The sequence below is a fragment of the Vulpes lagopus genome, chromosome 15 (genome assembly GCF_018345385.1).
Source record: "Vulpes lagopus strain Blue_001 chromosome 15, ASM1834538v1, whole genome shotgun sequence".
Taxonomy (NCBI): Eukaryota; Metazoa; Chordata; class Mammalia; order Carnivora; family Canidae; genus Vulpes; species Vulpes lagopus.
In genome coordinates, this window is record NC_054838.1 from 21415727 (window position 1) to 21487815 (window position 72089).

Consider the following 72089-nt stretch of genomic DNA (forward strand, 5'->3'; position numbering starts at 1 on the left):
GGGCATATCCATTTACGAACCTAACTGAGCAGTCAGCCCTGGGTGGCTTTGCGGCTTAGTGCTGCCTTCGGCCCAGGAGACCCGAAATCGAGTCCCATGTCGGGCTCCCTGCATGGAGCCTGCTTCTCCCTCTGCCTGTGTCTCTGCCTCTTTATTTCTGTGTCTCTCATGAATAAATAAATAAATAATCTTTAAAAACAAAAACAAAAGAATCTAACTGAGCTTGATCTTGCATGAACTTTAGGTTTTTAATGTTCAGCCTGTAATTTTAAGAAACATGTTGATTAGCAGACAAGAATCAGTTAATTCATCTGTGGCTCCTCAATGCCCAGCATAGGCCTTAGGATCATTTCTATGGTCAATCAATGCTCAAGAGAGCCTCTGTGTATACATGGTCTGAAATCTCTCTTGGTAAAACCGAATTCCCTCCCTCTTCAATAAGCAGTATGATCAATTTCACATGTATCTCTGTTACTCAGGGGTAGGATCAGTGAAAATTTTGATGACGTGTTTTTGTATAGGCAACATTCGATGGTGGTTAAGATCGGAGCTTTCACATTTTCACTCTTTGGCTCTAATGGGACCTAAGTCAGGAAGCTCAAAGTCTGTGGGATTCTTTTTTTTCATCTGTGGGAATAAGAACGATATTCACATCAAGGATTATTGTTCAAGTGTTTTCGACAGGCTATTGTGAAGATTTAATGAGTTTAAATTTTGGGAGTACTAGACATATATTAAGCACTTATCAAATGGTAACTATTTTTTCAAGAGATGTTTTAAAATTTCCATGTAATGAGTCAGAGTGCAATTTTAGGCTGGTTTATACACCTCACTGTGGTTCCACAGAGAAGAACATATTGGGGAAGAAATTCTGATGCTACATCAACCAGTGGTGCTCTTCAATTCTCAGTCTGCCCTGTGGTTTTTATTCAAGGTACTAGGTCCTGAATATGCTGCAGGAGATGGCCCCTTTCTCTTACAACCACACCAATACCCAGGATATGTGGTATGTCCTGATTGGAATCCCAGGGCTGGAGGATTCTCACCCCTGGATCTCCATCCCTATCTGTTCCATGTACGTGTTGGCTGTCATAGGCAACAGCTTCTTGATCTTCCTGATTGTGACTGAGCGCAGTCTCCACGAGCCCATGTATTTTTTCCTTTCCATGCTGGCCTCGGCAGATGTGCTGCTCTCCACAGCCACGGCCCCCAAGATGCTGGCCATCTTCTGGTTCCAGTCCATGGATATATCCTTCGGTAGCTGTGTATCCCAGATGTTCTTCATACATTTCATCTTTGTGGCAGAATCTGCTATTCTCCTGGCCATGGCATTTGACCGCTATGTGGCCATCTGTCACCCCCTGAGATACACCACCATCTTAACCTCCTCAGCCACTGGGAAGATTGGCATAGCGGCTGTGGTCAGGAGCCTTATCATCTGCCTTCCATTCATCTTCCTGGTTTACCGACTTAGGTACTGTGGGAGAAACATCATTCCCCACTCCTACTGTGAGCACATGGGCATTGCCAGATTGGCATGTGACAGTATCAAGGTCAACATCATCTATGGCCTGACTGTGGCCCTACTGTCTACAGGACTGGATATTGTGTTCATCATTATGTCGTACACCATGATCCTTTGCACAGTGTTTCAGATACCTTCCTGGGCTGCCAGATTCAAGGCCCTCAACACATGTGCTTCTCACATCTGTGTCATCCTTATGTTCTATGCCCCAGCATTCTTTTCATTTTTTGCCCATCGTTTTGGGGGTAAAACCATCCCTCACCACATCCACATCCTGGTAGCCAATCTCTATGTGGTTGTTCCCCCTATGCTAAACCCCATCATTTATGGGGTGAAGACCAAACAGATTCAAGACCGAGTGATATTGCTTTTCTCATTCATCAGCACTTGTTGTTAAAATGAAGGTTGATGCTAAACGCTGCATATTTCTGAATTAAACACATACACACACACACAGACACACACACACATAATATTTGAATGAGGAATCAGAATGATTGAAATCTATAAAGAATCCCCAACACACTTAAAAGGACAGTAAATGCCAAAGTTACCAGTGTATTTTCAGAAAGCACTTAAGGACATGGAAAAACTAATGATATTCCTAATTCTCCTAGACCTGCTATTTTCTTGCATTGTACCTTATTTCTAAGCAAACATAAGATATCTCTGAGAAAAGAGGAATGTATTTTAGAATTGAACCCAGATGGAAATTTTTTGGGTACAGCTGGGAATTGAGAATGGTGAGTTTGTGAGATTTTGCACAGACATTTGAAATTCTGCTGAAATATAAAACTCTCCCACTGCAATCAGTAAACAATTGCCTAGTAGCATGAGGTCACTTAACCATATTTATTTTTATCAGCACCTTTTTCTTAAATAGAATTGTGAGTTCTAAAATGATATATTTTCTGTCTCACTGACATAATGTCTCCTATATGGCATAAACACAGAATATAGGTTACTGAAGGAACAGATAATATTGAATTAAAACAAATAATAAATTAAATGAACCCATCTGAGACCATGTAGACAACTTAAAAGTTAATACTTTTTTCCCCAATATATTAGCAGCTTCAGGTCCAAATCACCAAGGAAGTATCCTGTTATCAACAGAGACTTCATTGAGGGAGGGACTAAAAGATTAAAAATGTCATACTGAGTCCAAAATTAAAAGGCAATAATAGATTACATAGGATGTTTACCAATAATCTTATGTAAATGGCTCTAATCTCATGAAATATAATTTTCTATAAGCTTGTCTCTATACTGTACCTTAATGTCTTCATTCAAGAAAATATTTTTGCAATCTTGAAATATGTAAATATTTTATGATCTCTCCTTCCTCAAGGCCTATCACATGCTATAAGAACATGAAATCTGACGTTATTTACACTTGAAGAAAGCAAAAAATGAACTTGGAAGTATTTTCTTGAACCTTTGCATCCCTCTATGGGATAGTTTTTTTTTTCTTTGTTTTTCTATTATATATATACCATGTAATGTGTAACACACTTTAATGTATGTATAATGTCAATGTGAGAAATTAAAGGCTGTTTCCTTGATCCTTGGATTTCTGAATAATTATCTTGGCTCAAAACATATGTTTTCTCCCTTGGATATGAGCAAGTAAGTCTATTTTAGGGGTTAAGAAAAATACTTTGATGTTGGAATTTTGGGTTTGCCTGTCCCACAGTAACTCTACAAAATTGTCCTGTTATGTAACTATTGGTTTTTGACTAGTAAAATGGAATTATTTTAGTACCTTCTTTACTAACTTGATAATTAAATGAAATATATCATATGATGTACTTGGCATTTAATCAATGTAAATTTTATTTTGATTATGATGGTAATTATTATGAACCGAGAAACTAAAAAAACAACCCAGCAAACCGAACCTAGCTCTGGTAACAATAATTCATATGAAAATTATTGGAATGGATCTTCATTATAGATATGGGAATCACGGGCAGCCTGGGTAGCTCAGTGGTTTAGCGCCACCTTCAGCCCCGAGTGTGATCCTGGAGACCTGGAATGAGTCCCACATCAGGCTCCCTGCAAGGAGCCTGCTTCTCTCCCTCTCTCTCTCTCTCTCTCTCTCTCTCTCTCTGTCTCTCTCTCTGTCTCTAATGAAGAAATAAATAAAATCTTTTTAAAAAAGATATGAAATCACATAAAATGTTGATAAAAGTTGCAGCAAATAAGATTCTGGTTTAGGGTCAAATTCTCCAAGGAATGAAAAAGAGTCAGAGAGCAATTCAATTACAATAAGCTGGCAAAATATTTGTTTAAATGTGTGTTTTAAGTGAGCCTTGAAGGACTTTTTAATGCTTGATTTTGGCAATGGGGATCTAAGAAAATGCCAATTTCCCACTAAGAATGTATGAAATATGATAGAGTAAACAATGATTGAGTTGACAATTTTAAGAAACTTTCAAGTTGAGGGCTCAGGGATGTGTAGATGCTGAAGGAGTTAGGAGAGCACTGTCTGTTTTTAGCTGATGGAGGCACCATTACTGAGCCATTACCCTAGAAATTTTGAAGGCAATGTGCCATATCCTATCATCTCCATGACCACTAAATTTCCAGATGGGTAACAATGACTAAGAAAGATAGAATACCACACAAGATAGAAATGGTGAGCCCTGGAGGAGTTTAGAGAAAACTGACATAGTCTTCCAGACACAATTAAAAAAAACAGGACACTAAGATTATTAACATGAGAATGGTCTTTCATAATAGGATGCTGAGGAATTTAAAATCAGATTCTGAGCTGCAGTAGTTATTGCGGAAGCTGATTCCAGAACTAGACAGCTGGCCACTGACATTGTTGTTCCTCCTGGTGTCACCTTGTACCTGGGACTGAGCAGGGGCCTTATAGGAAAAACAACTCCCACTGAGCTGTGCACCTGGCAGGGGGCTGGGCTGCTACCCCAGATGCACATACCTGAGAATCAGCACAGCAGGTCCCTCCACCAGAAGACCAGGTAGAAGGACAGCAGAAAAGCAAGTTACTGACCAAGCAGCACTGGAAAGTTCGAGGGGAAGTCGAGGGATTTACAATATATAGAACCAGAGGAAACTCCCCCTTGTTTTTTGTTTTCTGTTTGCCCCCCTTTTCTTCTTCTTCTTCTTCTTCTTCTTCTTCTTCTTCTTCTTCTTCTTCTTTTCTCCTTTTTCCAGTACAACTTGTTTTTGGCTACTCTGCACTGAGCAAAGTGACTAGAAGGAAAACCTCACCTCAAAAGAAAGAATCAGAAACAGTCTTCTATCCTACAGAGTTTCAAAATTTGGATTATAATTCAATGTCAGAAAGCCAATTCAGAAGCACAATTATAAAGCTACTGGTGGCTCTAAAAAAAAGTATAAAGGATTCAAGAGACTTCATGACTGTAGAATTTAGATCTAATCAGGCCGAAATTAAAAATTAAATGAGATGCAAATTAAATTCAAAATTAAATGAGATGCAATCCAAACTGGAGTTCCTAACGATGAGGGTTAACAAGGTAGAAGAACGAGTGAGTGACATAGAGGACAAGTTGATGGCAAGGAGGGAAACTGAGGAAATAAGAGAAAAACAATGAAAAGATCATGAGGGGTCAGCCCTGGTGGCGCAGTGGTTTAGCGCTGCCTGCAGCCCAGGGTGTGATCCTGGAGACCCTGGATTGAGTCCCACGTCAGGCTCTCTGTATGATGCCTGCTTCTCCCTCTGCCTGTGTCTCTGCCGCTCTCTCTCTCTGTCTCTATGAATAAATAAATAAAATCTTAAAAAAAAAGATCACGAGAATAGGTTAAGGGAAATAAATGACAGCCTCAGAAGGAAAAACCTACATTTAATTGGGGTTACTGAAGGTGCCAAAAAGGACAGAAGTCCAAAATATATATTTGAACTAATCATAGCTGAGAATTTCCCTAACATGGGAAGGGAAACAGGTATTCAGATCCAGGAGATAGAGAGATCCCCCCCTAAAATCAATAAAAACCGCTCAACACCTTGACATTTAATAGTGAAACTTGCAAATTCCAAAGATAGAAAGAAGATCCTTAAAGCAGCAAGAAACAAGAAATCTCTAACTTTTATGGGGAGAAGCATTAGGATAACAGCAGACCTCTCCACAGAGACATGACAGGCCAGAAAGGGCTGGAAGGATATATTCAGGGTCCTAAATGAGAAGAACCTGCAGCCAATAATACTTTATCCAGCAAGGCTCTCATTCAGAATAGAAGGAGAGATAAAGAGCTTCCAAGATAGGCAGAAACTGAAAGAATATGTGACCACCAACCTGGCTCTCCAAGAAATACTAACGGTGACTCTGTAATAGAAAAAGGAAGTCCAAGAAAAAAGTCCACAAAAACAAGGACTGAATAGGTATCATGATGACACTAAATTCATATCTTTCAATAGTAACTCTGAATGTGAACGGGCTTAATGACCCCATCAAAAGGCACAGGGTTTCAGACTGGATAAAAAAGCAGGACCCATCTATTTGCTGTCTACAAGAGACTCATTTTAGACCTAAGGACACCTACAGCCTGAAAATAAAAGGTTGGAGAACCATTTACCATTCAAATGGTCCTCAAAAGAAAGCAGGGGTAGACATACTTATATCAGATAAATTAAAGTTTATCCCAAAGACTGTAGTAAGAGATGAAGAGGGACACTATATCATACTTAAAGGATCTATCCAACAAGAGGACCTAACAATCATCAATATTTATGACCCGAATGCGAAAGCTGCCAATTATATCAATCAATTAGTAACCAAAATTAAGACATACTTACATAATACTACAATAATACTTGGTGACTTCAATGTAGTGCTTTCTACAATTGACAGATGTTCTAAGCACAACATCTCTGAAGAAACAAGAGATTTAAATGATACACTGGACCAGAGGGATTTCACAGATATTTAAAGAACTTTACATCCAAACGCAACTGAATACACATTTTTCTCAAGTGCACATAGAGCTTTCTCCAGGATAGGCCACATACTGGGTCACAAATCAGCTCTTAACCAAAAAATTGGGATCCTCCCCTGCATATTTTCAGACCATAATGCTTTGAAATTGGAACTAAATTACAAGAAGAACTTTGGAAGGATTTCAAGCATGTGGAGGTTAAGGACCATCCTGCTAAAAGATGAAAAGGTCAACCAAGAAATTAAGGAAGATTTAAAAAGATTCATGGAAACTAATGAGAATGAAGATACAACATTCAAAATCTTTGGGATACAGCAAAAGCAGTCCTGAGGGGGAAATACATCGCAATACAAACATCCATCCAAAAACTGGAAAGAACTCAAATACAAAAGCTAACCTTGCACCTAAAGGAGCTGGAGAAAAAACAGCAAATAGATCCTACCCCCAGCAGAAGAAAAGAGTTAATAAAGATTCCATCAGAACTCAATGAAATAGAGACCAGAAGAACTGTAGAATAGATCAGCAAAACCAGGAGTTGGTTCGTGGAAAGAATTAATAAGATAGATAAACCATTAGCCAGTCTTATTAAAAAGAAGAGAGAAAACACTCAAATTGATAAAATCAGGAATGAGAAAGCAAGATCACCACCAACACCAAGGAAATACAAACGATCTTAAAAACTTATTATGAGCAGATTTATGCCTATAAGTTAGGCAATCTAGAAGAAATGGATGCATTTCTGGAAAACCTCAAACTACTAAAACTGGAACAGGAAGAAATAGAAAACCTGAACAGGCCAATAACCAGGGAGGTGATTGAAGCAGTCATCAAAGACCTCCCAAGAAACAAAAGTCCGGGGCCAGATGGCTTCCCAGGGGAATTCTATCAAACGTTTAAAGAAGAAACCATACCTGTTTACTAAAGCTGTTCGGAAAGATAGAAAGAGATGGAATGCTTCCAAACTCGTTCTATGAGGCCAGCATCACCTTAATTCCAAAACCAGACAATGACCCCACCAAGAAAGAGAATTATACACCAATATCCCTGATGAACATGGATGCAAAAATTCTCAACAAGATACTAGCCAATCGGATCCAACAGTACATTAAGATTATTCATCATGACCAAGTGGGATTTATCCCCAGGATGCAAGGCTGGTTCAACACTCGTAAAAAATCAATGTGATTCATCATATCAGCAAGAGAAAAACCAAGAACCATATGATCCTCTCAACAGATGCAGAGAAAGCATTTGACAAAATACAGCATCCATCCCTGATCAAAACTCTTCAGAGTGTAGGGATAGAGGGAACATCGTTCAGCATCTTAAAAGACATCTACCAAAAACCCACAGCAAATGGGGAAACACTGGGAGCCTTTCCCCTAAGATCAGGAACAAGACAGGGATGTCCACTCTCACCACTGCTATTCAACATCGTACTAGAAGTCCTAGCTTTAGCAATCAGGCAACAAAAAGAAATAAAAGCCATTCAAATTGGCAAAGAAGTCAAACTCTCCCTCTTCACCAATGACATGATACATGGTACATGGAAAACCCAAAAGCCTCCACCCCAAGATTGCTAGAACTCATACAGCAATTTGGCAGTGTGGCAGGATACAAAATCAATGCCCAGAAATCAATGGCATTCCTATACACTAACAATAAGACTGAAGAAAGAGAAATTAAGGAGTCAATCCCATTTGCAATTACACCCAAAAGCATAAGATACCTAGGAATAAACCTAACCAAAGAGTAAAGGATGCATACCCTAAAAACTACAGAACACTTTTGAAATAAATTGAGTAAGACACAAAGAGATGGAAAAATATTCGATGCTCATGGATTGGAAAAATTAATATTGTGAAAATGTCCTTGCTACCCAGGGCAATTTACACATTTAATGCAATCCCTATCAAAATACCATGGACTTTCTTCAGAGAGTTAGAACAAATTATTTTAAGATTTGTGTGGAATCAGAAAAGACCCCGAATAGCCAGGGGAATTTTAAAAAAGAAAACCATAGCTGGGGGCATCACAATGCCAGATTTCAGGTTGTACTACAAAGCTGTGGTCATCAAGACAGTGTGGTACTGGCACAAACACAGACACAGATCAATGGAATAGAATAGAGAATCCAGAAGTGGACCCTCAACTTTATGGTCAACTAATATTTGACAAAGCAGGAATGACTATCCACTGGAAAAAAGACAGTCTCTTCAATAAATGGTGCTGGGAAAACTGGACATCCAAATGCAGAAGAATGAAACTAGACCATTCTCTTTCACCATACACCAAGACAAACTCAAGATAGATGAAAGATCTAAATGTGAGGCAAGATTTCATCAAAATCCTAGAGGAGAACACAGGCAACAGCCTTTTTGAACTTGGCCACAGCAACTTCTTGCAAGATACACCCATGAAGGCAAGGGAAACAAAAGCAAAAATGAACTATTGAGACTTCATCAAGATAAGAAGCTTTTGCACAGCCAAAGAAACAGTCAGCAAAACTAAAAGACAAGACAACCTAGAGAATGGGAGAAGATATTTGCAGATGACCTATCCGATAAAGGGCTAGTATCCAAGATCTATAAAGAACTTATTAAACTCAACAGCAAAGAAACAAACAATCCAATCATGAAATGGGAAAAAGACATGAACAGAAATCTCACAGAGGAAGACATGGACATGGCCAACAAGCACATGAGAAAATGCTCTGCATCACTGGCCATCAGGGAAATACAAATCAAAACCACAGTGAGATACCACCTCACACCAGTGAGAATGGGGAAAATTAACAAGACAGGAAACAAATGTTGGAGAGGATATGGAGAAAGGAGAACCCTCTTACACTGTTGGTGGGAATGTGAACTGGTGCAGCCACTCTGGAAAACTGTGTGGAGGTTCCTCAAAGAGTTAAAAATAGAACTACCCTAAGACCCAGCAATTGCACTGCTGGGGATTTACCCCAACAATACAGAGTGAAACGCCGGGACACCTGCATCCCGATGTTTCTAGCAGCAATGTCCACAATAGCCAAACTATGGAAGGAGCCTCGGTTTCCATCGAAAGATGAATGGATAAAGATGTGGTTATATATACAATGGAATATTCCTCAGCCATTAGAAACGACAAATATCCACCATTTGCTTTAACGTGGATGGAACTGGATGGTATTATGCTAAGTCAATCAGAGAAGGACAAACGTTTTATGGTCTCATTCATTTGGGGAATATTAAAAATAGTGAAAGGGAATAAGGGGAAAGGAGAGAAAATGAGTGGAAATATCAGAGAGGGGACAGAACATGAGAGACTTCTAACTCTGGGAAACAAACAAGGGCTAATGGAAAGGGAGGTGGGCAGGTGTTGGGGTGACTGGGTGATGGGCACTGAAGGGGGCACTTGGCGGGATGAGCACTGGGTGTTATTGTATATGTTGGCAAATTGAACTCCAATAAAAAGAAATTTTTAAAAAATATAAATAAAATAAAATCAGATTCTGAGCCCCAGAGAATTAAGGTATACGTCATCTGGGTAGCTGAGCAATAACTTTCCCCAGAGGCAGATTTAGAGAGAGTACAGAGTCAGAAGAATAAATCTTCCTACTTATGATTTTTGTCTGCCTTAAGTGGTCTCAGGTATGGTGAACTATGATATAAAGCATAGAGTATCAAGAACATGTATCCCAAAGTGTGAAGAGGCTAAACAGACTAGTATACCCAGTGTGAAGACTTGTAGAATATCGTGTTATACTTGAGTTTTTGTTAATACAAGTTAAAGAAGTGTAAGAATTGGGGAAAGAAAAAAGATAAATTCTAGATTTTGTTTATCAATTTGTTTTTATTTATTTATTTACTTATTTTCCTAGGCTTTATAAAGCATAGAAAAGTCAACGGAGTTCCACAAAAACAACATACATATCCGTAAATTTTTATACTGTATTGTGTACTTAAAATTTGCTGAGCGGATAGATCTTGGGTACTCTCATCACAAAAGAGAAAAAAAATAGGAAAATGGTACAGGTGTGAAGTGATGGATATGCTGATTAGCTTGGTTTTGTTGAGTATTTCATAGTGGATACCTATATCGTGTCACAAGTTACACATATCCAATATAAGCAATCTTTAAATAATCTCCTCAATAAAGCTGGAGGAAACATCAGTAATGTTTTATAGCAGCTATAATGAATGGAAAAATGCAATAAAAATGATGTCATTTAAAATGGTAATCAAGGAATGTCAGGATGGCTCCATTGGTTGTGTCTACCTTCAGCTCAGGTGTTGATCCCAGAGTCCTGATGTCTAGTCCTGTATCAGGGCTTGCCCTGCTCATGTTCTCTCTGTCTCTCACTCTCTCTCAAATAAATAAATGAAATCTTTAAAAAATAAAAAATAGTATAAAATAGTAAACAGAAAGATATATATGCCTGAAATAAATGTAGGAAATATTTATTTCATCTTGTTCATTGTAATAATATTGACTCCAAGACAATCTATAAATTCAACATAATACCAATCAAATGCTAATCTATGTTATTGTTTGCATGCTGATTTTTTTCAATTTTTTTATTGTGGTGAAATGTATGTATCATGACACTTGTTATAATGATACTTTTTACACATACAATTCAGTGGAATTAATATTTTGGATGTTATATAATATCACCACCAATTCTAAAATTTTTCATCACTCCAAACAGAAACTCTATACCTCTTTTTCTTTTGGGGAGGGGGTGGAGAGGAAGAAATAACATTTTTATTAAAACAGAGGAACACTCAAATTTTTGTCTTTTGTTTTCTTTCAATTTTGTATTTAAATTCTAGTTAACATACACTGCAATATTGGTTTCAGGAGTAGAATTCAGTGATTCATTATTTATTTATTTTATTTATTATTATTATTTTTTAATTTTTATAACATTTTATTTAACCTGGTATGTCCAAAATATTATCATATCAACATGTAATCCATGCAAAAACTTTAACCAGATACTTTAAAACTGATACTGGAGTCAGTTTTTGGAAAACTTTTAAGTATGTTTGGAACAATTTGGGTATGTGAATTTACTTTTTCTTTTTTTTTTAATAAATTAATTTTTATTGGTGTTCAATTTACCAACATACAGAAAAACACCCAGTGCTCATCCCGTCAAGTGTCCCCCTCAGTGCCCGCCACCCATTCCCCCCCACCCCCCGCCCTCTTCCCCTTCCACCACCCCTAGTTCGTTTCCCAGAGTTAGGAGTCTTTATGTTCTGTCTCCCTTCCTGATATTTCCCACACATTTCTTCTCCCTTCCCTTATATTCCCTTTCACTATTATTTACTTTTCCAACACTCAGTTTTATGAACTCTAAATATAGATCAAGTATTGCCAAGGAAAATTTAGCATCTGAATTGAAATATGCTCTAACAGTAAAATACGCATATTTGAAGACTGAATGTGTGATTCATTATTTAAATGCACCACTCAGTGCTCATCACAGCAAGTGCTCTCCTTAATACCCATCACCCATCTAGCCCATCCCCCCCCACCTCCTTCTATAGATCCTCAATTTGTTCTCTATCATTGAGAGTCTCTTGTAGTTTGTCTCCCCTTCTCCTTTTTTTCCCCCTACCCACACATTTATCTGTTTTTTTTTTTCATTTATCTGTTTTGTTTCCTAAATTCCACATATGGATGAAATCATGTTATTTGTCTTTCTTTGAAAAACAGACAGATCAGATCAGTTAGAGAAACTATACCTCTTAACCAGTAACTTCCTATTCCCCTAGTAACCTCTAATCTACTTTACATTTCTATGAATTTGCTTACTTGTATAAGTGGAATAATATAATTTTTATGTTTTGTATCTGGCTTCTTTCACTCAACATAATGTTTTCAAAGTTCATCCATCTTGTAGCATGTATTCATACTTTATTCCATTATATGGATGCATGATGTCCCATTTGTATGTATATACGATGTTTTATACATTAATCTGCTGATGTGCACTTTGGTTGTTTCCACAATATGGCTATTGTAAATAATGCTACAGTGAACATCCATGTACAAGTATCTGTTTGAGTACCTGTTTTTAATTTGGGGTACATATTCAAGAGTGGAATTACTGCATTATATAAATTCTATGCCTAATTTTTTTAGAAACTGCCAGATAGCTTTCCACAGAATTTGCACCATTTTACATTCCCACTAGCAATGTATGGTGGTTCCAAATTTTCCCTATCTTTTTCACAACTTACTAGTTTTTAATTTTTAAAATTCTAGACATTTTAGTAAGTATGAAGTGGTATCTCATTGTAGTCCTGATCGTTATTTCATGTACCCTTGATCATTTGCATATTTTCTTTAGGGAAATAATCATACAGGTCCACTGGCTTTAAAAAAAAAATTGGGTTGTCTTCTTGGTTTTGAATTACTTGAGTTCTTTATATACTCTGGATATTAAACCCTTATCAGATGTATCATTTGCGCATATTTCTTCCATTTTGTAGGTTATCATTGTACTTTTTGATAATGTCATCTGATGTCAGAATTTTTAACTCTGATGAAGCTCAATTTATCTATGGTTTTTTTACTGTTGTTCATGCTTTGGTGTCACATTTGAGAATTTATTGTCAAATCCAAGGTCATGGAAGTTTATATTTTTTTCCTAAGAATTTTATGGTTTTAACGTTTATATCTATGTCCTTGCTTTATTCTTATATGTGCTGGTTTGTACTGTTTAAAGGAAGAAATATAGAAGTTAGTAAGAAAATGTTTTTAAATTATTTGACCAGTTAGATACAAACTTACATATTATAAAAACAATAATTGCAGCACTATGAATAGGACATAACAGACATTTAGATCCAAAGGCAGAATACAGAGTCAAGAGTCATATGGGTACATATTTATATAAAAATTTAAACTAAAACATATATTGCCTCAAAATGGTTGACGAAGTACCAAATTATCTATTAATATGTAATAAAAATAGTCTCTACATTTGTTAATAATTAAATTAAATCCTTGGTTACCCAAGTCCCCAAAACATATTCCAGATGGAGTTAAAGTTTTCTCTTCTCTCCTTGCTTTCTCTCAATTCTATTAAAATCTCCCATCACAATTGCTGTCTATATCAGTATCTAGATCACTTCCCATTTCTATGTAGAGTTTGTATCTGTTTTTGAATTTATGTATGGGATAGCTGTATAAAAAAACTGAATTTGTGTATGGGATAGCTGTTATAAAAAACATATAAAGACTATATGTTATAAAGAGGAATGTTGACTACATAAAAGCTATGTATGACATGTATATTTCATAGGACAAAAATAAAGTCAAAAGACAATAGAAAGAAAAACATTCAAATATGAAAGTGTTCTATATTTAAATAATAATTAATGAAAAATTAATTATTTGTTGTCTCTTTATCTTCTTTTGTATCTATAAACTCTTAACATATATTTCTTGGCAAGCCTGTCAGCAGGACTTGTTCCCTCCCTTTCTCTGGAATCCAGCTGAAGTTTCCAAGGATTACTATTCACTGCTTAATTGTTCCCTCAAGTATTCCATGTCATTATGCCTTAACTGCCAATCAAATAAGCATATATAAAGGAAAGTAGTAACTAGACTTACAGCCTGATCAGAAGGAAACAGCAAGAAAGGGGAGGCATGGATTGATGTGCCTGCTGTCAGTTAACCTGGTAGGAAAGTATGTGATATCTAGGATCAGTTGTAGTTATGTTTAATGCTCTCCTGGTACTGCCTGGCATCAGGTTGAGAAAGCTGCTTATAAATATCTCAGCTCTGCATTCAGCAACATCACATGGGTGGCTTGTAATTGCTCAATTGCTTGTAATTGTTTAATGCGAGTATTTAACTAAAGAAATTGGCAACTGGTACAGATCAGGCATTTTACTCAGACAGCTGTTTTGGGTTTTTTTTTTTTTTTTTTTTTTTACCTTTATTAGCACTCCACTGATTATACCTAACCAAGAGCATGAACCCAATATGAGAAAAATACTTCACTTTCACTTTCATGTACCGTCTCTAATCTACGCCTCGCCCTGAGTTTTACCTCTGATTCCTAACCTTCACACCGAAGGTTCTGCTACAGATGAGGAGAATTTTAGTGTTAATGAATTTGTTCGAGATAAAGAACCCTAGCCCTAACCTCAGTCCTTACCATTGTGTTCAGCTTGTGAGATCCTGATGGCTTTGGACACCAGGTTCCAATAGGAGACATTTACCTTCCTACAAAATACGGAGAAGTTTTCCCCATCACCTATGGATAGTAGGTGGAGAAAGAGTGAACTGGTAAGTTAAAAAAAAAAGACATTGGAAATACTAAAAACTGGGAGAAACTAGCCCTGTTTTCTAATATTTAATTGTTCCTTTTATTTCTTGAGCTGAATATTTATTGATCCAAATATAATGACAAACAATTTACATACATTACCCTATGTAACCATTACTGTGTTTATATCAAATACCTGGATCTCAGATAATTAAGTGGCTCTCTCAAGATCACAAGCATATTAAGTATTAGAGCCATGAATTCCTTTTATTACTCTGCTATATCCCTTCTGCTACCTACATTCACTCCTGTACAAACTGCAGAAAGTTACCAGATCCTTCTCCAGTCTTCAATTTCCACAGGAAGCTGTCATTTCCATGCTTATTATAACTGCCTTCCATTGTCTTAAATGGCCCAGTGGAGATTTCTGTACTGCCAGGCAGTACCAGGATAGCATTAAACATTATCTTTTGTATTTGGCATGTAGCCCATGGAGAAATACTCTTCCACATGTCTAAACAGGAATCTCTTCCACATAGGGTGGTTTCTGTGTGTCCTTGTTTCAGATATAAGTTTTCCATCTCTTTGGTAATGGTTTTTTTTTTTAAGATTTTATTTATTTATTCATGAGAGACACACAGAGAAAGGCAGAGACTTAGGCAGAGGGAGAAGCAGGCTACCTTTGGGGAGCCCAATGTGGGACTCAATCCCAGGACCCCAGGACCACAACCTGAGTCAAAGGCAGATGCTCAACCACTGAGCCACCCAGGAATCTCAAGGAAATGTCTTATATATGATTATCAAGAGCTTGAAGTTTGATGTATAGTAACTGACCAGAGATTTCTATTCTCTAGTCCCTGTGTGCTTCCCTGTGTCTTCGAATGAAGTCTCACCATGACATTTTCAATGGGTCCATTGCATTCACACCTGCAACATTCACTCTTGTTGGCATTCCAGGGCTAGAGGCAGAACATATCTGGATATCCATCCCTTTCTGCCTGATATACATCATCATCTTCCTAGGAAATGGCATCACTCTTCATATCATCCGGATTGACCCTGCTTTGCACCAACCCATGTACTTCTTTTTGGCCATGCTGGCCTTTGTTGAACTTGGGGTCTCTGCTTCCACCATGCCCACTGTGCTAGGCATTTTCCTCTGTGGAATTAATGAAATCAGTTTTGGTGGTTGCCTGTTCCAGATGTTTTCCATGCATTCTTTTACCATAATGGAGTCAGGTGTCCTTCTCACTATGTCTGTAGACCGTTTTGTGGCCATCTACAGCCCCCTGCACTCCACAACCATCCTGACAATTCCCCGCATCATTGCGATGGGTGTCATCATTGCCTTACGAAGTGTGGTGCTCATGTTCCTACTGCTCTTCCTCCTGAAGGGCCTGCCTTTCTGTGGTCACAATACTCTCACACACTCTTACTGTCTCCATTCAGATCTAATCAAATTGCCCTGTGGAGACACTCGACCCAATAGCATCCTGGGTTTGTTTGTCATTACCTCCACATTTGGGCTGGACTCACTGCTCATTGTAGTTTCTTATATGTTGATTCTTCACACTGTACTGGGAATAGCTTCTGGAGCTGGGCAGTGGAAGGCACTCAACACATGTGTGTCACACATCTGTGCTGTTCTGGTGTACTATGTGTCCATGATTAGCCTCTCCTTGCTGCATCGCTTTGGGGGCACTTACCTCCACTCCTTAAGACTGTCATGGCCAATGCCTACCTCTTCTTCCCACCTGTGGTCAACCCCATTGTGTATAGTATGAAAACAAAAGAAATTCGCAATAGCATTGCTCGTACAATGCCTAGAAAGAGTCACGAAGTCTCAAGAACTTAGGAATTTGGATCAGATCTGATTGCCTATATAGTAATCTGTCAAATGGGAAAAATTCATAATTTATCATTGCTTATGAGAAAACTGTAGGCTTTAGTAGATAAAGAAAAGAAAAATACCCTCACCCTTTCTCCCTGAAAATATAGAATGTCATTACTTTGATGTAAACTTATAGAAGGAGGCATGGGCCCCATGCTTAACCCTGGTGAGGACAATGTTTGTCTATTCAATTCTTAAATACTTGATTCATTTTTCCCCTTGGGAAAAGGGGAAGGGTAGAATGAGTCCTAGGGAGGTTTGTATTTCCAAGTACATACAATTTAGTGATACGTACTTGTGTGGAAGAGAATCAGGACACAAAAGAGTGTGTATTGTATGATTGCAATGTGTGTATGATAACAGTGGTTACTTCTCTGATGGATGTAGAGGTGATAAAGTGACTGAAGAAATGCATGAGAAAATTTTCAGTCAGATGGAAATACCAGACGTATTTTAGGGATGCAAGTTACATGGTTGTATTCATTTGTCAAAAAAAGTACAGCTAAGATTTGCACATTTCAATGACTGTCAATTTCACCTCTAAGCTTCTAAATAAAAATGATGATGATAGTAGCAACAAAAAAATACTGGGTTAGACAGTGGTTGCAAGTGTGGGAGATAGAACAGCATAATGTTCCAATTATAGAAGCTGGATGATGGATAGATGGAGTTTCATTCATTATAATGCCTTTTTTTTTTGCATTTTCAAAGCTTTTGTAATAAAAAGTCTTAAAAACATATTGTTCTGTTATTAAGTATTTATTGCATGTATGCCATGAAGCAGAGATAACTTTCAACTGGTAACTGTACATCATTGTACAAATCAAGTTAGGCTAATTTATGCTACAGTAATGAATAGCTCCCAAATCTCAAGGGACTAAACATAAAATTTTTCTCTCTCAGCTATGTTTACAATGTGGGTAGAGGGTGGAGGGTGAAGTTATACACCACATAAGTATCAGGATGAGAAGTTCATGGAACCTCTTAACATTTCAATATGAAGCTCTTAGAAAAGATGCTGCAGGTGAACAAAAAGATGGTAAGTAAACACCAAAATGCTAATGCTTATTTGTAATTGACACATCAATTGCACTCATATTGACTTATGCAGAGGAAGTTGAAAAGACACAAATTTATAGAGATGTAAAGAGGAAGAGTAGAGAAGAAAAAGAAACAAAGAAATACTAGGAAATAGCATGCGTGTGTGAGTACAAACACTCCATCAAGGTCTCACAGGAAAAGAGGAAATAACTGTGTCAGAAATTCACTGAACTTGTTTGCAGAATTAGATGCTGTTAGTGACACAGAGGGAACATGACGTCAAAATTCTGTTTATTGTCCAGATCTGAAAAGCCAGGAGGAAAACAAAAAGCCTAAAATACAAGACCAGAAACATCACAAAAATGAGATAGATTAGGTATAAAAAATAGACACTAGTGAGAACTGAAGCAGAGTGAAGAGGAATTTCCCTTTATGAAGAAGCCAGATACTATTCAGTTCCAGATAACTTTTTATCTTTTAGGAATAAAAGTCCAATATTAACACATTTTTTGAAGAGAAACCACATATCCAAAATTTTAGGCTGTTATGAGCAATGTTTTATGATGATTTGGGTAGAAATCCTACACATGCTAGCATTTTTATAGCTCTGGGGTAAGCACCAGCAGTGGGAATGCTGGGTCATATGCTATATGTAGGATTAACTTTTAAAACAAATTTCAAACACTTTCCAAAGTGGTTCTACAATTTTGCATCCCCATCAACAGTACGTGAGAGTTCTAGATGCTCCACATTATCACCAGTACTCAGCAAAATCAGTCTTTAATTTACTGTAGCTGGTGTGTAGGTACATCTCACTATGGGTTTAAAAATTTTTTTTGTTTTTTATTTGGGAGAGAGAGTGAGGGAGTGAGTGTGTGAGAGAGAGAGAGAGAGAGAGAGAGAGAGAGAGCACAAGCAGGGAGAGTGGCAGAGGCAAAGGGAGAAGGAGACTTCCTGCTGAATAGGAAGTCTAATGCGACACTTGATCCCAAGATTCTGGGATCATGACCTGAGCCAAAGAGGCTTAATCAACGGAGCCACCAGTGCCCTCGCTGTGTTTTTTTAAAAAGATTTATTTATTTATTTATTTATTTGAGAGAGAGAGAGAGCACAAGCAGGGGTTGGGGCAGGGGGCAAAGGGAGAAGCATACTCCCTGCTATGCAGGGAGCCCTATGGATGTAGGGCTCAATCCCAGGACCCTGAGATCATGACCTGAGCCAAAGGCAGAGTTTAAGCAATTGAGCCACCCTGGCTCCCCACTTAATTGTGATTTTCATTAGCATTCTCTAATGACTGAAATAGCGGGCACTCTTTTCATGAGCTTATAGCATATTCATTATGTTTCTGCACGCTCAGTAACTTCAAAGTTTTGCACATAGCTTACTAAATATTCCTAAATGTATCTAAATAGACTAAATATTTCTGGCTCCATCAATAACATTTAAGTTAGTTTTTTCTCTAGATTTTTCAGTTTGAGATGATAAGCATGTCTTAGCAATACATTCTCTGCTACACCACTGATATCATGGGATGATGAGAAAATAGATTTAGTTACTCAGGAAACATTTTAGAGAAAAATTGAATTTTCCTTTTTATTAAAAATGTTTTTATGTATCCTAGATACAAATGATTGATTAGATATGTGGTTTACAAATATTTTCTTTAGTCTGTGGCTTGTTTTAATTTTCCTAATAGCATCTTTGAAAGAATAATATACTTTTAAATTGTAATCAAGTCTAATTTATCATTTGGTTCTCTTGGTTTATGCTTTTTGGTCCTTTCTAAGAGATCTTTGACTAAAAATGAGGCCACAAAAATGTTTCAGTGTCTTCTAGCAATTTTATAATTTTAGATATTTTGTTTAGGTTTATAATCCATTTCAAGTTAATTGTTGTGTAGAAAAAATGTTGATTTTTTTTGGGGGGGGGATATGGATATCCAGTTGTTCTAGCATTATTTTTAAAGAAGATGGTTCTTCCTCTATTGAACAACCTTGATATTGTTTTTGAGAATCAATTGACCTCATATGCAGACATTAATTTCTTGACTCTGTATTCCATATGATTTATAAGTGATTTTGGCAATATGAGTCACTTAATGACTACACTTCTTTTTTTAAAAAAATGGACAAAAGAAGAAATAATACCTATTCCACTGAAGCTGTTTCAAAGGATAGAAATGTAAAGAAAACATTCAAACTCATTCTATGAGGCCAGCATTACCTTGATTCTAAAACCAGACAAAGACCCTATCAAAATGGAGAATTACAGACTAAAATTCCTGAGGAATATGAATGTCAAATTACTCGTCAAGATATTGGCCAGTATGATCCAACAGTACATTAAAATAATTTTTCACCATGACCAAGTGGGATTTATTCTGGGGATATAAGAGTTGTTCAACATTGGCAAATCAATGTGATAGATCACATTAATAAAAGACAAGAACCATGTAATCTTCTCTATTGATGCAGAAGAAGCATTTGACAAAATACAGCATCATTTCTTGATTAAAACTCTTTGAAGTGTTGGGATAGAGGGAACATACTTCAATATTATAAAAGCCATCTATGAAAAGCCCATAGTGAGTATCATTCTCAATGGCAAAAACCTGAGAGCTTTTCCTCTAAAGATCAGGAACACAACAGGGGTGCCCACTCTCACAACAGATTTTCTTCAGAGTTGGAAAAAATGATTCTAAGATTTGCATGGAACCAGAAAAGACCCCAAATAGTCAGAGGAATGCTGAAAAGGAAAACCAAAGCCAAGGCATCACAATGCCTGACTTTAAGCTATACTACAAAGCTATGATTATCAAAACAGCATGGTACTGGCACAAAAACAGACACATAGATCAATGAAATAGAATAGAGAACCAAGAAATGGACCCTCAACACTATGGTCCACTAATCTTTGACAAATCAGGAAAGAATATCCAATAGAAAAAATATAGTTTCTTAAATAAATGCTATTGAGAAAGTTGGACAGTCACATGCAGAAGAATAAAACTGGAGCATTTTCTTACACTATACACAAGGATAAACTCAAAATGTATGAAATAACTAAATGTGAGATAGGAATTCATCAAAATCATAGAGGAGAACACAGACAGCAACATTTTTGACGTGGGCCACAGCAGCGTCTTGCAAAACTGTCTCTAAAGGCAAGGGAAACAAAAGTAAAAATGAATTATTGGGACTTTATCAAGATAAAAAGCAAAGGAAACAGTCAACAAAACTAAAGGCAGCCTATAGAATGAGGGAAGATATGTGCAAATGACATATCAGATCTATAAAGAACTTACCAAAGTCAACACCCAAAAACAAACAATCCAGTCAAGAAATGGCAGAAGACATGAACAGACATTTCTCCAAAGAACACCTACATAGGGACAAAAGACACATGAAAAATGGTCCACATCACTCATCATCAGGAAAACACAAATAAAAACCACAATGAGATACCACTTTACACCAATTAGAATGGCTAAAATTAACAATACAGGAAACAACAAATCTTGGCAAGGATGTGAAGAAAGGGGAAACCTCTTACACTTTTGGTGGGAATGCAAGCTAGTACAGCTACTTTGGAAAACAGTATGGAAGTTCCTCAAGAAATTAAAAATAGGGCTACCCTATGACCCAGCAATTGCACTACTGGGTATTTACCCTAAAGATATAGATGTAGTGAAAAGAAGGGGTACCTGCACCTCAGTGGTCATAGCAGCAGCATCCTCAATATCCAAACTGCTGTGGAAGGAGCCAATAAGTCCTTTGGCAGATGAATGGATAAATAAGATGTGGAATACACACACACACACACACACACACACACACATTACTTACATATTACATACGTGTGTGTGTGTTACTCAGCCATCAGAAAGGATAAATATCGGGATCCCTGGGTGGCGCAGCGGTTTGGCGCCTGCCTTTGGCCCAGGGCGCGATCCTGGAGACCCGGGATCGAATCCCACATCAGGCTCCCGGTGCATGGAGCCTGCTTCTCCCTCTGCCTGTGACTCCGCCCCTCTCTCTCTCTGTGTGTGACTGTCGTAAATAAATAAAAATTTAAAAAAAAAAAAAAAGAAAGGATAAATATCTACCTTTTACATTAACATGGATGGAACTGGAGGGTATTATGGTGAGTGAAATAAGTCAGTCAGAGAAAGAGAATTATACCATTATATATGGTTTCACTCATATGTGGAATATAAGAAATAGTGCAGAGGACCACAAAGGAAGGAGGGGAAACTGAATGGGGAAAAATCAGAGAGAAAGAAAAACCACGAGAGACTCTTAACTCTGGGAAACAAACTGAAAGTTGCCAAAGGGGAAGTGGGTGGGGGGTGATGAGGTAATAGGCATTAGGAGGGCACGTGATGCTATGAGCACAGGGTGTTATATACAACTGATGAATTATTGAAAACTACACCTGAAACTAATGATTTGCCAACATATAGTTTATAGAATTTAAAGAAAAAGAGATGGATAGGAAATAGATGTAATTAATTTTACTATGCTAAAAACTGGATTGCCAGATTGGTGTATGCTTCATAATGAAAACATATCAATACTTTTGAGAAAAAAATTTTGAATGATGATTCTTTAAAGATTATTAGTTAGCCTAGTCCCCCCCCCCCCAAAAAAAAAACAACTCCACAAAATTCGGAGAAAAGGGAAAATAACTAAGTATCTATTTGTGAAAGTATTTCCAGGTAGTGGAATAAAGTTGAAAAAATCATTTACCCATTCCACAGGCAAAAGAAATGGTCAGGACAGTCCTTCAAAGTATGTTCAACATGAACTGAAATTTATATATGACATATTAAGTCAGATTCAGAACAGATATCAGAATCAGATATGCTGAAAATATTGTTATACGAGTTGGCATAATAAAATTGATGCCTCAGTTATTTTGAGAGACTCAATTACCAGCAATAAGGTATAATTTGAGGGAGGAAAGGGGCCAGGATAGGGGCACACAATTTTAATAAAATCAGTAGAAGAGAAGAAGTGGAGGGGAAAAATGATAAACTAGTCTAAATTGTTCTTTGATGACTTAAGAATGAGCTGATAACTAGATAACATGTGCAAGTCTGACCTCTGAATCAATTCTTTTCAACATTAAAGAGTACCATGGTATCTGCCTCCTTCACAGACAAAATTATACAAAGAGCATTTAAGATTCCTTGCCTCTTTATCTCTATCTCTTCTTCTCTCTGAAATCCATTGTGAATGCTCTCCTCCATTTGTACTGAAAGTATTATTCTTCCTAAATTTGCCAGTCATCTCAACATTACCTCAAAGTGAGTGGCATACAAGAAAGTCTAGACTCCAGGTGAATCATGTCAAGGAGAAAAATAGGTGCATAAGTATTTCTTGTAATTCATCATTTGTTTTAATGATAAAAGATATATGAATTATTCTTCTCATATTTCTAAAAATTTGAAAGCATGTATCATATATTTTTTTACTTGCCTTAAGAGCTGATGGCATGGATCCTCCACCTTTTTGAGGCATAAAACACCTGCATTCTGAAGGAAGAGTGGAAGAAAAGAAGGAGAAGCGTATAAAGGGAAGGATGGAGAAAGATTTCATCAAATGGGCAGCACCTGGCTCAGAGCTCAGTACAGAAGGATTTAGAAAGGTGCATCATGGCTGGGCATTATGAAAATATTAATGAATTTACAAGAATAGCTTCATCAAATAAAAATCTGATGAATGAGATTGAAGGAGAATGAGAGCTAAATGTGTGGTAAAGAGCTATTGTGGATACAGAGTTTTCTTTCCAGAAGTTCCTCAATGGCCAAAGGATTATAATGATATTCATAGAGTTCATGGCATAGGATCATGCCCATATCTAAATGTTCTTTAGGTGTTTTTCTAAGTGAGGACAGCAGAAAAGGAACTGAACTCATAAAAATACAACTTGTGTATATTAATTTATCTACATTTACCCTGTGAGAATAAAGAGAAGAGCAAAGACAGTCTGCGAGTTGTAGAAATGATTACAGAGATATTAGCTGTGGATGGACCCAAGAGGGTTTCATTCTGAGCTGCTGGGCCCCTCCTACCCTGGACTAGTGGCTAGGAAGTCTCTCAGTCCATGTTCAGACCTCCTCCTTCTCCACATTCACTTGGGAACATTTTAATTGGTGGCCATAAGTTTTCTTCAACACTTTGAGCTCAATAAATTTATGCTGCTGTCTCAGCATAAATAAGACAGATCTTACTGTGAGTTTTGTTGGAGAATGAATCCACTAATATGATCTCAGACAGACTTACAGAAATGGGAGCAAGTCTGCCTTGCAGGAACAGAAGAAAAGAAGGAAAGACTATCCCAGAGATGTCCATATATTAGATATGGTCCCAGAAGTAAATGGATCAGAGGTCATGGTATTGACAAAGGCTGTTACAAAGGGTGTAGACAGAAGGAAGAGGCACTATCCAGCACAATATACCAGGAAATGAGGCCAGAAACTCAAGAGGAGGAAAGGTGGATGACAGGTAAGCAATGAGGATAATGCTGTGAAAACTGATGATGGTCTTCAGTTGTTGGGTAAGGAGTTGGTTCCCAATAACTAAGGGCATGGAAGATGGAAGTCTCACTATCCCCAAATTTATTCCATACTGTTTCACTACCAGCTTTTCCAATGATAAGCAATCCTTCCCACCTGTCCTTTACTCACTTACATCCTCCCCTATCTGCCTCCTCAGCATCTGTACCTGTCAGGTAATGCTCACATGGCAGCTCTTTTCTCTTGACTAAATCAGACAATGTGATTGTTACTAAAGGATTCCTATTCTAATTCTGATTAACTATGAGGAAGGAAAAAGTCAACCCTATGAGAAACAATCTGTGACCCATGGATATACAGAATGAGGGACTGGAGAGCAAAGCTGTAGAAATTAAGGACTTAGTTGATTTACTAGTCTATTCTAAATACACGTTGGCTGATGCAGCCTTTCTTCATCAATGATCCCTATGATCTTTCACTAGAGTTTTAGCTACATAAATCACAGCTGTTCTTGAACTACTGGCATACTTCATGACTTTGATTATGTGGTTTTTTGATCATGAGCTTGCTGACATAAGGCAACAGTGTTGGAGAGTCTAGGAAAGAATGAAATCCTGAACCTTGTATTTTACAGGATGTCAAATATTTTTCTATTGTATACCTTGAGAATTTCATGATTTTTAGATACACAATTTTTAAGGGAAATTATTTTTTATTATAGAAGAGCTCTCATATAGGACTACGAGCCTATGTTTTTAGAAAATTCAGTCATCTGTGAATTGAGGCAATTAAATTTTCTGTTTGTTCTATAGCCTTCTCCTGAATCATTTCTGATGTCCAAGGTCTGCCTTCTGTCTTCCCTTCCTACTACTAGATTGGACTCCTTTTAAGGAATCGACCATTTTACCCCTTATTTTCTACTTATTTTTGGTGCTTAAACTCATAAAATGACAAAACCATTAAATGGTGTATATATAATTAAGCATCAACAAGCCTTAATTTACTAATCTTTTACTAATGGTAAATCTAAACACTTTAAAACCTATAAACTAACAATCCATTGTAGTGGACTGTAGTGGATTGTAGTGGACTGTAGTGGATTGTAGTGGACTGTAGAAACTAACAGTCCATTCTGACTACATTACTGATTACCTATGTTGTGTAGTCAGCAAGAATGAGTCCTCTTGCTTTTTCTACATTGTTACTCTGGATTTCCTTGCCTCCTAGATATTTCTTGCCTCTAGTAATTCTGAAACCTGTATTATAGTATTTCTGCTATTTTAAGGGTGCAACCCCTTTTATGGAATTCCAAAGTAAGAAATACAGATAAAGCAAATACGGTTTTACTAAAAATGTAAAAAATAGCATGGAACTTTGATACGAATAGTAAAAATTGCATGGATTTAAATAATCTTTTCTCAAGTTCTACCTCACATTCTTTTTTTTTAAATAATAAATTTATTTTTTATTGGTGTTCAATTTGCCAACATACAGAATAACACCCGGTGCTCATCCCATCAAGTGCCCCCCTCAGTGCCCATCACCCATTCTCCCCCACTCCCCATCCTCCTCCCCTTCCACCACCGCTAGTTCGTTTTCCAGAGTTAGGAGTCTTTATGTTCTGTCTCCCTTTCTGATATTTTCTACCCATTTCTTCTCCCTTCCTTTCTATTGCCTTTCACTATTATTTATATGTCCTCACATTCTTTTGAAAGGAATCCACTCTTACATAGACCTGTAATGTATAGATACAGATATCTAAGTATATTATGCTCTTAGGTGGAGGTGTTTCTATCCCTTTTCTCTTTCATAGAAGTTTTTGATACCACTATACTGTAGAGTGCGACTACTTGCAGGTCCAGACTAACAGTTCCTGACTCAGAAACAGTGGGGAAAAAATAGAGGACCAAGGATTAGCTGCAAGTTGGAATAGGGAGAGACTTATCAAAATATGATTAGTGCACAATTAATGTACAAGCAAAATAAACAAGTACAAATATTTTGTCCACAGGTCCAGAGGACATAACAGACAGGTCAGCACTTGATTCCCTTACTCAGATGATCTGGTGGTTCTAATGCATTTAGCCTTTCATGTACATAACCTCTTAATATGAACTCATGATTGGGGATGCCTTTCCTCAAAACAGTGGGATCTATGGATCTGTCTTTTTCCTTAAATAATATGCATGATGTGGATGATATGATCTTAGACTTCAGCCAAAATCAGAGAGACTCACTATGATGACCTTGGACAAAAGTAGAAGTTGAAAAGAAGAGTTCACTGACTGAGACACTTTTCATTTGCTTCTGGAGACCCAAAGACATTATGTCCATCTCCAACATTACAATCTTCATGCCTTCTGTGTTGACACTAATAGGGATCCCAGGCCTAGAGTCTGTGCAGTGCTGGATTGGGATTCCATTCTGTGCCATGTATCTCATTGCTATGATTGGAAATTCCTTGCTTCTGATCATCATCAAATCAGAGCGCAGCCTCCATGAGCCCATGTATATTTTCCTAGGCATGTTAGGAGTCACAGATATTGTACTTGGCACAAGCATTGTGCCCAAGATGCTTGGAATTTTCTGGCTACATGTACCAGAGATTTATTTTGATTCCTGCTTGCTTCAAATGGGGCTCATCCACACATTTGAGTGCATAGAGTCAGGCATCCTCCTGGCCATGGCCCTGGACTGTTATGTGGCCATCTGTTATCCACTCAGACACAGTGGCATCTTCACCCATCAGCTGGTGGCCCAAATAGGGGCTATGGTAACACTCAGGGCTGCCATTCTGGTAGCCCCATCTTTAGTACTCATAAAGTATCGGTTTCAATTTTATCATACAACCACCATCTCCCACTCCTACTGTGAGCATATGGCCATTGTGAAACTGGCTGCAGAAAATGTGCGGGTCAACAAAATCTATGGCTTGTTTGTGGCATTCGCTGTTGCAGGGTTCGACCTCACCTTCATCACTTTGTCCTACATACAGATATTTATCACAGTTTTTCGTTTGCCCCAGAAGGAGGCCCGCTTGAAAGCATTCAATACCTGCATCGCCCACATCTGTGTTTTCCTCCAGCTCTACTTCCTCGCCTTCTTCTCCTTCTTCACTCATAGGTTTGGTGCTCATGTCCCTCCTTATATCCATATCCTCTTTTCTAGCCTCTACTTGCTGGTCCCCCCATTTCTTAATCCACTTGTCTATGGTGCCAAGACCAAGCAGATCCGCATTCACATGGTAAAGATGTTCTGTTCCTAAAATCCACAGTGATTAACACCTTCAGCCTTCCCCTCTCTGCAATAGTAACAATCTCTCAAAACTAAATAAAACAGCAAAAAGACATGTTGTTTGTGATGTTTGAGTATTCTATTAATTTTTTTGTGAAATTTGCCTGTATTTTATGTGGTTGTCACATCATAGCCCGTGACACCTCTGCGTCAGTGGGATTTACAACCTAGTGGGTAATTAGAATGAGAAATGTTTAAAGAGCAAAATAGTTAAAATCTGTCATTTCCTTTTTAAAAAATTTTTAGTTACTGATTGAACTTTCTCCTTTAAGTATGCTTCTCTAGAAGGATTCACAAATATGTATATCTCAGTGAATATAATTGCACCCAATACTCATTCTTTTTCCAATTTGTCTAGGTCAGCAAAAACAAATTGTTAATACTGTTTGTTTCTGGGTCATCCTACTAATCTTCAAAACAAATGAGAGAATTTTTAAAAACTCTTATTCAAGCAAAAGTCCCCAAACAAAAAACAAAAACTTTACGTATCTGGTGAGACATTGTCTTCAAATTTCAACATTTCCACTGTCATTAAGATATTAAGATATAAAAATTATGAACAATCAGTGTTCCACTTTATACATCAATACTTTTTCTGAATCCTCACCTTCTCGCTTCTTTATTAATTCATCAAGTGTTATAAAAACCTACAATATTATAATGCTATAATAAAGAATAGAGGCATAATGGTAAATTTGAAGTAGTGTTTACATTTTTTTCAGTTTATAGCCATAATAGGTTTATATTTCTGGGAGAAAAGGGGGGGAATAAGAGACAAGTAGTAGAGGTCCCCATGGAATATGAGTTAGCAAAGAGAGTGAAGCACTGAAATTCAACTAAAAGCAGCAGTCTGTAGAGTTATTTCTATTTTATTTTATTTTTTTATTAGAGAGTCTGATTCTTCTTTTAAGTTTTCATTTTAATTCCAGTTATTTACACACAGTTTTATATTAGTTTCAGGTCTACAATATAGTATTCAACACCTGTATGCATCACCGTGTGCTCAAATCAGCAAGTGCACTAGTTACTTCCCATCACCTATTTCACTCATCACCCCACCCACCTTCCCTCTGGTAACCATCAGTTTGTTCTCTGTGTTGAAATGTCTCTTTCTTGAGTTCCCCCTCTCTTATTTTTCCCCTTGCTTGTTTGTTTTGTTTTGTAAGTTCCACATATGAGTGAAATCATATGGTATTTGTCTTTCTCTACAAGGAGTCTGATTCTTAAGGAAGGACAAATGAACGGCTAAGCAGGTAAGGACATTCATGCCAGGTAGATGATATTGGAGATTAAATAGACAATCAAGAAACTGCCCTGTTTTTTTCAAAGTAATGTACAATTTGTAGAGATAAGACAAATACAAATGTTAAAAATGATTATGGACACTGTGCCAAATTGTTGAACTTTATATAGCTATCATATATCATTGGTGAGTTTTTTATTATAAGGAAGGCACTTATGTGTGTATGTGTGTGTGTATATATTTGGCATTTGGCAGCATATCTTAGTGGATGTAAAACATTATGCTTTTTAATTACTCAAGACTATTTATTAATGAACATATAGAGTGTTCTATCTAAATTAATAGCTTGAGAACTTAGGGTTTGTGGGCTGTTCCTGAAAACCTCAGCTCATAGATCATTTTTTAAAATTATGGAAAATATTCACATGTGCAAAAAATGTCCCTACTTGATTTATGACATTAAAATCAATGTATATATAAGAAACATTGGACTGCATGTCACAGGAGTGTGGATACTCTGGATACTTGTTTTATGGACTGTGCCTTATCAGATGACTGCTAAAGATGATCACTTTATAAATCTAGAGGCTATCCTGATGCATTTTTTGAGGCTACTTTAAATGTCAGTATTTATTAGATAGAATTGATTACATTACCAGTAATAGTTATTTTTCTTTGATAACAATGTATTTGGAATTAAATAAAACCTAAAAAGCCATCAGAAATAATTTCTTAATGTTCTAGCCAGAGTTCCTCAAACTTTTATGTAAAGGGCCAAATAAATAACTTGGGCTTATGTAGGCAAAGAGAAAATTAAAGAGTATTTTTTTGGTATTTATATAAAAAGAAACAAAGCATATTTCCACAAAAATTTTGATGAAATTCTATATAATGAAATATCATTTACAATTGGTAATATTAATGATAATAAACACACTTGTGTAGTTTTCTGTAATGTAAGTTTGAATGGAATTCATTTTTCTCTAGGAGATAACATTCTGCTTAAGTGGGACTGAGAGTTAGATTTTCCCTACGATCAAACTGATTGCAAAAATTCATCTATAAAAACCTTTCTTACTAGCTATTGGGCTATCCAGCCCTATATATAGACTGAGAGAGGCGGGGGGAATATTTCTCAGCCACAAGAAATAATGAAATTGCCATTGGCAATGATGTAGTTAGAGCTAGAGACTATTATGTTAAGTGAAATAACTCAAAAGAGAAAGACAAATGCCATATAATTTCACTCACATGTAGAATTAAAAAAAAAAAAGGAAAACAAACGAACATAGAGGAAAAAAGAGAGAAAGGAAAAAACCAAGAAACAGACTCTAAACTATAGAGAACGAACTGATGGTTACCAGAAGGGAAGTGAGTGGGAGGATAAATTGAATAGGTGATGGGGATTAAGGAGGGCACTGTCATGATGAGCACCAGGTGTTGTATGGAAGTATTGACAGTGTTACTGACATGGAAAGAGATGAGTCGAGAATGAACATTGAGGATTTGAATCCTGATTGGAATTAAAAGTATGGTCATTATTTTTAATAGAGATATAAATAAATACGTACATATAAACATAATTATATAATTATATGTTTTTGTTGCATATGCATGTTTATTTTTGTAAACATATTTCATGGGCTCTATTCCGCTGAAGGGAACTAATAGCATGACAAATCAGTACAAGTAAAATCTTTACTATTGGGATCCTGAACTGAAAGCATAATATAAGTTAGAATAGTAATGCTATGCCAGAAAGTAAGAAACTCCTCAAAGTGTGATTGGGACATGTCAGAAGGACCCACAATCTAGTCTGAAAGAATGCTCTCTAGCCCAATGTAGAAAAATTTGAGTAGTAGTAGTAGTAATACTAATAATACTAATAATAATTAATAATAATACTTGTATGGATTATGAATCCATATATATATACACATATGCGTGTGTCTATGTATGTGTGTGTGTGTGTGTGTGTGTGTGTGTGTGTATACATCACCTCTTCTTTCTTCTTTAGCCATTCATCATTAGACTCTTTCCATAATTTGGCTATTATAGATAACACTGCTATAAACATTGGGGTTCAAGTATTCCTTCAAATTAGTATTTTTATATCCTTTGGGTAAATACCAGTAATTTAATTGCTGGATTACAGGATAGTTCTAATTTTAACTTTTTGAGGAACCTCCATTCTGATTTCCAGAGTGACTTCACAAGTTTGCATTCCCACCAACAGTATGAGTGTTCCCTTTCCTGCACATCCTTGCCAACATCTCTCATTTTTGCGTTGTTAATTTTAGCCATTCTGACAGGTGAGGTGATGCTCATTGTAGTTTTGATTTGTATTTCCCTGATGATGAATGATGTTGAGCATTTAAGCTTATCTTTTGATACTTGTGCTACTCACAACTCCACCAACATACAGAACATTTCCATAACTTCAGAAAGTTCCCTTTTCATGCTCCTTCCCAATCAATGTCTACCTCCCACTCCTGCAGAAGAAACCACTATTGTTTTTTCATTTTATATTAGTTTTGCATGTTCCAGACCATCTATAAATAGAATTATAAAACCATGAACTTTTAATCTTATTTACTCAAAATCCATTTTTTTTTTTGTATTTGGTGTTATCAGGTGTGTTAGTCTTATGAATGTCTGATAAAGAATTGTGTCCATTTTGTTTTTATAATGGAATTGTAAGATTTATTTCTGTAATTTTGATTCAAGTGTTTTGTCAGTATAAATGTGTATATATATATGTGTGTGTGTGTGTGTGTGTAAATGTGTATATATATATATAACGTCATATATATGACACAACCTCACAGTCTGCATATTGCTTATTAATTTTTTCAAACTATACTTCTCTCAAAGTAAAAATTATTAAAAATATGGTAGCCTATAGCTTTTTGTGTCTTAATAAGGAAATCTTTGCCTACCCTCCAGTCATATAAATATTCTATTTTTTCTAGAAGTTCTATTTTTAACTTATCACTACTTTGTATGGGTGCTTATAAGACAATCGAGTCATTATATGTTTATTAGGGCTGGGAGTGTGATTGGGACATGTCAAAAGGACCCACAATCTAGTCTGAAAGAATGCTCTCTAGCCCAATGTAGAAAAATTTGAGTAGTAGTAGTAGGAGTAATAATAATAATAATAATAATAATAATAATAATAATGGTATGGATTATGAATCTCTAACTAGGGTAATTGATGAAGGCTTTTCACAGTACAATGCAAATCCAAAAAGACTGAAAGAGGTTCTTTCAAATGTGTAGATCTCAGTACAAAGCCACAAGGCTCATGGAAACACATGAAAACATGGCTCAATCAGAAGAAAAAAATAAATCTTCAGAAATTAATCTTAAAGAAACAGTTATTTGAATTACCTGATGAATTGAAAATAACCATCATACAGATGTCCAATGAACTAAGAAAAAACAATACGTGAATAAAATGACAATCTCAACAGTGGTAAAAAGTACTTTAAAAGATCAAACAAATTTTGGAGCTGAAGAATAAAATAACTGAATTGAAAAAATTCACTATAAGAATACAACATAAGACAAGAAAAAGAGAAAATCATTGAATCCAAAAGTAGATTTTTCTTTTGTAGTTGAGATATAACTTATATACCATCAAATTCACTCTTTAAAGCATACAACATACTGGTTTTTAGTACATTCAAAAAATTGTATAACTATCACTACTAATTCTAGAATGTTCTCATCAGTCTGACAAAGATACCTTATTCTGATTGGCAGTCATTTCCCATTCATCCTGTCCCCCGTCTCTGGCAACCACTTTTTTTACCTCCTGTCTATATGAATTTGACTATTTTGGACATTTCAACTAAGTAGATAATATGTTACAAGGTATTTTATGTCTACCTTCCTTCATATGGTATGAAGTTTTCAAGGCTCATCCATATTGTAGCATCGATTGGAACTTCACTTCTCTTTTTATGTCTGAATGAAATTCCATTGCATGAATATACCCAAGTCTATTCCTGGCACCTGGCAGGCAAAATCTGGCCACACTAGGTTTTCCACGATCTCTCCTCTCTCTGTGTGGTAAGGACTACTGTCTTAATTCAGACATTCCACAAATAATATAATCATGGGCTTTTATTTTCTATTTTCCATTTTTCATGTACACTTACTTCTCTCACTTGATTAATTTTATCAACCATCATAGTAAAAGCTATTCAGAGGTCATATTTCTTTGTTGAAATGTAATTATAAAATTTAATATGACAGAAATTATATTTTGGTCTTTCGGCTTCAGTATGCCATGAAATTTGGATCCAAGTAGTTTCACTTATTATAACAAAGAGTCTTAGGTTTTCATTCATATAATATAGTCTAATAATGTCAATATCATACATTAAGGAAGATAAAATACTCTAAAATGTCTGAAAATTTTATGAAGATGAATGATATAGTACATATTTAATAAATGGTGAATATTCATTTTGAATTTCAAGTTCTCAGCACAATCTAGATTTTTTAAAAAATGTTTAATAAATATATTTTACTTATTCTTCAATTGCTTCCAAAAGTACCTGAAACACAATTAATACTTAATTATTGTGTGTTGAATAAAATCATCAGGATATAACTTTTTAATTGGTGGGAAGTAAAAGTAATGTTATTTTGTTGATTTCATATTCCATATGATCTGTCAGTGATATTGGCAAAATGAGTCTCTTAATGACTGTAGCTTTGTTAAAATAAGAGGTGAGAGATGAAACTTATGCTGGGTCTAGTTGATTTTACTATGCTGAAGACCTAAATTGCCACACTGATATGATTCATAATAAATATTTATATATATATTTGGTTAACAAATAAAATATGATGATAACCTTTCACTTAGAATAATAGTCACAAAAGAAAGAAAGAAAGAAAGAAAGAAAGAAAGAAAGAAAGAAAGAAAAAAGGAAGAAAGAAAGAAGAAAGAAGGAAGAAAGAAAGAAAGAAAGAAAGAAAGAGAAAGAAAGAAAAGAAAGAAAGAAAGAAAGAAAGAAAAAGAAAGAAAGAAAGAAAGAAAGAAAGAAAGAAAGAAAGAAAGAAAGAAAGAAAGAAAGAAAAGAAGTAGAGAATACATAGGTATTGATCTAGGTTTCAAGTTATTTCCAAAAATTATGATAAAGTGGAAAAGTATTTTTTTACTCATTGTGATGCTAAATAAGATGGTCAGGGACAGTTTTTCAAAGTGTATGAAGCATAAACTGAAATTGGATAACATATAGTGAACCTATGTTTCTGGAACAAAATAAATGGAGTGAGAAAATTTATGTTGGAAATACAGTTAAAGAAGTTTGCAGAAGGAAGTGAATTACTGCATTATTTGGAGTAGATAGAATTACAAGCAAATTTACAGAGTTTGAGGGTTAAAAGTACCCAGGATAAAATTCTGAGGGTGCCAAAATTTAAATAAAATATGTAGAAGACACGAAAATCTGGAAGGTTATAAGCTAGTCTAAATTATTTATTGCTGACTCAAGAATTAAGGTACTTATTAGCTCACATATCAATCTGACTTCTGAATCAATTTCATTCGACATGAATTAGTACTATTGTATCTCTCTCCTTCATGTAGAAGATACTGTAAAAAACATTTAGTCTCTTGTCCTTTTGTCTCTATCCCTTATTTTACCGGAAATTACAAATGCTCTCCTCCAACTTACTGACCAGATGAACTTAATATATATATATTCAAAACATTCCATCATAAAACAGCAGAATTCACGTTCTTTTTGAGTGCGTATAGAACATTCTCCAGAATAGATCATATATTAAGTCACAACACAGACCTTGACAAATACAAAGAAATTGAGATCATACCAAGCACATTTTTTGACCACAACTCTTAAAACTAGAAGTCAACCATAAGAATAAATTGGAAAGACTACAAACACGTGGAAGTTAAACAACACACTACTAAAAAAAAGAATGGTCAGCCAAGAAAGAAGAAAAAAAAATAGATGGAAACAAATGAAAGTGAAAACACAAAAGTCTAAATAAATAAATAAATAAATAAAACACAATAGTACAAATCTTTTGGGATGGAAAATAGATGGAAACAAATGAAAGTGAAAACACAATAGTCTAAATAAATAAATAAATAAATAAATAAAACACAATAGTACAAATCTTTTGGGATGCAGCAAAAGTGGTTATAAGAGGGAACTATAGGGCAGCCTGAGTGGCTCAGTGGTTTAGGGCCGCCTTCAGCCCAGGGCCTGATCCTGGGGACCCAAGATCGAGTTCCATGTCAGGCTTCCTGCATGGAGCCTGCTTCTCCCTCTGCTTGTGTCCTGCCTCTGTGTCTCTTGTGAGTAAATAAATAGAATCTTTAAAAAAAAAAAAAAAGAGGGAAGTACATAGCAATACAGGCCAATCCCCAACAAGCAAGAAAAATCTCAAGCAAACAACCTAACCTTACACCTAACGGAGCTAGAAAAAGAACAACAAAAGAAGCCTAAAGCCAGCAGAAGGAAAGAAATAATACAGATTAGAGCATAAATAAATGATACAGAAACTAAGGAAACAATAGATCAGATCAATGAAACCAAGATCTGGTTCATTGAAAAAAATAATAAAATTGATAGGCCTCCAGCCAGGCTTATCAAAAAGAACAGAGAAAGGACCCAAATGAATAAATTCACAAATAAGAAAGATGTAACAACCAACACCACAGAAATACAAATAACTGTAAGAAAATATTATGAAAGTATTAAAAACTATATGTCAAAAGTCAGGCAACCTGGAAGAAATGTATAAATTCCTAGAAACATAAAAACTTCCAAGAGTGAAATAGGAAGAAATAGAAAACTTGAACTGACTGGAAACTAGCAAAAAAATATTGAATCAGTAATCGAATGTATTCTTCCTAAATTTGCCAGCATCTCAACATTGCCTCAAGTACCCCTTAAGTTTAGCAACATACAAGAAACCAGGTGAATCATGTCAAAGAGAAAGGTACCATGTACATAAGTGTTTCTTTGAATTCATCATTTTTCTCATGATTAAAGATATACTGATTCTTTTTCCCATATTTCTAAAAATTTGAAAGCATATAGCATATCTTCTTTTTATTTGCATCAAGAGCCAATGACATGATTCCTTCCCATCATAAAACACCTGCATTCTGAAGGAAGAGTGGAAGAAAAGAGGGAGAAAGTAAGGAGGAAGTGATGGAGAAAATTTCAACAAAGATACAAAAAATGGCTCAGAAGTCAGTATGGGATTTAGAAATGTCCATCATAACCAGTCGTTCTGAGAATATTACAAAATTTACCAAAAAATAGCTTCAATACGATAAAAACCTAAGGAATTATACTACAAGAGAATGAGAGTTAAATGGGTGATAAAGAGCCATTGTGGAGACATATTTTCTTCCTAGCAGTGTCTCAGTGAAAGAAGGGTCACAAGGATACTTATTTATATAGAATTCATTGGCATAGGAATATGCCTATGCTCTTTAGATTGTTTTTCAAAGGAGAATAGCAAAAAGAAACTGACAAAAAGTAAGTTTTATCACTTAGTTTTTACAAGTTTCCTTATCTTGTAATGATCTTTAATAAAACACAACTAGAGTATATTAATTTCTCTGCATTTACACTGTGGGGAAAATGAAATGAGACCAAGGTGATTCTGCAAATTGTTAGATTGACTTCAGGGATCTTAGCTGTGGATGGACTCAAGTGAGCTTCACTCTGAGCTACTGGGTCCCTAGTGGTTTGGGCTAGTGCTTAGGAAATCTCATGTTCAGACCTCCTCCTTCTCCACATTCACTGGGGAACATTATAATTAGTGGCCAATTCAAACTTAGTAAATTTATGCTGTGTCTAGCAAATTACAGACCTTGCTTTGAGTTTTGTTTAAGGATGAATCCACCAACATGATCTCAGAAAAATTTATAAAAGAGGGAGTAAGTCTGCTCTTCAGGGACAAGAAAAAAGTGGAAAGACTATCCCAGAGATGTCCATATACTGGCAGATGGCCCCTAGAGCAAATGAATCAGAGTTCGTGATGTTTATAAGCAGCTGTTCTAGAATGTGCAGATAGAAGAAAGGGTCATTACCAGCACAAGCACAAGGGAATGAGATGAGAATCTCAGGAGGAGGAAAGGTGGATGACAGGTAAGCAATGAGTGATGGTGTTATGAAGATGGATGATGGTCTTCAGGTATCTAGAAAGAGCAGAACTAACTCCCAACAATAAAGGGCAAGGAAGTTTCACTATCCCCACCTTTATTCCATACTGTTTCACTACCAGCTTTTTCAACGATAAGCACTCCCTTCTCTCCTGCCTGGTACTCACTTATGTCCTCTCCCACCTGCCTTCCCACCATCTGTACCTGTCAGGTAATGCTCACATGGCAGCTCTTTTCTCTTGACTAAATCAGACAATGTGATTGTTACTAAAGGATTCCTATTCTAATTCTGATTAACTATGAGGTAGGAAAAAGTCAACCCTATGAGAAACAATCCGTGAATATATAGAATGAGGGACTGGAGAGCAAAGCTGTTGAAATTAAGGACTTAGCTGACTTACTAGTTTATTCTAAATACACGTTTGCTGTTGCAGCCTTTCTTCATCAATGATCCCTCTGACTTGATCTTTCACTAGAATTTTAGCTGCATAAATCACAGCTGTTATGAACCACTAGCATATTTGGTGACATTGGTTATGTGGTTTTTTGATCATGAGCTTGCTGACATAAGTCAACAGTGTTGGAGAGTCTAGGAAAGAATGATATCCTGAACCTTGTATTTTACAGGATATCAAATGTTTTTCTATTGTATAACGAGAATTTCATGATTTTAGATTTGCAATTTTTTTTTAATTAACTTTTATTGGTGTTTAATTTACCAACATACAGAAAAACACCCAGTGCTCATCCCGTCAAGTGTCCACCTCAGTGCCCGTCACCCATTCCCCTCCAACACCCGCCCTCCTCCCCTTCCACCACCCCTAGTTCGTTTCCCCGAGTTAGGAGTCTTTATGTTCTGTCTCCCTTCCTGATATTTCCCAACATTTCTTTTCCCTTCCTTTATATTCCCTTTCACTATTATTCATATTCCCCAAATGAATGAGAACATACACTGTTTGTCCTTCTCCGATTGACTTATTTCACTCAGCATAATAGGGACACATGCGTAGTTTGGTCAGGTAAGTGTCTGCCTTTGGCTAGGGTCATGATTTCTAGTTCCTGAGATCAAGCCCAGTGTCAGGCTCCCTGGCCAGCCGGGAGCCTGCTTCTCCCTCTGCCTCTCTCCTCGCAGCTTGTACTCTCTATCAATCTTTCTCTCAAATAAATAATCTTTAGATTTGCAATTTTTAAAGATTATTTATTTGAGAGAAAGATTGATAGAGAGTACAAGCTGCGAGGAGAGAGGCAGAGGGAGAAGCAGGCTCCCGGCTGGCCAGGGAGCCTGACACTGGGCTTGATCTCAGGAACTAGAAATCATGACCCTAGCCAAAGGCAGACACTTACCTGACCAAACTACGCATGTGTCCCTAGATATGTAATTTTTAAAAACAATGATCTTTATCAGAGAAGAACTCTCATTTAAGGACTAAAAGCCCAGTTTTCAGAAAATTCAGTCATCAATCACAATGATTAAATTTTCACTAGTTACTCTATAGGCTTCTCCTGAATCTTTCCACTATCCCAAGTCCAACCTCTGCCTTGCACTTGTTCTTCTATATTTGAATCCTGATGGGGAACTTATCTTTCACCCCTTTATTTTCCATTCATTTCTTATGATTGAGCTCAAAAAATGTTTCAAGAGTTCAAATGATCTGTATTTCATTAAAAATGAACCTAATTTGGTCAAATCTCATGCCAATGGTAGCTCTAAACAGAGGAAAAATAAAATGTAGTCATACTAAAAATGTAAATAATGGCATGAAATTTTAACCCAGACTCATCAAAAGTGCATGGATTTGGATGATATTTTCCAAAGTTCTTCTTTACTTTCTTTTGAAAAGCCATCCAATATTACATAGCTACAAATAATATGAATAGATTAAAATATCTAAATATATTGTGCTCTTGAGTGTCAGCTGTTCCTCTCTTCCCTTTCATGGAGAGTTTTTCCACTAATGAACTGATCAAAGGAGGATTTGCTTGTCTAAAGTATCAATTCCTGCCTGACCAAGACACAGTGGAGATTAACATACTACAGAGTAGCTGGAAAGTGGGATATAGAGAAATTCATCAAACTCTAAATCAATGCCTTTTCCAAACAAAAGTAAAGAAGCATAACTATTTTGTCTACGGATCCGGAAGGACATAATAAAAAGGACAGCAATTTACTCCTGACCCCATGTGATTTGGCGGTTCTAAAACACTTGGCCTACCATGGTACACTACTGAATGTCATTCAGGGAAACAGTGATGTTTAGCTATGGATATTTTTCCTTCAATAATATAAATGATATGGGTATATAATTTTAGAGTTCAGCCACCAAAATCAGAGATATTCACTATAATGGCTTTGGATAAACACAGGAGTAGAAAAGAAGAGTACCATTGACTGAGACACTTCTTTCATTTCTATCTGGAGACCCAAAGACATTATGTCCATCTCCAACATTACAATCTTCACGCCTTCTGTGTTGACATTAACAGGGATCCCAGACCTAGAGTCTGTGCAGAGCTGGATTGGGATTCCATTCTGTGCCATGTATCTCATTGCTATGATTGGAAATTCCTTGCTTCTGTTCATCATCAAATCAGAGCGCAGACTTCACGAGCCCATGTATATTTTTGTAGGCTTGCTAGGAGTCACAGATATTGCACTTGCTACCACCATTATGCCCAAGATACTTGGCATATTCTGGTTTCATTTGCCACAGATTTACTTTGATTTCTGTTTGCTTCAAATGGGGCTCATCCATATATTTCAGGGGATAGAGTCAGGCATCCTCCTGGCCATGGCCCTGGACTGTTATGTGGCCATCTGTTATCCACTCAGACACAGTGGCATCTTCACCCATCAGCTGGTGGCCCAAATAGGGGCTATTATAATACTCAGGGCTGCCATTCTAGTGGCCCCAGGCCTAGTACTGATAAAGTGCAAGTTTCAATTTTATCATACAACCACCATCTCCCACTCCTACTGTGAGCATATGGCCATTGTGAAACTGGCTGCAGAAAATGTGCGGGTCAACAAAATCTATGGCTTGTTTGTGGCATTCGCTGTTGCAGGGTTCGACCTCACCTTCATCACTTTGTCCTACATACAGACCTTTTTCACGGTTTTTCGTTTGCCCCAGAAGGAGGCCCGCTTGAAAGCATTCAATACCTGCATCGCCCACATCTGTGTCTTCCTCCAGTTCTACCTCCTTGCCTTCTTCTCCTTCTTCACATGTAGGTTTGGTGCTCATGTCCCTCCTTATATCCATATCCTCTTTTCTAGCCTCTACTTGCTGGTCCCCCCATTTCTTAATCCACATGTCTATGGTGCCAAGACCAGGCAGATCCGCATTCATGTGGTAAAGATGTTCTGTTCCTAAAATCCACAGCGATTAACACTTCAGCCTTCCCTTTTCTGAAATAGTAACAATCTCTCAAAACTGCATATAATAGTTCACAATCCACATTACTCGAGACTCTTCAGTGTTGCATATTGTTTTGTGCAATTTGTGTGCATTCTATGGTTTTTGCATCATCATACCCCATGGCAACTATCAGGCAGTGGGCTTTTGGATGCAACGGGGGAATGAGAAGGAAGAAACACAAAGAACAAAATACTGAAGGTATAATGTTTCCTATTCTCTCCTCTTTTTCAGTCCCAGGTGCAGCTTTCTTTTCTCTGGATTCTTCTCCAGAAGGATTCACAAATATGCATCTATCACTCAATTTAAAGGCACCCAAATCCCTTGTTCTAGAGTGTCCAAGTACTCCATAAGAACAAGGTGTTGGTGTGTCTTGAACTTTCTAGTCATCTAAAAATTTTAAGCATGTGTGTCAAAATAAACAAAGAGACAAACATATAAACAGAACCAAACCTTTATAGATATGAAGAGATCATAATATAAAAATTTCAGTACAATCTCCAGAGTTATTCAGGATTTTTGAGATGGAAAAATCATGAGAATTCAAGTGCTCCATGTTACACACCCATACTTTTTCTCTTGCATCCTCCAGGTATTTAATTATTACTCCATCAAGCAAGTGTTATTACAGCATCATATATTAAATATTGTAGTAGGGAATAAGGGGCAGGGTGGTAAATTTAACACATCACTTAAGTTTCATCCACCTGTTTCCTTATATTTCTGGGAGGGAAGGAGAGAGAAACAGAGAGGGAAAGGAGTAAGACGTTGTAGTCGTATATGCACTGACTGTTAGGTAAGGGAACATTGAAATCCAACTGAAAGCAGCAGACAGGAGAGTTAAAATCCTGTTCTTTGGTTTTCAGTTAGGAAGCCTGATTGCTGAGGAATAATGGAAGATTGGCCCAGTAAGGAAGGACACACCATGCCAGGTAGATGATACAAGAGACATGAACTAGAGAATGTGCTTAATGTAACTGCACAGATGTTTTCCCAAAGTAAGATATGATTTGGAGAGATGAACATATTGTGGATATCAAGAATCACCCTGGAGGGCAAATTGGCCAAAGGAGAGCAGGAGATACAGAACATACTTGTGATAGGAATAAGTCATGGGGATAAAAAGCACAGCATAGATAATAGAGTCAAGGGTATTCTAGTAGCACTACATGGTTACAGATGGTAGCTGCATTTGCTGTGAGCACACCATAAAGTATAGATTTGCTGAATCACTATGCTTTACCCCTGGAAATAAGGTAACACGGGTGTCATCTCTATTTCTATTAAAAAACTTAGAATCCCCGTCAGGGATGAGCACTGGGTGATATGATATATGTTGGAAAATTGAACTCCAATTTAAAAATTAAAATAAATTTTAGAAAGAAAATTAAAAAATAAAAATTTTTAAAAATTAAACAAAAAACAACCTACAATAATGGCCACCACAGACACTCTGCAAAGAAGTTGAACTTTATTTTGAAAGTCATTATGTGGCATTACAGGTTTCTCTATAAGGGAAACACATGTATTTTGTGTGCATGTGTAAACATGTATGTACCTATGGAGCATGCAATAGTGTATCTTCTCAGTGGATATAGACATCACGCTTTATAATCAGGCAAGGCTATTAATTTAATGAAAAGATGGAGTAGTCATCTAAGATTATGATTTCAGAGCTTAAGACTAGGGGACAATTCCTGAAAACTTCAGATCATAGACCATTTTACTGAACAATTGTGGAAAACATGCACATGTGGGCAGATGTCTATGATTTCATTTAAAATAAATACATCTATAAAATAGACTGCATGTCACCAAGATGGAGGATACTCTGGTTTGTTTAAAGCAAAGCAATCAGGCTGAGGATGCCTGGGTGGCTCTGTGGTTTGGCACGTATCTTCAGCCCCAGGGTGTGATCCTGAAGACCTGGGTCAAGTCCCACATCAGGCTCCCTGCATGGAGCCTGCTTCTCCCTCTGCCTATGTCTCTGCCTTCCTCTCACTGTGTCTCTCATAAATAAATAAGTAAAATCTTAAAAAAAAAAAAAGGATTCAGGCTCATCACCTATTAATGATTGATGAGGATGAATGACTATTTGTAAATCTAGGGGATTTCTTGTGGCAACATTGAAAATGTTCTCAATATCAATCTTTCTTGTATAATTAACATATGATATGATTAGCATGGATTACCAATAGAGGGGTGTTGTTCTTAGCATAACTTCTTTAGGAATAAAACTGAGATGGCATCAGAAGTGATTTCTTAATGTATTAGCAGGGTTCAACAACATTCTATGAAAAGGAACAAATACGTAGCTTAGGCTTTGTGGGCAAAGAGGCAATTGAAGAGTATTACATAGGTTTTTACCAAGAGATACCAAGAGATAAAACATGTTTACACACAGAAGTTGAACGAGATCCAAAGTCTAATATGAGAAATAATAATCAAGATTGTGTAGATTTTCTATAATTCAGTCTAAAGTAGAAGAATGGAATTCATTTTTCTGGTGGAGAACCTTCTGCTTATGTGGGGCTGAAAGTCAGACTTTCCCTATCACCACCTTGAGTGCAGGAGTTCATCTTGTAACTCTCCTGAGCTAGTGGGCTAAACAAAAACAGACAGCAGGCCAGCTTAGGGTGGTCCACTGTAATTCCAAGTTTATTTGGAGAAGTTTGAAATATATCTAACAAGGACTGGTCCTGACGGTGATTCTAAAACTAGACAGAATAGGAAACGAATGGGGAGACAGAAGATGAAACTGGAAACCTTTTACACCATCCTCAACTGTCAATATGCCATAAAGTATCTAGTCTAGAGTCCAGATTATCCTAGTATTGTGGCCTCCAAATCATCAGGACCAGATCCAAACTGAAACCTGAAAAGGGAAAAAAGAATAAATGGGTCATTATAAGGACAGAGGATAACCAATACCCTCTATCCTCCCACACATTCTCCAGGATGATTATAGAGAACATTCTTGGACAGGAAATTGCCTGAAAAAGAAAAATACATTTTGTAGAGGGTCATTTTAATGATTTCTAGAAACTTCAAACTGGATTGCATCAAGTGCAACAATGACTAATAGCACTTGTATCTCTTAATCCTCAAACACTGGTTATGATTGAGATTTTTAAGCTTTGACAGTCAGCTTGGTGAAATATGATTCTTTTTATAACTAGTATTCACAAAGAGTCCAATAACTGTTGCTTTTTCTGCTTGCATATCTTTCCCTTGAAGGGCTTCATTGATTCCTTTAGTCACCTGCTGATTTGTATTTATTTCTTCTTTGTGTGTTTAAAATCTGATAAATAAGCTTTTCCATGATCCCCTCCTCTCTGCATGGTAAGGACTATCATTTTACATCAGACAGTTCCACAAATAGTATAGGCATGGCCAGTTCCCACTATTTGGTGTTTCCCATAATTCATGTAAACTTGGTATCTTCTCACTTGATAAACTTTCTCAACCATGGCAGTAAAAGCCATGCAACTCCATTCTTAACACTGTTGTAATAAAAATTAAACTTTTGTTTCTCGTTTTCTCTAGAACACGTGTAGAATGAAGAGCCACTGAATACACTTGCACCCTATATGTCCTATTACATTACAGTAAGATAATTATTCCTATTGATATAAGGAGCTGTAAGGAACTGTATTTGTCACCAAAGGAGTCATATTGCTACTAAAACCTCTTATTCACCTTAGCACTAATGTTTTTTTTTAGATTTTATTTATTTATTCATGAGAGACATAGAGAGAAAGAGAGAAGCAGAGACTTAGCCAGAGGGAGAAGCAGTCTCCCTGCTATAAAATTCACCCCTTCACATGTACAAACACTAGTTTTTGTATTTTCAGAAATTTATGTTACTTTCTCTTCTCTAATTCCAGAACACTTTTGCTACCCAGATGCTGAGTTCATGATCTTAGCCAAAGGCAGATGCTCAGCCACTGAGCCACCCAGGTGCCTGCCAGCACTAATGGCGTTTAACTAAGCATTATCTAAGAGTAATTTTTTTCTTCAACATTCAATATCATTAATATTCTGTGAGGTTCAAACAGTTTTGCATTTCCCAAAAATATCTTGTGGGTCATTCAACATGCTTCTAATACTCCAATTCTCTATAGAGAGAGTAGTGTATGAATTTCAGAACCTGCTGGCCTCATAGAAGCCTATATCATATTCTATCTGCAAACTATTCTTTTGTTTTCTCTGAAGATATTTTATTTTATTTTGAATTCATCAGATGCTATTCTGTTGGCTGGCTGGCATTCTGATATACGTTGTTTTCTGGTGTACCTATTTCTACTATGGTTGGTTTGAATCTACCATGTCACTGAGTGCAGAGCTGGGAAGAAATGCACACAACCAGCTCCCCTAAGCCCCTGTGAGGTAACCCAGCCCATGAAGTAGCCATATTACAGGATGAAGATAACTTTATGGCAATTTAATGACAAGATGGGAGTCAGAGAGTCTCTCAGTACAAAAAAGAACATGTCTGCTAAATGCGGCCAGATGCAATCAATGACACAGGAGAAAACCATGTAACTCTAAGTGAGGCTATCATGTCTGTCACATAGATGCATGTAACACAGCCTTGTTAGATATTTTTTTGTACCACACAGATTCAGAATCATTTCCTTTCCTCTTCTTGATCCCAAAGCTTAAAATCCTGTTAAGTCACAAACTCCCCCTGAGCCCCCCTCTTTTTTTTTGTCAACTAAGTAAATACCAGCCATAAAAATAATTCATAGTTGGGAAGTTGATATATATATGGCGACTTGCAGTAAAATCTGAAAACACATAACATCATTTCATGATAATTCTAGACAAATAGAACAATTTCTGTATCACATAGAAATATTCCATTTAGTTCTCTGTCATCATGTCTACATTGATTACTCTGAATACCTTGAGATGTTTTCATTTCCCTTCATTTGGCTCATTAATTAGTATATAAGTGTCATTGACTGTACTATCTTGGGGTACTATTTTCTCTTAAAAGCTTCTGAAAGGACAGTTGTTTTGGTTCCCAGTCCTCCCAAGGACAGCAGGATTGGAGAGTTTTTATTAGATGCAGATCTGCTATGAGACAAGTTCTCCTAGGGTTTGAATCATATTGTACCTGTTTTTCTCCTTTGTCTGAAGCTGATTTATAGCTCACCAGTGATTAGTGCAAAGTAGTCCCCCAGGTGGCTCGTATAGTACAAAACAGCCATCCTCACTATATGAAACACCAAAAGAGTTTCACCCTGTGGCCTCTATGTATGTTATCATGGAGGATTCCAGGTAAGTCTTTGGGCCTTAGATTCTGTACTGAGTGTGGGAAATGGAGGACTGGTTTCAAAGAGAACACAACACCCTTATGAGCTAAGAAGATGCCAGGATCTTAAAAAAAAAAAAAAAAGCCACGGAATCTTGCAGTAGCTGTTTGTTCAAACATGAAGATTCTGTTTCGTGTTGCTCTTCAGAATATTTCTGAATCACTGAATCACACAATCGGTGACAGATTATAAAGTAGGCCTGAGAAGAGGAAGACCTTAGAGAAGAATATGGGTTAATAAATGTGTAAGAATTTTGTTTCTGAGAATCTACCCCTGGGGGCTTGAGACAGAGATCAAAGGATGAATGTCACAAACGTTGCATAGGGTAAGATTTCCTGATATTGTAGGGAGAGTAGCTTTAGACCTCAATCCCTTCATTCTTTTAGGTTTGGGGAATCAGGCTGAGTCAGAAATGGGTTGTAAGTAACGCTAAGAGTTCAGTGTTGATGCTGAAAATGAGAACCCCTGATTGTTTACCTGGCCCACACATTTCAAGGTTTAAGATATGTCTCCTTTCTCTTCTAAACATGTATATATCTGTACACACACAGTTGTTTCAAGCTTGTCCTTGTGATCTAGTGCCGTTACTCTCAACCCAAAGGCATCTTAGTCTCACCTCCCATGATTTCCATCCATCAAGTCAGTGAGCAGCACAGACATTGTTCCCATGTTAGTCTTCCAATGAAGCCAGATCACTTCATCCTATCCCATCTGGACTATCACAAGTATTCCTCTAACTTCATTTCCCTATGCCAGATCTTATCATTGTAAGCCATTTATCATTATGCCAACAGAATGGATTTTTGAAGGCAAACAAAAACCAAACTTGTTATTCCATCTAAGGTTTTGAAATTATTTTGCTTAATAAAATTGTAACTTCACATTTGTTATTCCTCCCTTTTGCTTAGCCCCAACAACCATCATCTCTGTTTATGCATCATTCATATGTGAAAATTACTTATTGATTTGTGATCCCACTGTACATTTCATGCTTCTTCGATTTTGTTCAACGTATTTCCTCCGGGAATGCTCTTCCTTCTCCTTTATCTGGTGAAGGCCTATTAAAGAATGATTCCCCTGCCTAGTCAGATTTATTCTGCCTATTTTGATTAAAGCTCCAAAACGTTAATTTTCATTTAATTAAGGACTCTTTTTCTTCAATGAAAGACTCTAGAACAATAAGTAGTAACCAGGTATGTTGTGTCCCTCCCCACACATGCAGGTGACATTTGGCAATGCTTGAAACATTTTTGATTTTCATGATAAGAGAGAACAATTGGCATAATGAGTAGGAGTGGGGATACTGCTAAGCCCCCTACAGTATACAGAGTTACCACAGAACACAACATTTATCTGGCTAATAAATGCCAGTTGTTGAGATCTCATGAAGTTAGAAATGTAAAGCTATCAGGAAGAAAACTAACTGCTTTCTTCATACAATTTTTGGCCTCTTAGATTGAAGGCATGTTTTTCAATTTCATTTACCTGCTCCTTTGTTTACTTTCTTCCTTCCTCTTTTTTTTTTTTTGCTTTCCTTCTGATTGCTCATGATATATACTGCTGTTGAATTTCAGTTTGCACATTATCCTGTAAAGATTCTCTAAGACAATAGTGACCCACATGGCCATGATAAATCTCCCAAGGGATAAATATCCCAGGGATATTCCTGATAAAGATAGTAGCACACAATTTTGAGCCAAAAACTTAATGCTATCTATTATACTGATGTATGGCATAACTAATGTGGTTTTATATCAGACATGTAGCATATAATAAGAATATGTGTAATGTATATGTTACGTCCCTTTAGTAAAATAAGAAAGGATTATGTGAGTTGTTTCCATCACAATCTCAACAGGCTCAACCGATTAAAATTTGTTGTGTGTTTTTACACAACCCCATTTCATGTGGTTACACATTGATATATATCCCATGTCCTTACTGAAGTATAATTATAAAATCTCAGAATATACAAATTAACTTTTGTTCTTTCTGGGTCAGTATACCATGGAATTTGGATCCTAGTAGATTTACTTACAAGTTAATTATTCATTAATATAATATACGGTAATAATGTCAATATCATAAGTTAACAAGATAAAATATGCAAAACTATGTGAAAATAGGAAGGCGAATCATATAGTACATATTTAAGAAATGGTGGATATTAGCTTTGAAATTCAATCACTGAGCACAATTAGTTATTGAATAAATATATTTTACTTATTCTCAAATTACTCCAAAATACTTGGAATACAGTGAATTCTTAATTATTGTGAATTGAATAAAATCATCAGGATATAAATTTCTGATTTTGGGGTAGTAATGTTATTTTAGGAAGATTTGAGGAAGATCTAGTTTGGCATACTGTATATTTGTTAAAAGGAAGAGTTCAAGAACAAAGAGTCTCAGAAAGGAAATCCTTTCTTAGAGTTGAATACTTTTAAAGAAAAGGAGGCAATAAATGCTCCTGCAGTTGATCTGAGGTGCATACTAGGTAATCTTACATGGTTAGAGGTAATCTAAGTTTATAGATAATCTATGTTATATAAAATACTGAAGAATCAATGTTTTTTGAGGATTAGGAAGGTAAAAATGGTTATTAATAGAAAGAGAGAAGAGCAGAGGACACAGACTGGCACTTGGGATTAAATACAAGAGATGTGCAAATAGCAGGTCATAGTAAGAACAAGATCTGACAGGGACTGCCAAAGAAAACAGTCACGATTAACTTATTTTCTGAGAGAATAAGTTGGAAAACTTGCACATTTTGGAAAAATATGGAAATTTTGACAAATTAGGTTGGAAACATTCTGAGTCTATGGGAGAGAGATCAGGCTATGAAGACACTATTCTGAGAAGTTAAGCTTGTGAGCTGCAAAACTGAAAAATATTCTGTTCAAATTGTCTTCGAATTATGAACAGCAGAATTGTCTACCACGACTCTGGTTGCTTTATGTCATCCCATTCTAATCCAGTTTTTGAAATGTGCATGCTTTGTATCTAATAAGCATTCTTCACAGTCGCCAAAATAAGCACAGGCGATGAGGAGCAAACATGAGATAAAAAGCACTCTTTGGTCCACTAGTCAAAGACTAAAAAAGAAGCAATCTCATCTGCTTAATTTTTGTCTTTGATGATTAAGGCATCTAGAAGCATAGAACCTGATGGTTGTTCTTATAATGACTTTGTGAAAAGAGAAAATTTGAAAGGAGTCATTCAAAGAAAATAATAAGATGGTTAATATTCCATTGCATATATATGTCACATCTCCCTTATCCATTTGTATGCTGATGGACAATAAAGTTGTTTCCATGTCTTGGCTACTGTGAATAATGCTGCATTAAACAGAGTATTGCAAATATTTCTTCAATTTCTATTTTCCTGTCCTTTGGCTATATACCCAGAAGAGGAATTGCTAGATTATATGTAGATCATTTTTTCAAAATTTTCATTGAACCTTATATTCCTTTCCAAAGGGGCTGCATTCCCACCAATTATGAGCAGTGGTTCCTTTTTCACTAAATTCCCTAAATACATATTATCTTTTCCCTTATATGAGGATAGGCCTTCTTACAAGAGTGAGGTGATATCTCATTGAGGTTTTGACTTACATTTGTCTGATTATTAATTTATTAAGCCATGAGAAAGAAGGAAATCCTCTTATTTGTCATAATAGTAATGAAATTTGAGAACATTATGCTGTAATATTAGTCAAAGACAAAGACAAATAATGTGTATATATATAATGTGTGTGTATATATATATGTATATATACATATATATATATGCACATATATATACACATAAACATAAGACATCTTCTGGTTTCATTTGGTAGAGATTTCCTTTGCAGCCTGCCTTCTACAAATGTGGCTTATTCACTCATTCCAGGCAATTGAATCAGGCATCCTACTGGCAATGGCCCTAGATTGTTATGTGACCATCTGTGACCTCTTGAGACGCACCACCGTCTTCTCCCAACAACTCTTTTTAAAAATATTTTATTTATTTATTCATGAGAGACAAAGAGAGAGAGAGAGAGAGAGGCAGAGACACAGGCAGAGGGAGAAGCAGACCCATATAGGGAGCCTGACATGGAAATTGATCCCAGGTCTCCAGGATCAGGCCCTGGGCTGAAGGCGGCACTAAACCACTAAGCCATCTGGGCTGCCCCTCCCAACAACTCTTGACTCACACTGGAGTTGGGGTGACACTCAGGATTGCCATTCTTATTTTTTAAAAAGATTTTGTTTATTTATTCATGAGGGACACACAGAGAGAGGTAGAGACATAGGCAGAGGGAGAAACAGGCTCCCTGAGGGAAGCCTTATGCAGGATTCAATCCCAGGACACCAGATCATGACCTGAACAGAAGGTAGATCCTTAACCACCCACCCAGGCATCCCAGGGCTGCCATTCCAGTAGCACCATGCCTAGGACTCCTCAAATGTCATCTTAAATTCTATCGAACTACAGTCATCTCCCATACTTATTGTGAGCACATGGCCATTGTGAAGCTGGCCACTGAAGAGATCTGTCCGGGTCAACAAGATATGTGGTCTTTTTGTTGCCTTCAGTATCTTGGGGTTTTACACAATCTTCATCACCTTGTCTTATGTTCAGATCTTTATCACTGTGCTTCAATTGCCTCAGAAGGAGGCACGATTCAAGGCCTTTAATACCTGCATTGCCCACATCTGTGTCTTCTTACAGTTCTACCTCCTTGCCTTCTTCTCCTTCTTAACACATAGGATTGGTTCTTACATACCACCTTATGTTCATATCCACTTATCAAACCTTTACCTGTTAGTCCCTCCTTTGCTCAACCTGATAGTCCTGGTGTGAAGACCAAAGAAATCTGTGATCATGTCCTGAAAATATTTTTCTCCAAGCAGCCATCTGGATTATTGTTGAATCTTTCAATAGGCATTTTAAGAGGATTCAAAGGAGCAACATTAATATGTTAAATATTAATATCTACCAAAAATATCTGTGTTCCAAGATATTTAATTTTATATGCTTATAATAGAATGAGGAGTTCAATAACCATAGATGTCTTAAGAAATTTGGTTTGTTGTTCATATTAGAACAAAAGAATGCTGATATTTCAAGGTTTTTCAGTTATTTCTGTGTTTTTTCCCTATTTGTTTAAACCTAGAGGTACCCTTCTGGCAAAACTTAGACATACATAGAAGCCAAATTACACAAAACAGCACAATTCCAGGTAACTTCCAGGGACCAGGTCATACATCAATATTCTCAAACTGGTAACCCAGCCCAGAGCTATATTGTTCTGACTATATCTCATTTTTAATATTTGCTTGTGTATTTTATTTTGACAACTTTGGAATCACCTATGTTTGATTATATTCTGCAATACTGAAAAAAATTAAAAAATATAAAACCAGTGATAAAAATATTAGCAACACCAAAAATCTATAAACATAGACTATAAATGGTGATGAATTTGCTAAGAAGAGGTATACTGAAAAGATTTATGGAAAAGGTAACCATATTCACTAATATGCTTTTTTTAACACAGTTTATCAAAGTAAAATTCACATATAATAACTGATTCACACCTATGAATCCATCACTACAATTAATAATACACTTAAGCATCACTGCCAAATATTTCCTCATGCTCTTTGTGCCAGAATCCTACTGAACCTCCTTACACACTGGGCGGGCCCCATCAACCATTGATTTACTTTCTGTCATTACAGAGCAGGTTTTAGTCTCAAGAATTTTATAAAAGTTGATTCATAAACTGTATAACCCTTTTTGGTTGCCATCTTCCACTCCCTAATATGCTTCAGAAATGAAAATATAATCAATACTTTCACAAAGACAATCCTTCTATAGACACAAGTATTAATGATTTTACCTAATTCGAATTTTGTACAAATTTGAAGGTGGAAGATCTAAAAATGAACATACAAAATGGACTTCCACTACTGCATGAGGTAATTGCCTAATGCATGTATCTTGAATATAAGAACTGTGTCAAGGATGCATGGGTGCCTCAGTGGTTGAGCATCTGCCTTGGCTCAGGTCATGACCACAGGTCCTGGGATCGAGTCCCATATCAGACTCCCTGCAGGGAGCCTGCTTCTCTCTCTGCCTGTCTCTGCCTCTCTCTTTGTATCTCTCATGAAAATTAATAAAATCTTTTAAAAAGAGACCTCTATTGTATTTATACTTGTTATCAGAAATATATAGGGCAATCAATGCTTGAGGCTTCTGAGAATCTCAACAAAAATAAGAATAATGAACAATTTGAACATTTTCCTACTGTTGATCAATGGTTTTCAAACGGGATCAATGTGATGACTTAAGGTAATATGTGACATCATTACCTAGAATATCTGCATAGAAGAGAGTTTATTCTGATACCGCCAAGAAAAACAAAGATGATGACTTGAATGAACCGAGATGGGACCCTGAAATAAAGTATAAGCCAAACACAAAACTGGCATATGAGAGACTGACTCTAAAGAAGTGATTTCAGACCTTCACTCTTTGTTGTTCCTCTGCCCACCTACCTTCCACCACTTTCAGGATGCACCAACAACAAATATCTGGTTAAATTCTATTCATTCAACTTTCCAGACTGTGAAACAATAAGATGATTATCAAAAAGAAATGAGTATACAGAGAGACATAGCTTCTTTTCAAATTTTGGACTTCTACATAGTCAGAGGAAGAAAACACCCAAGAAAACATAGCATTACAGAAAATGGAAGGGACAAAGGCATTCAAAAGGCAGAGGTGGTAGAGGATATTTTTTTGGGGAAAAAAATCTTGTTGAATAAAGCAAATAAATTTGAGCCTTGTTGTTCTTGATGTTTAATAAAATGTATGTGAACATGAAATATATACAAAGTAAGAAATGGCAAATACCATGACAAAAGGAATGAAACATATCGGTGGATATTAGAGAAGGAAAAACATGATTTTTGTGAGATAATAAGTATGGAATTGACACATTTTAATTCTGTTTAGGGGATTAAGTGTTTCAGGAAGTTGTGGCAGTCATACTACATACTGAATAATTGATGAGGACATTATCCTTCCAGGAGAAGACAATGGCAACCATATGAATTTTAGAGATTATATACAAAAAGGATGATTAATGGATATAACCGTGTGATATTTCTGAATAAGAAGTCAAAACTAATACAATATGATAATATTGCTAAATCTGGACCTGTGTACACTGTTGAATAAAGGTATTGACAAAGGGGCATCCTGCCATCTCTCTCTCAATCTATGGAGAAATTTTAGTTTTACACTTTTAAATACAGTATTCACTAGATTTTGCATGGATATATTTCAGCAGTTGAAGAAGTTCCCTATTACTCCTAGTTTTCTGATGGTTTTTACTTTAATTGGATATTGAATATTTTCATATGCTTTCTCTGAAGTAATTGAAATCATGGCTTTTTTCCTTCCTTTTGTTTACAATGTTAGTTACATTGATTGACTTTCTTTGTTGTTATTTACCTAACATTTAATTGACACATCTAATTATAACAACAAACATAGCATGCATCAATTGAGATTTAGAGGAAAACAGCTGAGTGCTGACCAGCTCCAAATTCAGCTGGTGAGGAAAGGAGAGAAAGGCTGAGGGGAGAGCAGCTCAGCTCCCTGGAACATCAACTGGCATGTGTCTGGCAGGGGAGAGTGGCAGTGAGCTGCATCAGTCACTTCAGAAGTCAATGAAGAGCTTGTGTTGTTGTATTCTTATCTTACCGATGATGGCAATGAGGCTCTGAAGAGGTAAAATAAGTATCCAGAAGCACAAACAGCCCAAGTTTGAGTCCTGGCTAGGAAGGGGCAGAGCTGTTTCCTTCCAAAAGTTGGCTTTTAACCACCACATGCTGCTCAAATGACCTCACAGTATTATGTAAAGTATACTTTTGCCTCTGGCATTTGGTTTCTCTCAGGTAGTCAGTGGAATGTCTGCACCAGGTAGCACATGGTCCCAAGAAGGGTAATTAGCAATTGGTATTGATCAGGACTTGAGAGTCCTGCATTTTATTATATCGAAATCTACTTCCACTCTCCCTAGAGATGGTTTTTCTGACCTCCTTGATGAACAAAGACCAGGCAGGCAACTGAGTCCAACTGATTCAGTCCCTACGTGGATCTGTTGGTATTTTGGTTGCCACTTAGTCCCCTTTCCAGGTGAAATCATTCCAAGCTGCAGATTCAGGAACATATCAACTTTTGAAGGTATAAAGAGGACCTACCCCAAAATCGTGCTGCATGTACAGTCATTGAAGAGCTTCTTCACTCCCAGCTTGGGGGTCCCCTTGAACTGGGTATTCCAGTTAATTAGGTGCCGAGTCCAGGGTAATAGGAAAACACATGTATAGGCTAATGGGTTGAGATATGTGTCACATTGACATAGGCCCTGTGTATGATGCAAGGAATGAGGAACTTACTCCAAAAGGCTTGCTATGAGAGCATGGAGAAAATGTCTCAAGATAAAGAAGGGCAAATGGTATAGCCCAGGAGTCAGGCAGATGGACAAGAGGCTTACTATACAATAACTCCCTGCAACTTCTAAACTTCCTCCTACAACTCTATAACACGCGCCTCCCTGGGATCACTGAACTGCATCTGGAAATCCTCTGAATCTCCATGGGATGGTCAAGACTAAGTAAGTGGGATAAATAGGAAGAGGCTACCATTTGTGTGAAAGCAATTTCCTTTCTTTAAAAAGCCTGGGATAAAGCTGGCCACTTTACTTAGACAAGACTTGGAGTTCCAGCTTTGGAGTCCCCATTTTGTGTTCCATTTATCCATCATATAAGTAAGTAAGAACAAGGAATCACATATGTGGTAGTGTGAAACACACTACACTGTTTGAATTAGAGAAGATGCTTCAACAGTACCAGCTCCTGGCTGCCCTAGATATAGCAGGTCTCCTGGAAATGGAGTAAGACGTTGTCCTGAGAAATGATGGTTGTTCCTGTGGCTCTAACCCTCCTTCTTTGCCACAGGGAGTAAAAAAAAATAAATAAATAAAAATCTCACGATATGCAAGAAGCTTCTGAAGTGTGGTCATAAGGGAAAATTATGTTAGAAAACCCAGATAATACACTCCTAGGAAAAGCAAAGATCAACCTTCTCTTGATCCAGTCACCTCCCACTGCTGCTTCTGGATACTAAGTAAGTATGACCATCATGAGGAAACTTCTCCTGTTCTAGCCACTTACCTCTGCTGCTTCTAGATACTAAGTAAGTGAGTAGCAGTTTAGCTCAACTTGAAATTCTAAAAGTTGAAGTATAAAAAAGTACAATCAATGAATATAGACTCCATAGCAAAATTGCTAATCATTAAGGAGTACAAATAAATTTTTGGTAGACTCTCACTTTGAGATTTAGAAAGTACGATTCAAAAGCACTCATGAGAAACTGGAAAATCTGTGTTACAAATAGAGAGGTTAAGAAAGTTAGCAACATGCTGCTGGCCAAGGTGGGTAGGATTGCATATGTTTTAATTGAAGGAGAACAGATCATGAGTAACTTGAATCTTATGATATTTTTACTGAAGATCTGTAATTCAAAAAGGGGGATGGTGGTTTCAGAAAGTTTGTTTCTTCCACACGAGGGTAAGTCTTTCTAAAAATGAGCATTGCACAGTAGACAAACAGGCATGAATAGGCAAAAGCACACATAACGTCATCTACCAGGATTCCCTACTAAAGAATTCTTCTTTGGGAGGGTGATATAGTGGAATAATATCCACATAATTCCAAATTTTAATTTTTAGAGGAGTCATTAGGTTGTTGGGGGCCAGGGAAAAGCTCAGATTAAGATTGGGACGTCATGACTTAATTTATGGGCTAATGTTTCAAAATGCTTCAGGAAACAATCATTTAAAGATACACAGATCAGCTTCATTTAGATCTCAACAACTGATCACTTAGGCAACCTCTGTGTCCTCACTTTAAAAAAATGATCAATGTGTAGTCTAGTGAGCCTCACATCTGAACTATACTTCATTGCTGGAGTGCAGTTACTGGAGAGTGTGAAGGGTCCCCAGTAACAGTCTGCAGATTGCAATGAGAATCGTTTTGGCAACTTCTCTTTCCATCTCTGGTGCCTCCCCAGGCACTTCCCCATGAATGTACCTATGTGTTTGTTAACTATTCTCCATGGAATCTCTTAATTTTGAAAAAAAAAACCCACTCCTTCATCTTCTTTTTATGTCGGCTTCTGTAGGAGATAAAAACTAGAACTTTTTACTTGCCCTCACTGGTATGTACCCCCAATATCAATGCAAGGATCATCATCTCTGCTGACACTAGGCTCCCAATCTCATTCACTTAACCCTATCCTACATCAGTCACTTCAGCTTCCTCCTTCTGTCTTGGTGAGACACCCAGGATTTCTCTTTTACACCAGGTACCCTTTAACCCTTTTCATTTTATTTAATATTGTCAAACTGTCCTTCCTCTATAATATGTGCAAAAAAGAGTGTGAGGAACTATAGGTGCCTATTTCACCAAACTATTTTCATTGAGCATTTGTGTCCTGAAACAGAATTGCCATAGAAATTATGCCGCTGCCATTGTCTTTCTTGATGGAGTCTGGTTCCACAGCAGTGTCATATTTGCAAAACTTTGGTGAGGAGGAAATTCAAGATCATGAATGGTTATTATATTTATGTATGATGGGATCTTCAATTGATACTTTATCTAAGAAAAGTTGGTATATTCCATAGAAATACCCAGATTTCTAATCTAGGTTGTATACATGATAGAAAGGAGACAAAAGATGAGAGAAAAATGAGGCTCAAGGTAAAGTGGATTTTGGTGTTTCTCTGTTTACAGTATCATTCCAATTTTTTATTCTCTGATTTCCATGACCAGGTTAAAAGGGGGAGAAGATGGAATGGGGCAGGAAGAAGAACCCCACTAAGCAGCGTGATTACAGTGGCCCCATCATAAGGATGCTGCCCAAATACTCAGTTTTCATGTTGTGGGTATCACTTAGTGTGGGTGGCTGATTTTGGTAAACTACACACTGTTAACCTTTCCCTTGATTTTTTCTAACTCTTTAAAAAATGATAACTAAGCTGTTGAATTGGTTCTCCTATTCTCATTCAGTAATTTATGACTGGATAAAAAATAGGACATATTAGAATACACAGAATTATTTTTGCTAAAGCTAGCCTCTTTTACAAAGAGACCCCTGGACTGCCATGCCTATTACAAATGGCACCATGTTCATGCCCTCTGTGCTGATCTTCATTGGTATCCCTGGTCTAGAAAGTATACAGTGTTGGATTGGGATTCCATTCTGTGCTATGTACGTCATTGCTTTGGTGGGAAATTCTCTGCTATTGATCATCATCATATCTGAACCCAGTCTCCATGAGCCTATGTATATCTTTCTGGCCATGTTGGGAGCCACAGACATTGCACTTAGCACCATCATTGTCCCCAAGATGCTTGGAATTTTTTGGTTCCACTTGCCAGAGATCTTTTTTGATGTTTGCCTCTTTCAGATGTGGCTCATCCACACATTTCAGGGTATTGAATCAGGAGTCCTGCTGGCTATGGCTCTGGACCGCTATGTAGCAATCTGTTACCCTCTGAGGCATGCTACCATATTCACTCGACAACTAGTCACTCACATTGGAGTTGCAGTGACACTGCGGCCTGCCATTCTGGTCATCCCCTGTCTGTTGCTCATAAAGTGTCGTCTGAAACTTTATCGAACCGAGTTAATATCCCACACATACTGTGAACACATGGCCGTCGTGAAGCATGCTACTGAAGACGTTTACATTAATAAATTCTATGGTCTCCTTGGGGCTTTTATTGTTGGTGGCCTGGACTTCATGTTGATCGCCCTCTCCTATGTACAAATATTTATCACGGTCTTCCACCTGCCTCAGAAAGAGGCACGTCTTAAAGCATTTAATACATGTATTCCCCACATATGTGTCTTCTTCCAGTTCTATCTGCTTGCTTTTTTTTCCTTTTTCACTCACAGATCTGGATCTTATATTCCATCATACATACATATCACCCTGTCCAACCTTTACCTACTGGTTCCACCTTTCTTCAATCCTCTTGTCTATGGGGTGAAGACCCAACACATCTGAGAGAAGGTAGTAAAAATGTTCCATTGCAAAGGACCAGGTTTGACATTTATGGAAACAGTTCCTCCTACAGATTTCATGGCTCGTTTATTGGTCCCTGTGTGATGTGAAAGTCCAGCCAATAGATAGGAGTATCATTATGCTTTGTGAATAAATAAACAAACAAACAAAAATCATACAAACAAATATATTATCGTGTTAAAAAACCCAGCTAATATCAACTTTAGGTTAGAAGGCAGTTAGAAGAAATAAGGGAAATAGAAGATCAGATAAGGTACTGAAAAAATAAATGGCTGGCTATAATAAACGTCAGAATACATGACTTTCCTGATTATCTGAGACTGCTCTGAATGGAGTAGATAAATTAGAGATCCTTTCAGAAACTGTAGTGGCACATAATACAAAATGTAGTGGCACTTAATACATAACACTGTGTAAGTATTACAAGAATAGCAAGATCAGCCCCCTTTATAAACTATACAAGTCCCAGTACATTCTTTCTCCAGTTCTTCTAAAATCTTTAGTGTTTACTTTATCCCATAAAAATACATTCCTTGAATATCTCTTTGTTAAATATAATCTGAACTTTGAAAGAAATATCTATAAATATCTCCTTCTTCTCAAAGCCTATCCCTATTAAGTACTTTGTGTTTAATCAAACTGGTGCTTCACATGAACTAAACTATGTTTGCTCCAACACATCTATGATGAAGGCATATAATATCATGCTACTGTTCATTATTATTAAGTCTTCACTTAATTTATTCATTTGTGTAAAGAGGAAATTGATAAAAGCTCTGGTATTTGGTGATTTGTTTTTTTAAGATTGTGAAGACAAGTTGTAGAGGTACTGTAAATGAGTTATTCCTAAACTTTGTTCAATCATTTTCCTGATTCAACCAACAATAACCCTTTGGTCTAAGAAACCTGGACAGAAATTCTGGAGGCTAGGATTCATGATATACTAGTTTTCCAAAGCATATTTTGCTTTTTAATATAAGCAAAGTAATTGCATTAAGATTCTGTTATGCATGAAGATGCTCATACACTAATGATAATATTTCATAAAGAAGCTGCATTGTGCAAGCCCATCATATATGAGGGCAAGTCGCCAAATATAGGTCAAGACTCTCTTATAGCAAAAGCAGATTGCAGTATGGTAGGCAAAAAAATCATTGTGGAAGCTGTTACTTGCATGAGTTCTAGAGTCAAAATGAGCTTGGTTCAAAATTTTGTTTTTCCGATTCCTAACTACATGCATTGGAATACAATTTGTTGTCATAAATTCAGCCGCCTAAACTATCAGCAAGGAAGAACAACATGCATGTCATTGGGAACTGGAGAGAGTGGTGGGTAAAACATAATGGATATGCTTATGTAAGGCCCTTCACATGGGGTTTCATAACTGGTAAGCACTCAGGAGATATTACCACAGTCATCATGGTCATCATCATCATCATCCTTTTCTTGTGAAATCCACATCACTACTATTAAAACGTAATAGCTTAATAGCTTAAACTGAACTGCTGGGCCATGACTTTCCAAATAGTTTCTTAATATCACACTGAAGTTAATTGTAAAAATACAGATTAAAGCTTTATATGCCTCAGTTTGTGTTATGCTTTATTCACCTGTACTTGTTGTTTGAAGTGGTATTTATAAGTCTATCTATATCTATATTTACGTAGCTGTATGTGCATAGTCAAGTTTGTTAATTTTAAGTGATCTTATTTGTTTCCTTATATTAGGTTGCTTGCATTTTCAGCTTTTCATAGACGTGTGTTAAAATGTTCCATTACAAATGTGGATTAGTCAATTTCTCCTGTTAGAGCTGCTGATTTCTTTGATTTGTGTATTTTTAAGCTATGGATAGTTAGACGCTTCCACTTATTGAGTGCATCTAAAGTTAAGGGGTTTTCCTTGCTGACTGACCTTTTTGTAACCATGAAATCCTTCTACTTCCTTAGAAAGGCATCATGCCTGAAAGTCTCAGGTTTGTTATTTTCTACTAACCTTAGTTTAGCTCCATAATCTTGTCTTCTACTCTGTAATTCTGCTTTCCCGAATTATTAGGTTTGCCTCCTGTGCATTAGTGTTTTCTAATGTCTATCTGCTCATTCTTCCTGTCTATTTTTCTTTGAATTTTAACTTTTAGTATATTCTATATTTTTGGTAAAATTTCCCATATTTTTGTATTTTAAAAATGTATACTTTTTTTTTTTATCATCCAATCCTTTATTTCCTGGAATGCATTAAACATTGTTACTGGAAAATCTCTGACTGCTATTTACAATAAATACTTTTGTGGGTAGGTCTGTTTCTTCAGGTTTTCTCCCTGCTTTTGAACTCATGTTCTTGTCTCTTGCCATGTCTACTAATTTCTTATTGAGTATTTAACATTATTTTGAAAAATTATGGAGGCCAGATGAAGTTATATTTTCCTCCAGTGATAATTCACTTCTTCCTCTGTGATAAGCACCATAGAGGATTTTTACATTGATCTAATGAAAACGCTGAGTTGAAGCTTATTCTATCACTTTATTGACCAGTGGCACTTTTGAACTCACTTATGGCTTGATCTGCTCAGGCTTTCAATTGTGAGACATGGTGTCAAGGAAACAAAGACTGCCCAGAACTCCCTCTTATTTTTCTTTTTTTTAATTTTTTTAATTTTTTTATTTATGATAGTCACAGAGAGAGAGAGAGAGGCAGAGACATAGGCAGAGGGAGAAGCAGGCTCCATGCACTGGGAGCCCGACGTGGGATTCGATCCTGGGTCTCCAGGATCGCGCCCTGGGCCAAAGGCAGGCGCCAAACCACTGCGCCACCCAGGGATCCCCTGCTCAGGCTTTCAATTGTGAGACATGGTGTCAAGGAAACAAAGATTGCCCAGAACTCCCTCTTATTTTTCAAATGCTCTCTGCATACTCTTTTGCTCCCCATTCCATGATGTCTGAGAGTTTAGCAAATGTCTCCTCTGAAAACTAACATGTCATCAGTGTCAGTGTCTGTTCCTCCTTTCTCACCTGGAATGAGATCTTTTAGTTGCTTACTTTTGTCTTTTATGTTCTGCCACAATCCCAACATCTCTGTTTTCTGACCCTCAGAATTGGCTTTGTGCAGGAAAATCTTCCCTCTTGGCCAGAAATAGTTGATGGCTCTTGGCAAATGTGCCTTCAGAAAGTCAGCTTTGTCTGACCTCTGAAATACTCCTTCCTGAAATCTTATTGCTTCAAAATGTCTCTGATGCATTTTTTTCCATCTCTGTATACCTCCATTACTTGTTTATTAGGTGTACTTTTGTCTCTAATTTTTTTCTTCTTTGTCCTTTTGGAAGGTAGGACAGAATTATAATTTGATTTCACGTACAAAACATTTTTATTTCCCTTAACACATTTGTGATTATGCTTAGAAAACTTTGCCAATCACAAAATTCTGTATAGGTGTTTAGTACATATGAAATGGTGCGTGATGCCTATGTATCAGTTAAAATGCATCAAGGCAACAGTTAAAATTGGCATATCTCAAGATAATTCTCTTTTGATAAATATATACGTTTTAAATTGAAACAATACCATTAATTGTATAGAACTCTAAGACTATAAAATGCTTCTGTTCTCTCCTCTCTCTCTCTCTCTCTCTCTCTCTCTCTCAGTAGAGTTAAATAGTGAGTGTATCTTTAGATTTTTATATACTGGAGACTATATGTAGTTATTTTAAATAAAAATAGATCATATAAGAAATTCTGTTCTGCAGTTTTCCAGCTAAATAGCTAATAATGAAGGCAATTCTCCAAATTCTGACTTATGTACTTTTTCACTTTAAAAATGCCTATGGCATTGAATATTATAGCAGTGCCATAATTCAATTAACTTTTTCTCTCAATAAACATTTTCTGAAACATATTAATGATGTAATAAACATTCATGTGCATTTACTTATATTTTCCTAGCCAAAAGTGATTTTGCACTATGCGTTCAAGAAAGAATAGTAGTGTAAGTATAGATATAGCCTATAGCCTATTTTTATTATTTGCTACAGTTATGTTCTGTGAAATCACTGCACACAATGCATTAATATATTCTGAATCACAGCATTAAGTTGCTTTTCAGCCTCTGATCACACTTTCAATAACCAGGTAATAAGCTGTATGGTCTTTCTGTTCAAAGACACATTTTACTAACTAGTTCTCACAAATAATGAATTTCATGTAGGATCTCATTGTAGTGAAACACTAGCTGAGAAGTGTTTGACATTTCCTTGACCCTGGGTGAAGTGTCTATAGATTCCTTTGGATTTCACCCTCACAACCTGCTACCCATTACACTTTTTTAATGCCTCATAATCCCTTGAATTCACAAATTGTTTCACTTTTCTGTCTTTTACATAGTTTCACTGAATGCTTCAGATGTCACTATAGCACTTGTAGAATCAGCCTTACACACATACTGGTAAACCTCTGTTCCGTTTTCTGGATGTATAGTATTTTTAATTCCTTAATATTGAACTCACCAGCAAAGTGGCTATAACTTACACCTATGAGCAGCTTAACTGTCACACTTATTTACCCTGTAAAATAGATCACAGCCTTGTGTTTAGGAACCTGGACAGCATTTCCATAGCATGATTGGGGGCTATCGTTAACAGTCCCCATCATCATACCACCAACAACAATGAAATGAGAACAGGACAGTAAATAGATCACAAAAAGGGATATTGATTGAGTCATATAGGAGATGACACCTAAAGGTAGAGCTTCACCTTGTCTAAACTCAGCTGGGAACATATGTGTTAGGCACCTCAATTTTTTTTCTGCTCTGCACATGTCCACTGATGGTGACAATGCTAGGGTATTGATTTGAAGGTTTCAAATACATTCAAACAAGAAGGTGAATTCACACAGAATCTGTAATAATAAGAATCAACTAAATATATATATATATATATATATATATATTTACACGTAGATACAAATATGTATATGTAGTTATATATCTGTATACACATACATAATGCATTAACAGATAATTTCTCATTATGTTATCAATTCAGTTACAATTTTTAAAAATAAAGTACAAATGTGTAAATGCAGAAATTTGACCCTAATAGTTTATGAACCACAACTTGAATTTTTTCCTTTTCACTAGTATTCACTTCGGCTCATTTAGCTTTTTGTATCTTGTAGTCAGTACATAGAGGGAAGAGTATGAAATTATATAGAAAACTGTAAGAAAACATATTTTCTTAGAAATATCCATGGAGAAAAACAAAGATCAACTTATGCAAAATTTAGGTTCCCAAACCCATTTTACTGTTGTATGGCTCCCTGGTTTAGCGCTGCTTTCAGCCCCGGGCCTGATCTGATCCTGGATACGTGTGATTAGGCCCGCATCAGGCTCCTGCATGCAGCCTGCTTCTCCCTCTGCCTGTGTCTCTGCCTCTCTCTCTCTCCCTCTCTCTGTGTCCCTCATTAGTAAATAAGTAAAATCTTAAAAAAAAAAAAAAAAAAGAATTATCCATGGGGAAAAACAAAAGCTCAAGATGCAAAATTCAAGTTCCCAAACCCATTTTACTGTTGTATAAAATAGGCATAATATTATTGCCCTTGATTAACTCAAATAGTTATTCTTACTTCAAAATCTAACTTATAATATCTATAAATGTTTCCATTTAATGACAACCTTAATGCATATATAATAAGGATCATTTATATCCCCGCCCACCTCTCCTTCCACCACCCCTAGTTCGTTTCCCAGAGTTAGGAGTCTTTCATGTTCTCTCTCCCTTTCTGATATTTCTCACTCATTTTTTTCTCCTTTTCCCTTTATTCCCTTTCACTATTTTTTATATTCCCCAAATGAATGAGACCATATGATGTTTGTCCTTCTCTGATTGACTTATTTCACTCAGCATAATACCCTCCAGTTCCATCCACGTGGAAGCAAATGGTGGGTATTTTTCATTTCTAATGGCTTAGTAATATTCCATTGTATACATAAACCACATCTACTTTATCCTTTCATCTATATTTTCATCATCAATCAATAGTATAATTGAATGTAAAGCTTCCTTCACATCCTATTTCTCTAATTCTTCTAACAAGGAGAAGAGATAAGATATGTTTTTCCCACTGTAACTAGAACAAGTCAATTGCCAATGATTTGCAAGAAGCATCTTTAGGAAATGAGCTACAGAGGAAATGACTGATGGAAGAGTCAGGCACTCTGACACAAAGAAGTATCACCACAGAGAGCCCAACAGAAAGGAGCCATCAAGGTAAAGTCATCTGACAAGGGCAGGGCTGTTTAGGCAGGCAGACTGTAGGGATGCGTGGGGTTTATACAGTAACAGTTTGAAAGGCAAGAATAACAACATCAACTTGATGGCTTCTAATTTTAAAAAATCATGTTGGGGTGCCTGGGTGGCTCAGTTTAAGTGTCTGCCTCAGCTCAGGTTAGGATCTCAGGGTCCTGGGATCCAGCCTTACATCTTGACCCTATGCTCAGCAGGGAGTCTGCATGACTCCCTCCCTCTGCCTACTCACCCCCACTCATGTGGTCTCTCTCTCTCTCTCTCCAAATAATTAAATCAAATCTAAAAGAAATCAACTTAAATTTCTAATAAAACACTAAAGGACAAAGATAACCAAACAAACATTGCTTTTCAAATTGAATTTTCCCATTTGTTAGAATATTGATGATGGAACTTCATATACCTGAAGATACATGTGCAACAATTTGCTTCCTCCTATCTCTACTTAACTGTAATTAATCACTGCTGGTAACTCTACTGCCACAGGTATTGCTAATATATGGCTCTGAGTAAGTGACAATATTCAAAGAAATAAAATAGAGATTGATATATGTGTTGTTGTTTTTTTTAATTTCCTCTTTTTTCTATTTTGAGAGGTCAGTATTTTTTAAGGTGAGAACCAAAAAAATATGTATCTGATTTTATGATTGAATTGAAATTCTTAATTTTATCTATGAAGAGGATGAGAGATGGAAGTGAAATATACATTGAAAACATTCTCAAAATCACAACTCCATGCCCAGCTGAGCTACTGATATTTTACAGTCTGTACATCTGCACCTCCCTTCAAAATAAAGAAGTTGATCAAATTCTCTTTAAAATGTCACATATGCAGACACCAAGATTATAGTCAACTGACAAATCTCATGAGTACCAAAAACTATGTAGATTTGGGGTTGCACAGTAGAATATGTAGTAGTGTGATAACTGACTCTATCACTGTTCACCAAACTTTTGCACTAACCTATGTAATCTAACTTATCAGTCCTGCATTCTGTTAGGTCAGACAGAATGGATTTTCCAGGTGCTTTTGCTAATTATACACAGAAAAGGTATGAATGACCTTGTGAGGGCCCAGGGAAGGCCACTCCCAAAGTGTGACATAAAGTCATAAAGACTATTTTGAACTAACAGCCTCTGCAGGAAGACTGACTCTTCTTTGTCTCCAGAATTCAGTAAAAACATCTCCCCTGTGAAAGGTCCCCTCTCTGCACCTAAAAGTAAAGAGACATCTTTATCATCAGAGGTAGGATATGCAGGGCCAAAGTAGCCTATATAAATATGCCTTGTAAAAAAAAATAAAAAGCTAAAACTGAATAAACCTTTTAATATTACTAGTATTACTCCAGCTGGATTCTAGTCAAATTTAGAATTCCTTACTAATTGAAGCTGGTAAGCATAAGATTTATTTGTCTTGTCAATTCCTCAATTCCTCACAGCTTTGTATTTCTTTGTCAATAATCTGTAAAACTTTCATGCCAGGGCACCTGGAAGGCTCAGTGTCCACTGTTGGTATCAGCTCAGGTCATGACCTTTCTTCTTCTTTGTTTTTTTAATGTTTGCAACTTCTTAGCAGAGAATTTGGAATCTAGAAGTGTTGGCTATTGTTATTATGTCCATAAATCTGCTCAGTTTGAATGAGCCAAAGTTGTGAATGGTTGCTTCTTCCTCTGGGATGGTTCAAGCAGCTGCCCTGGGACCCCAAGTCCTGGCTCCAGAGGGAGAAACAGTGAGCAGGGACAAGGGAAGTGCCACTAAGCTCACACAGCAGGGAAAACTCACGTTGAAAAACGAGAAACAGACCAAGAAAGTTGTAGCGGATCCACGGCAAGGCTGTTTCTCAATCAAGTCCCACAAACAAGCAGTTTGGGGATTCTTTGTGGGGGAAACCCAACTAGCAGTTCTCAGAGAATGTTCCACAGAACCTTGAGCAGTCCCTGAGAGTCTTCTGGGGATCTGAGAGGCCCAAACTATTTTCATCACAATACCATGGCAACATCGTTATTTGCGCTACCCATGCAAAGGCAAAGGTGGGTATGAAGTGGCACCCTGGCCTGACCCGAGCCTTTGGCCCCAAATGGAGCCACAGGTCATTCTTTGCTGCTGTGCACTCACAGGAAAAAAAGGAAATAAAAAGCCAGTTATAGGGAGGAATGAACTTGATCGAGCAGTAAAATTATTAATTCAATTAAATCTCAGCCCTTGAGTAGAACCGTTTGGGCCAGGAAATGGGCTGCACCCATAAAGCACTCCTGTTGCACGCCAACGTGCAATTGCCCTCTCCAAAAACTCACTTAGGTGACTATCTGAGTCACGGGTTAAACTGGCTGCTTTTTTATGGAATGCCAGTTTTACTGCACAGAATGACTGACATACAAACTCTGCTTCTTCACACTTATATTCTGCAGACAATTTCCTGAAAATGGATGAAGTGGATTTTTATGATTGGCCAAAACAGAGCCACAGGAACTGTATTTATCCTCCTACCTAATACAACTTAAAAAAAAAAAAAAGCCGGACAAAATGTAGGAAACAATGGTCTTCAGATACCGGACAATAGGCAGCTCAGGACAGTGACCCTCAGAGAAGGGTCACAGCTTGCTGTCTGGAGAGTTGCCAGGCCACAGTGTGGGGAGGGCTCCCAAACAGAGCCAGTGGTCTCCCAGAGTTGAGAAAACAGAGTGAAAATTCAGAGACTGTGTAGCCCAGAGAGAGTTCCAGAGAGTGGTGGAGGGCTCTTCCTCATCTAAGCACTGAGCTACCCCAAATCTCAGTGTAGACCTCCACCCCCATTGCGAGGATTGAAGGCAGGAGGGACTATAGTTAATGAGGTTTCAAGGAATACTTGGGGTCCCCTGAAGGGACTCCGTGTGATTTTATTCTTCACCCCCACACCTCGAAAGTCTTGGCCCAAGTTAACTGGTAGGGCTGACGATCAGGAATGGGAGGGAAGAGGGTTTGCTGAGGATGGAGGCCTCTGCATGCTCCTTAGACCCCAAAGCTGTGCATCAACAGAAGTGTTCCAGAAGTCACTCTGCATCGTCCTCACGTGGAGCCAGAGGAGAACGGATTTGCCAGGAAGCTTAGGCAGATTTAGCTGTAGGGTCCATCACCGGCAAGTCGCCAGAGTAGCCTAGACCGTGGGCTAGCTCACGGCGTTCAGATCATGTTTTTGTAAAGTTTTGTAAAGTTTTGTTCAGATCATGTTTTTGTAAAGTTTATAGCACAGGTGCTTTATATTATTTTCCATCAGAGGGACTGCAAAGTGTATAAGCTTTAGTGTTCACAAAGTCCTAGATCCTCTTCAGGTAAGGAGGTTCCCCACCTAGATCCCTTTCTGGGAACTCATGTAACCACACCCTTGATGGGACATGAAATGTTTTGTTTTATTTTATTTATTTACTCACTTACTTATTTATTTATTTATTTATACTTTTGTCCCTCTCCAATTGACTTTTTTTCACTCAGCATAATACCCTTCAGTTCCATCCACATCCAAGCAAATGGTGGGTATTTGTCATTTCTAATGGCTGAGGAATATTCCATTGTATACATAAACCACATCTTCTTTATCCATTCATCTTTCGTTGGACACCGAGGCTCCTTCCACAGTTTGGCTATTGTGGACATTGCTGCTATAAACATTGGGGTGCAGGTGTCCTGGCGTTTCACTGCATCTGTATCTTTGGGGTAAATCCCCAGCAGTGCAATCGCTGGGTCGTAGGGCAGGTCTATTTTTTACTCTTTGAGGAACCTCCACACATTTCTCCAGAGTGGCTGCACCAGTTCACATTCCCACCAACAGTGTAAGAGGGTTCCCTTTTCTCCGCATCCTCTCCAACATTTGTGGTTTCCTGTCTTGTTAATTTTCCCCATTCTCACTGGTGTGAGGTGGTATCTCATTGTGGTTTTGATTGGTATTTCCCTGATGGCAAGTGATGCAGAGCATTTTCTCATGTACATGTTGGACATGTCTATGTCTTCCTCTGTGAGATTTCTGTTCATGTCTTTTGCCAATTTCATGATTGTATTGTTTGTTTCTTTGGTGTTGAGTTTAGTAAGTTCTTTATAGATCTTGGAAACTAGCCCTTTATCTGATATGTCATTTGCAAATATCTTCTCCCATTCTGTAGGTTGTCTTTTAGTTTTGTGGACTATTTGTTTTGCTATGCAGAAGCTTTTTATCTTGATGAAGTCCCAAGTTTATTTTTGCTTTTGTTTTTCTTGCCTATGTGGATGTATCTTGCAAGAAGTTACTGTGGCCAAGGGTGTTGCCTGTATTCTCCTCTAGGATTTTTATGGAATCTTGTCTCACATATAGATCTTTCATCCATTTTGAGTTGATCTTTGTGTATGGTGAAAGAGAGTGGTCTAGTTTCATTCTTCTGCATGTGGATGTCCAATTTTCCCAGCACCATTTATTGAAGAGACTGTCTTTGTTCCAGTGGATAGTCTTTCCTGCTCTGCCGAAAATTAGTTGACCATAGAGTTGAGGATCCACTTCTGGATTCTCTATTCTGTTCCATTGATCTATGTGTCTGTTTTTGTGCCAGTACCACTCTGTCCTGATGACCACAGCTTTGTAGTACAACCTGAAATCTGGCATTGTGATGCCCCCCGCTATGGTTTTCATTTTTAAAATTCCCTTGGCTATTCCGGGTCTTTTCTGATTCCACAGAAATCTTAAAATAATTTGTTCCACCTCTCTGAAGAAAGTCCATGGTATTTTGATAGGGATTGCATTAAACGTGTAAATTGCCCTGGGTAACATTGACATTTTTACAATATTAATTCTGCCAATCCATGAGCATGGAATATTTTTCCATCTCTTTGTGTCTTCCTCAATTTCTTTCAGAAGTGTTCAGTAGTTTTTAGGGTATAGATTATTTACCTCTTTGGTTAGGTTTATTCCTAGGTATCTTATGATCTTGGGTGCAATTGTAAATGGGATTGACTCCTTAATTTTTCTTTCTTCAGTCTCATTGTTAGTGTATAGAAATGCCACTGATTTCTGGGCATTGATTTTGTGTCCTGCCATACTGCCAAACTGCTTTGTGAGTTCTAGCAATCTTGGGTGGAGTCTTTTGGGTTGACTATGTATAGTATCATGTCATCGGCGAAGAGGGAGAGTTTGACCTCTTCTTTGCCAATTTGAATGCCTTTGATATTTTTTATTGCCTGATTGCTGAGGCTAAGACTTCTAGTAGTATGTTGAACAGCAGTGGTGAGAGTGGACATCCCTGTTGTGTTCCTGATCTTAAGGAAAGGCTCCCAGTGTTTCCCCTTTGAGAATGATATTTGCTGTGGGCTTTTCATAGATGGCTTTTAAGATGCTGAGGATTGTTCCCTCTATCCCTTGTCTCTGAAGAGTTTTGATCAGGAATGGATGCTGTATTTTGTCAAATGCTTTCTCTGCATCTATTGAGAGGATCATATGGTTCTTGTTTTTGTCTTGCTGATATGATCAATCACATTGATTGCTTTATGAGTGTTGAACCAGCCTTGCATCCCGGAATAAATCTCCCTTGGTCATTGTGAATAATCTTCTTAATGTAATGTTGGATCCTATTGGCTAGTATCTTGTTGAGAATTTTCGCATTCCTGTTCATCAGGGATATTGGTCTATAATTCTCCTTTTTGGTGGGGTCTTTGTCTGGTTTTGGAATTAAGGTGATGCTGGCGTCATAGAACGAATTTGGAAGTATTCCATCTCGTTCTATCTTTCAGGACAGCTTTATTAGAATAGGTATGGTTTCTGGGGATCCCTGGGTGGCGCAGCGGTTTGGCGCCTGTCTTTGGCCCAGGGCGCGATCCTGGAGACCCGGGATCGAATCCCACGTCGGGCTCCCGGTGCATGGAGCCTGCTTCTCCCTCTGCCTGTGTCTCTGCCTCTCTCTCTCTCTCTCTCTGTGACTATCATGAAGAAAAAAAAAATAAAATAAAATAAATTAGTAAAGTGTTATAAGGTTGGGCTTGAAGTTTCTGCTATGAGTGAGAGGGACTGTGATATAGTTCAATTTAGAAAATAATTAAAAAAAAAAAAAAAAAAGAATAGGTATGGTTTCTTCTTTAAACGTTTGATAGAATTCTCCAGGGAAGCCCTCTGGCCCTGGACTTTTGTGTCTTGGGAGGTTTTAATGACTGCTTCCATTTCCTCCCTGGTTATTGGCCTGTTCAGGTTTTCTATTTCTTCCAGTTCCAGTTTTGGTAGTTTCAGTTTTTCCAGAAATGCATCCATTTCTCCTAGGTTGCCTAATTTATTGGCATATAGCTGATCATAATATGTTTTTAAGATCGTTTGTATTTCCTTGGTATTGGTGGTGATCTCTCCTTTCTCATTCAAGATTTTATTAATTTGAATATTTTCTCTCTTTTTTTAATATGGTTGGCTAATAGTTTATCTATCTTATTAATTCTTTCAAAGAACCAACTCTTTCAAAGATTTTGCTGATCTGTTCCACAGTTCTTCTGGTCTCTATTTCATTGAGTTCTGCTCAAATCTTTATTAATTCTCTTCCTCTGCTGGGTGTAGGATCTATTTACTGTTTTTTTCCCAGCTCCTTTAGGTGCATAGTTAGCTTTGTATTTGAGTTCTTTCCAGTTTTTGGATGGATGCTTGTACTGCGATTATTTCCCCCTCAGGATTGCTTCTGCTGTATCCCAAGGATTTTGAATGGTTGTATCTTCATTCTCATTAGTTTCCATGAATCTTTTTAATTCTTCCCTAATGTCCTGGTTGACCCTTTCTTCTTTTAGCAGGATGGACTTTAACCTCCACGTGCTTGAAATCCTTCCAAAGTTCTTCTTGTGATTTAGTTCCAATTTCAAAGCATTATAGTCTGAAAATGCAGGGGATGATCCCAATTTTTTGGCATAAGTTAAGAGCTAATTTCTGACTCAGTATGTAGCCAGTCCTGGAGAAAGCTCCATGTGCACTTGAGAAGAATGTGTATTCAGTTGCGTTTGGATGTAAAGTTCTTTAAATATCTGTGAAATCCATCTGGTCCAGTGTATCCTTTAAATCTCTTGTTTCTTCGGAGATGTTGTGCTTAGAACATCTGTCGATTGTAGAAAGCGCTACATTGAAGTCACCAAGTATAAGTGTAGTATTATCTAAGTATGTCTTAACTTTGGTTACTAATTGATTGATATACTTGGCAGCTCTCACCTTCAGGGCATAAATATTGATGATTCTTAGGTCCTCTTGTTGGATAGATCCTTTAAGTATGATACAGTGTTCCTCTTCATCTCTACTGCAGTCTCTGGGATAAGCTTTAGTTTATCTGATATAAGGATGGGTACCCCTACTTTCTTTTGAGGGCCATTTGAATGTTACATGGTTCTCCAACCTTTTATTTTCAGGCTGTAGGTGTCCTTAGGTCTAAAATTAGTCTCTTGTAGACAGCAAATAGATGGGTTTTGCTTTTTTATCCAGTCTGACACCCTGCGCCTTTTGATGGGGTCATTAAGCCCATTCACGTTCGGAGTTACTATTGAAAGATATGAATTTAGTGTCACCATGATACCTGTTCAGTCCCTGTTTTGGCAGATTGTTGCCTTAGACTTCCTCTTTCTATTACAGAATCCCCATTAGTATTTCTTGGAGAGCTGGCTTGGTGGTCACATATTCTTTCAGTCTGCCTATCTTGGAAGCTCTTTATCTCTCCTTCCATTTTGAATGAGAGCCTTGCTGGATAAAGTATTCTTGGCTACAGATTCTTCTCATTTAGGACCCTGAATATATCCTGCCAGTCCTTTCTGGCCTGCCAGGTCTCTTTGGAGAGGTCTGCTGTTACCCTAATACTCCTCCCCATAAAAGTCAGGGATTTATTGTCTCTTGCGGCTTTAAGGATCTTTGGAATTTGCAAGCTTCACAATTAAGTGTCTAGGTGTTGAGCAGTTTTGATTTTAGTGGGGGATCTGTCTATTTCCTGGATGTGAATACCTGTTTCCCTTCCCAGATTAGGAAAGTTTTCAGCTATGATTTGTTCAAATACATATTCTGGACCTCTGTCCCTTTCAGCACCCTCG

General features: G+C 37.0%; 5 protein-coding genes and 1 pseudogene across 5 annotated transcripts; all 6 read left to right on the forward strand.

Moving 5' to 3' along the window:
* The first annotated feature begins 962 nt into the window (after positions 1 to 962).
* Positions 963 to 1922, forward strand: LOC121476134 (olfactory receptor 52Z1-like). Its single transcript, XM_041729875.1, has one exon. It carries the CDS (start codon positions 963 to 965, stop codon positions 1920 to 1922), a length of 960 nt encoding a protein of 319 aa, XP_041585809.1.
* Positions 1923 to 15607: 13685 nt separating this feature from the next.
* Positions 15608 to 16581, forward strand: LOC121476135 (olfactory receptor 51G2-like). Its single transcript, XM_041729876.1, is given in 2 exon segments — positions 15608 to 16418; positions 16421 to 16581. Coding segments are annotated over 2 exon segments (972 nt in total).
* Positions 16582 to 26504: 9923 nt separating this feature from the next.
* On the forward strand, positions 26505 to 27443 carry LOC121476650 (olfactory receptor 52A1). The gene has a single exon (XM_041730774.1). The coding sequence runs from the start codon at positions 26505 to 26507 to the stop codon at positions 27441 to 27443; it is 939 nt and encodes a 312-aa protein (XP_041586708.1).
* Positions 27444 to 39314: 11871 nt separating this feature from the next.
* On the forward strand, positions 39315 to 40253 carry LOC121476646 (olfactory receptor 52A1-like). Its single transcript, XM_041730767.1, has one exon. The coding sequence runs from the start codon at positions 39315 to 39317 to the stop codon at positions 40251 to 40253; it is 939 nt and encodes a 312-aa protein (XP_041586701.1).
* Positions 40254 to 45733: 5480 nt separating this feature from the next.
* LOC121476136 lies at positions 45734 to 50586 on the forward strand (annotated as a pseudogene).
* A 6254-nt stretch (positions 50587 to 56840) lies between these two features.
* On the forward strand, positions 56841 to 57749 carry LOC121476635 (olfactory receptor 52A5-like). Its single transcript, XM_041730756.1, has one exon. The coding sequence runs from the start codon at positions 56841 to 56843 to the stop codon at positions 57747 to 57749; it is 909 nt and encodes a 302-aa protein (XP_041586690.1).
* The last annotated feature ends 14340 nt before the right edge of the window (positions 57750 to 72089 follow it).

What these genes read in the sequence shown, in the direction of transcription:
- LOC121476134 (XM_041729875.1), top strand. Translation starts at nt 963, where the DNA reads ATGGCCCCTTTCTCTTACAACCACACCAATACCCAGGATATGTGGTAT.
- LOC121476650 (XM_041730774.1), top strand. Translation starts at nt 26,505, where the DNA reads ATGTCCATCTCCAACATTACAATCTTCATGCCTTCTGTGTTGACACTA.
- LOC121476646 (XM_041730767.1), top strand. Translation starts at nt 39,315, where the DNA reads ATGTCCATCTCCAACATTACAATCTTCACGCCTTCTGTGTTGACATTA.
- LOC121476635 (XM_041730756.1), top strand. Translation starts at nt 56,841, where the DNA reads ATGCCTATTACAAATGGCACCATGTTCATGCCCTCTGTGCTGATCTTC.